Here is a 72089-nt window from a genome sequence, read left to right as displayed (position 1 = left end):
GTCTGTAGGGAGAGGCGGGCCCCGGTTCTCGGAGGCGCTGGCTTCCCCATTTTTGGCCTTGATTTCAAGCTCTTTTAAGCCCCGCTCATGCTCGAACGTGATCTTCTTCTCCTCTAAGTCTCTTTGCCTTCGTTTCTCCTCGAGGTCTCCTTGCAGTCGTAGTTGCTCCAGGGCTATTTTTTTCTCGGCTAGTTTTAATTCTCCGTCCAGGCGGAGTCGGGCGAGCTCCAATTCGTGGAGCCGGCTCTTTTCTCGCTCTTGGGCGTCTTCGTGGGAGAGGCCCGTGTCTCCGTTAGTATTTCTTTCCTCCGCTGCGGTTGCGAGGTTTTCTCGGTGCACATCTGGGACCGTGTTTTCTTCGCCCTGGGGTGGCGTTGCTCCGGCCTCCACTCATGTTTGTAGGGCCAGCTTGAGATCTTCCTTCGTGCTTAGTCCAGTGGTAGCGATGCCCAGGTCTTTGCAGAATTGTTTCAATTCTTTATGATTATAGTCCTCTAATCGTTCCTTCTGGAACTCCGTGGCCGGTCTGGTTTCCTTGGTCGTCATGGTTGCGGTGTGTTTCTGTCAGTAGTGGGTGAGTCACTCTCTGTACGATTTGCATCGGCTCGGATCGCACCGCTTGCCACCAATGTTAGAAAGGCGGTCCCTGGGGGGGCAGAAGATGTCTGACTGACCACCCCAAGACCCATCTCTCCGTACGGAGTTGGCCGAGCGCCGTCGAGAGGCCTCCTGGGTGAGGCTCCTCTCCTAGGATCGTAACAGCAGAGTAATCACACCACTACAAAGGGACACCACACAAGAGGATAACTTCTTAGAATCTTTATCAGTAATAGCGATTGGTTCTCTCGGTAGTATATACAAACGGATCAAGGGATCCTTAAAGTTTCGGTAACTGAGGGTAAGGGGTAGCGGGACAGTCTTAGGACCAGCAAGGTCGGGCCGCGGCAGCGCCAGCAGGCTCCAAAGATGGTTTCAGCGAGGTTGGGCCGCGGCAGCGCCAGCAGGCTTCGAAGATGGTTTCAGCGAGGTTGGGCCGCGGCAGCGCCAGCAGGCTTCCAAGATGGTTTCAGAGAGATTGGGCCGCGGCAGCGCCAGCAGGACTCCAAGATGGTTTCAGCGAGGTTGGGCCGCAGCAGCGCCAGCAGGACTCCAAGATGGTTTCAGCGAGATTGGGCCGCAGCAGCGCCAGCAGGCTCCGAAGATGGTTTCAGCGAGATTGGGCCGCGGCAGCACCAGCAGGACTCCAAGATGGTTTCAGCGAGGTTGGGCCACGGCAGCGCCAGCAGGCTCCGAAGGTGGTTTCAGGGTTCAAAGCAGCGAGTTCTTCTCTGGGTCAGCCGTGACAGCGTCAGCAGGGCTCTCGACTCCAGGATACAACTACTGACCCATTCCAGAGCTGCCCCAGATATAGGTCTGGAGTCCTTTGATGTCTGGACCCTCGCGCCTGGGGGTCCGAGGGGCCGGGATGAGAGCGTCCAGACACCCAGCAGGGGGGTGGAGCCAGCGCCCAGGGAGGCCGGAGGGCGATCAAAACCAGGCGTCTGGGGATGGCTGGAGGGCCATCGAAACTCCTCTCCTCCTTGATCCGTCAAGTGGCCGCTTTACCACCTGGTCGGATCTTGGTGCCTCGATGTCGGGGCTTTGCTGGGGTTGCGGCCGGGGACGGGCCGAGGCCAAGTGGTCAGGACGTGGAGGGTCCAAGATGGAGTCGGGGCCTGCTAGGGTGGCCCGGGTAGAGTCTGGACCAGTAGAGTGGGGCGCACAGGTGTCGCCGTGTTCCGGAGGGGGAGAGCCGGGGGTCGCCAGGCGTGGTAGCTCTCGTGAAGGGTAGTTTCGTCGGGGAGGACAGGGGTCATGGCTATCCCGGACCCGCCATGCGGGGAGGAGCGGGACCGCGCCACGAGGCCGGGTCCAACACTGTGCCTGGCCGACAACATCATATTCCATGTGTGTGCCAGATTTCCAGGGTCCGCACATGACTCCCACATCATGCGGAGAAGCATTGTCCCCCAACTGATGGCAAATCTGCGACCAGAACGTGCGTGGCTTGTTGGTGAGCATGCTGTGGGGACAGTTGTGTATTTTGTGTGGCATGGGGTACCCACCAATCCTGGTAGTGATATCTGTGTCTGTCATCCCCCCACATAGGCGATTCAGCGTTCCCAAAAAGGCCGTGGCTGCTGAGTCCCATACGTAATCCAACTACAGCTGGTGAAATGCGATACAATGATGCCCATGGAAGGACACGTAGAGTGGTGGAACGTACTTTTGGACTGCTAAAGTCTAGGTTTCGCTGCCTGGATAAAACCGGAGGAGCCCTGCCTTACTCACCAGGCAAAGTATGCAGGATCGTGATTGCCTGCTGCATGCTCCACAACCTGGCCGTGCGCAATGACATTGAACTGATCTTGGACCCTGAAGACCAACAAGTCCCTCGGCCTCCCATCCCACCCATGTCGACTGATGAGGATAGTGGTGAGGAAGAAGGTGTGGACCAGAGGCGTCAGCTCATTGATCGCTATTTTCCTTGAATGTGAGTCACTACCTCTTGTGCAGGTTGACAATGCGTGATGTATGTTTGCTGGTGGTGTGTGGATGTGGTGTGTGAAAGCTGGCTGTTCTGGTATGTTATGTTTGCATGTGTGTGTTGTATTCATTGTGGACATGCAAGGCTCCATGATGTGTGTCCTCTCATCCACAGATTTGGTGGTGAGTGTGGTTTGTGGTATCTTGCAGTACAGTGTGTTGTGATGGGTGTGAATCAGTTTCCTGACGTGTGTTTGTTGTCTCTCATTTTCCCTAGGTCACTCCCACTGAGGCATAATTCTCACCGACATAGTTCCCTGCGCCTGGTGACGTCTGATTCTGATACAATCATCTGATTAAAACATGGAGGCAACACATAATTGAGTGTGTAAGTGAAATTTATTTACAGGTTGTGAATTGATGCTGGTGGATATTTACAAGTAAGTGTTGGGTGGGGGAGTGTGAGTTGGAGGTCATGGTAGATGAAAAGACCGTGGTGACACCACATTGGATGATGTCCAGCTAGTCCAGCAGACCGGTGCAAATACTTGGCGTTGTGGGACAGGATAGTTGGCGGGTGAATGGCAGGGTCAGACAAGGTTAATGTCATTTGCGGCCCCTCTTTGTGCGGGTGGATGGTGCATCCCCGCTGCTCTCACCTACTTCCAGCCTCGGATGGCCCCTCCGTCTTGTAGCCGGAGCGGAGACAGCTGGGGGGGGCAGGTTGGTCAGGGGCCACACCCGTGTCCATGGGCTCAGGTAGCGGTGGCGGTGGTGTTGGCGACCGTGGCGGCTGGGCACTTGGCTGAGGGGGGGGTGTTGTGGGATAACCAGTCCCTCCACAGTGCTGTTACCTGGCCCATGATGTCCACTAGTTGCCCTATGCGCCGGTCAATTGACCGCAACTGATTTGTGTTCTCCACTGAGTCCTGGTGGGCACGGTCAGCCTGTGCCTGCCCCCGGTCATAGGAGGCCTGGACTCTGGCTAGGGCTTCCAGTGTTTCTGCAGCAGGATGGGGTGGGTGTCCTTCCACACCTCGCCGGTGAGAAGCACTCCTGTGGGTGAGATGTGGCCTCTGGTCTGTCCTTTGCCGTCCACTCTCCCTGCTTGGCTGTGATGTAGATGGGCCTATGTCCTGCGATGGGTCAGGCAGGGTGGCACAGGCAGAAGTGGTGCTACAGGTGGTGGTGGAGGTGGTGGTGGTGGTGGCTACACAGGTCACTATGGCAGATGTTGGTGGGGTGACACAGGCCAAGGTTGTGGAGGCAGGGATGTCCAATGAGCCAGATGGCCCTGGGAGTCGGCTTGGGAATGCTTCGTCCTCCGCACCGGAGCTGACAGTGGGATCGTCCCCAGAGAATCCGTGCTGTGAGTGTGGCGACTGTTGCAGGCGGTTGCTGGTTTCGCCAGTCAGGTTGCGATCACCTGAGGGACAAGATTTTAATGATCAATGCAGTGGACATGACATGTTTTAATCTTTCCAACATTACATATCACTGACCTCTCTACACACCCCACCCACCTCCCAACACACACCACCCACCTCCCAACACACACCACCCACCTCCCAACACACACCACCACCCTCCCTGTGGACATGGGGGCCTGTTGGGAGTCTTAGTGCTGGTCTCTCATACACCCCACCCACCTCCCAACACACCCCACCCACCTCCCAACACACACCACCCACCTCCCAACACACCCCACCCACCTCCCAACACACCCCACCCACCTCCCAACACACACCACCACCCTCCCTGTGGACATGGGAGCCTGTTGGGAGTCGTAGTGCTGGTCTCTCAAACACCCCACCCACCTCCCAACACACCCCACCCACCTCCCAACACGCACCGCCCACCTCCAAACACACCCCACCCACCTCCCAACACACCCCACCCACCTCCCAACACACACCACCCACCACCCAACTCGCCCCACCCACCTCCCAACACACACCACCCACCTCCCAACATGCCCCACCCACCTCCCAACACACACCACCCACCTCCCAACACACACCACCCACCTCCCAACACACCCCACCCACCTCCCAACACACCCTACCCACCTCCCAACACACACCACCACCCTCCCTGTGGACATGGGGGCCTGTTGGGAGTCAAAGTGCTGGTCTCTCACACACCCCACCCACCTCCCAACACACCCCACCCACCTCCCAACACACACCACCCACCTCCCAACACACCCCACCCACCTCCCAACACACCCCACCCACCCCCAACACACCCCACCCACCTTCCAACACACACCACCACCCTCCCTGTGGACATGGGGGCCTGTTGGGAGTCGTAGTGCTGGTCTCTCACACACCCCACCCACCTCCCAACACACACCACCCACCTCCCAACACACCCCACCCACCTCCCAACACACCTCACCCACCTCCCAACACACACCACCCACCTCCCAACACACCCCACCCACCTCCCAACACACACCACCCAGCTCCCAGTCCCAACACACACCACCACCCACCCTCCCAGACATGGGGGCCTGTTGGGAGTCGTTCACATTTTGGTGAATATGTGGCCCACATGCATGGTTTGGGGCCAGGGGGATGTGTCCTCTCAGTTGTGTGAGGCAGACCATATCGGTGTGAAAGTGGTGCTTGGTTTGTACTTACCAGCCTCTTCTCCCTCGTCGATTCCTTCAAGGCTCTCTGGGTGCAGTATGCCCAGCACCCTTTCCTCCCAATCTGCATAGGGTATGGGCTCCGGGGGTGTGCCGCCACCAGTGTGGTGTGCCCGCAGGTGATTTTTTGCACGAATGCCTTTGACCCTTGTTTTGAGGTCGTGCCACCGCCTCTGGATGTCGTGCTTTGTTCGTGGCACGGTCCCAGACGCATTCACCCGACTGACTATCCTGTCCCACATGTGGTTTTTGGTTGCCACGGTGGTCTGCTGGACTAGTGTGCCGAATAGGTGGGGTTCGACACGGATGATTTCATCCACCAGGACCTTCAACTCTGTGTCAGTGAATTTAGGATTTTTCTTGGGTGCCATGGTCTGTGATGTGCAAGGTGTGGGTGGAGTGGGTTGGGATGTGCAGGTGTGTGGCGTGTAGGAATGGTGTGGTGGGTGTTTGTGTGGTGGGTGTGTTTGTGTGCAGGTTGTATGTGTGGACTTTAGTGCCTGCTGTAAGTTGCATTGTGCCTCTTGCTTGCAGCTATGCTGTGGTGCAAAGGATTGTGGTAGTGGGTGGGAATCTTTTTATACTCGGTGTTGTGGTAGTGTCCCAATGGTTGTTGCCAGTCAGGTGCTAGGAGGGTGTGTTGACTTCAGTGGATTTTTAGGTGCTTGGGGGGGTGTCATTGTGGCTTGTGATTGGTGTGGGTGTTTCAGGTGGGTGGGTGTCCTGTGTAGTGTGTTTTGTATTTACTTCCGTCAGCCATTTGTAAATTGGTTTGACGGTAGGGATGGTGTTCGTGTTGTCCTTCCGCTGGGATGCTGGGTTTCTCGTTGCATTGTTTCCGCAGCGGTCGTGGATAGAGGTGAGTTCAGTGGGACTGGGGGCGTTATCCTAATCGCGGGCACGGAGCATCCGCAGGTATTGCGGTGGCTGTGCCTGTTCCCGCGGTCATGTTCATCCGCGGCGGACGGTGTTTCTTAGGTTCCGTCAGCTTGCGGCGGTCTCAGGTGTACACCGTCTGCCGCGGACGGGGTTTGATGTACTCCGTCCGCAGCTCATGGCATTATTATCCTAATCGCAACGGCGGTTTATTCGCGGAGCGGTCGGGAGTATCTTGGCCGCGTCCTTGGCGGACGGAACCCGTTTCCGTCCAACATCCTAATCGACCCCATGATTTTTACAACGCATGCCAACTACAACGCATGTTTAAAAACTACAATTACAACACATGCCATTACAACGCATATCATTACAATACATACCATTACAACGCACAATAGTTTTGGGGCAACAGTGGGGTAAGAGTTGGATAGCGTAGGGGTAGAAATTACTATTCCCACTCCAGTGAGTGCAACAGTACGGTAAGTGTTTGATAGTGTAGGGGTGACAATTACTATTCACACTCCAGTGAGTGCAACAGTAGGGTAAATGTTGGATAGTTTAGGGGTAAAAATACTATCCCCATGTACCCCAAAACCCATACCCACCCTAAAACAAAAAAGTCCCTATTACTTACTTTATAATGCATTGTAATGGCATGCGTTGTAATGGTATTCATTGCAGTGGCATGCCTTGTAATGGCATGCGTTGTAATGGCATGTGATGTAAAGGCAGCTGTGTTGTAACAGCTGCATTGTAAAGGTAGTGCAAAGTAATGTCTGCGTTGTAATGGTTGTTTCCCCCCCTAGACTCACCCATGAACAAATTGGCATGGAATCAGTGGAGTGGCATAAAATAGAGTGGTGCAGAGTGGTGCGGCAAGGAGTGGAGAAAAGTGGAGTGGCTTAAAGAGGAGTAGTGTACAGCAGAATGGCATAGAGTAGAGTGGTGTACAATAGAGGGGCATAGAATAAAGTGCAATAGAGTAGTGTTGCATAGAGTAGGGTGGCATAGTGTAGAGGGGCATAGAGTAGAGGTATAGAGTGGTTTAGAGTGGAGTGGCCCAAAGTGCTATAGAGTGGCAATGTGTGGAGTGGAGTTGGGTGGCATAGAGCACAGTGCATAGAGAGGAGTGGCGTGGAATGGAGTGACATGGAGTGGTGTGGCATAGAGTGACATAGAGTAGACTGAATAGAGTAGAGTAGAAAAGATTAGTATAGATTGGAGTGGCGTAGATAAGAGTGGTGTACAGTAGATTGGTGTAGAGTAGATTAGTGTATTGAGGAGTGGCATAGAGTGGTCTGGAGCGGTGTAGAGTAGAGTGGCATAGAGTAGAGTGGCATAGAGTAGAGTAGCATAGAGTGGATTGGGGTGGAGTGGGTAAGCGTGGAGTGAAGTGTTGTAGAGTGGAGTGGCTTAGAGTGCAACGGTGTGGAGTAGAGTGAAGTAGAGAAGAGTGGAGTATAATTACACAGAGTAGAGTGGAGTTGGGGAAGCGGTGTAGCATGAGTGGTGTGGCATAGAGTGGATTAACATGGAGTGAAGTAGCGTGAAGTGCAGTGGTGTAGAGTAGAGTGGAGTAGAGTACAGTGGAATAGAGTTGTGTAGAGCAGAGTGTCATAGAGTGGAGTTGCATAGAGTGACATTGTGTGGTGATGAGTGGATTTAGATGGGCATAGAGTAGAGTGACATAGAGTAGAGATGAGTGGCGTAGAGTAGCATAGAGTGGCATAGAGTGAAGTAGAGTGTCAACCAGTGGCACAGAGGTGTGTAAAGTAGAGTGGCATAGAGTGGAGGGGCATAGAATGGAGAGGTGTAGAGAAGAGTGGCATAGAGTAGAGTGGTGTAAAGTGGTGTAGAATAGAGTGGCATACAATAGAGTGGCGTAGAGTGCCATAGAGTGATGTAGCACAGAATGGAGTAGAGTGGGGTGGAGTAGAGTTGAGTGACATGAAGTGGAATTGAGTAGAGTGGAGTGCCCCAGAGTAGGGTGGCATAGAGTAGAGTGGCATAAAGTAGTGTGCCATAGAGTAGAGTGGCATACGATTGAGTGGGATGGAATGGAGTAGAGTGGTGTAAAGTGGTGTGGAGTGGCATAAAGTAGAATGGCATAGAGTTGAGTGTAATGCCATAGAGTGAGGTCGTGTGGAGTAGCTTGGAGTGCATAGAGCAGAGTGGCATGGTGTACAGTAAATAATGTAGAGTAGAGTGGTTTATAGCTGAGTAGCTAGGAGTGGAGTGACATGGAGTGGTGCAGAATAGAGTGGCATATTGTGGATTAGTGTGGAGTGGCATAGAGTGGTGCGCTGTAGAGTGGAATAGCATAGAGTAGAATGGCATAGAATAGTACAGATGTGGGTGTGTAAGTTGTCAATAGAGATGGCAAATGGGTGAAAGCAACATACATATAAAGCTGTATGTCTTTGTTAACAAAAGGAATGCACATTGCATGACCAGCTCATTAAAATCAATTAGTGCATTGCAGAAATTTGAGGAAGAAAAAAGGCTTGGAAGAATACATGTACTTGGTCCATGCGCCCGGGAGGAGCTAACACAAGAAAGGAAGAGAATCCTATAGTAGCTAAGCAATCCAAAGATTGCAAATGAGAGTGACAACGAAAACAACTAATGGTATGCTGTGATGCAGAGTGCAGTGGCATATAGTGTAGTGACATACAGGGCAGGGGCATACAGGGCAGTAGCATACAGTGCGGTGATTTATAGTGCAGTGGTGTACAGTAGGGTGGTATAACGTGTTACACTGCCACCCACACGTAAAGAAGATGTGTGGTCATTCCTTGGGACGGCAGAATAGTGTGCTAAGTACATTTATGAGTTTGAGAAAACATTCCACATAAGGCAGCTTCCTAAGGGTACAAATACGTTTGTTTGGCTCACAGAATGTGAAGAGGATTTCCAAAATGTTAAATTGAACACTGCTAATGCATCCTCAATGAAATGTTTTGATCCCAATGCTGATTGCATTATTAAGGCGGATGCAGGTACTAAGAGCCTTGGTGCTGTTTTAACAGTTACATAAATACCACAGTGAATGTGTGATTGCCTATGTGTCTAGATCACTGTTGCCTGCCAAGGAAACATATCCCATTACTGAAAGAGAAGCCTTAGCATGTGCGTGGGCATTGAATCATTTCAGAACCTTTGTATGGGGGAACCATCCACCATACATTGTGATCATAAATCTTTGGGAAAAAAAGTAAGTCTGAAGGAATGATAAATGCATCTGCCAGCTTAGCTCAATTGTCCATGGACATGTAGGATATCAGACAGACAGACAGACAGACAGAATTACTTTATTTGGTTAATTAAAACCATAAAAGCATACTACAAAAAATTCATTTAAAAACAACAGTAGGACATAAGCCACAAACACAGTCCTTCAAACATATTAAAAGGTCTGATACACAGACCTTACATGATTAAAATTATAACAATAACTAGGACATAGTAGTTAGTCAGGATCACATATAATTCATTATTGTTTAAAAGAAAAAAGAGAATTAACGCATGCCAATTCATAGGGTTCCTCTTTTTTTCCTTTCTCTGACTACCGCAACCAAAAAACTAGCAACATTAAAAATTTCCAAAACATTGTTCAGCATCTGAAAGTATGTTAAAGCAGGTCTTACATGCAGAAAGCCTTTGCCCTTTAAAATTTCTAGGATAAAACATTTACGTAACAGTAAATAATGCTTGCAAAACATAATGAAATGCAAGGTGTCTTGGGTGGAGAAATTATCACAGGAGCATGGACCCAAATCCTCCACCTTTCTCCACCCCTGGGGTTCTGCCAATAAAAAATGCAAATAGCTAAATCTGAATCTAACTAAAAGGAAATGATGAGGGGGCCTAGTTACTACATCTAAGTAGGGTTCTATAGTGCGACTTGTTTTAAATAATTGATGTGCTTGTACCCGTTGGTTTCAACAACTCCCTAGCCTCTTTTTCAATGTGTGTCCTATATAAATAAGATTTCTTGGCCCACGACAAATTTTCCTTCACTAATTTATCTGGCGAGTTAAACAGCTCTGGGCATCCTAATTGGGTTGCTGCCCCTTTTACTTAACTCACCCATGTGTAACTACTTGCTCTATCTAGGGCTAGACAATCGCGCATGATCTTACGGTTCATTTCTTATTCAGGGTTGATCCAAATTGTAATCCATTTGAGTAAGGGGGCCATTCCAATCAAATCTGACACAAAACCAGTGCTGTTTACCTGGTGGATAACATAGGAGGCGGTTGATTGTGGGATTGATAACAAGTTTCTCAAGAATTTGTTTCCCACTATTTGAAGGTCCTTAACTTCCTTATATCCCCAGATTTCAGAGCCATAGTTTGAGATAGCAATACATTTTTCTCTGTATATATTTAGCATTGCTTGCATTGGCTTTGCCCCTAACATACACGTGAAATCAAGAACTGCTACCGTTGATCTAGCCATGGCATTTCTTTTGGCTTTCTTTTCTGGTACCCATGTGTGCCCCTGTCATCAAATAGGACCCCTAAATACAAAAATGTAGTTACCTTAGATATTTTGTTTACTTCACCACAATGCGTTTTGCGTTTTCTAGGTTTAAAACCCATAATCATGGTAAGAGATTTAGCCAAATTCACACTTAAATCCAATGATCTCATGAAGTCTGCGAATGAGTCTATGAGACATTGCAGGCCAACAGCTGTACTGGCTAGTATGGCGGCATCATCCGCATAGAGGAGTGCTGGTGTATGTGCTGTTCGCCCACGTGTGGGGTGTCCTTGCTAGATCCACTCAATGCAACATCTAGATTGTTAATATAAAGGGTTAAACAGTAGGGGGGCTAAAATGTATTCCTGCCTCACTCCTCTAATGATGTGTATACCCTGTGTAAAATTGCCCCTTTGATCAATTCTTTCTGTGGCCGTAAGGTCCTTGTGCAGATCAGAAAACAAATTACAATGTTTTTATCCATGCCCAGTGTGAGTAACAAAGACCATAATTTGGGGGGGCTTCAATCTTGTGTGGGGGCAACACTCACCACTGCTCACCAGGGGCTCACGGAGGCACAAGACTGCACAAGACAGCAGACAGCTCGCCCCCGCCGCCGAAGTCCATTCCGACCGTCGTGTGGGGTCGAGCAGGGACTACAACTCCCAGCGGCCATAGCGCCCCCTGCCTGACCGGGACGCCGCCTCCTCGTGCCTGCTGCTTCCGCCCGGAGGTGCATAAACACGAGCAGCACCTCCGGGGGAGCCGGGGCTTCAATGTTGTGTGGGGGCAACACTCACCACTGCTCACCAGGGGCTCAAGGAGGCACAAGACTGCACAAGACAGCGGACAGCTCCCCCTCGCCGCCGAAGTCCATTCCGGCCGTCGTGTGGGGTCGAGCAGGGACTACAACTCCCAGCGGCCATAGCGCCCCCTGCCTGACCGGGACGCTGCCTCCTCATGCCTGCTGCTTCCGCCCGGAGGCACATAAACACAAGCAGCACCTCCGGGGGAGCGGGGGCTTCAATCTTGTGTGGGGTCAACACTCACCACTGCTCACCAGGGGCTTACGGAGGCACAAGACTGCACAAGACGGCGGACAGCTCCCCCCGCCGCCGAAGTCTATTCCGGCCGTCATGTGGGGTCGAGCAGGGACTACAACTCCCAACGGCCATAGCGCCCCCTGCCTGACCGGGACGCCGCCTCCTCGTGCCTGCTGCTTCCGCCCGGAGGCGCATAAACACGAGCAGCACCTCCCGCGTCGCTGGACGCGTGCGGGCAGCGCCGGGCTGAGCCCGGGCAGAGGGCGGGCCATCTGTGGCCATCAGGCGTCGAAGGAGGTCGGGTCGGGTGACCCCCCTAACGTCCACGTTCTAAACATCGCAATGGGCAAAAGGAAAAAGGTATGTGCCATTGAGGATGTGGGGACTAAAGCTAAACATCCTAGAAAGTCTGAGTCGATAATTTCCTATTTAACATCTGCTGTGGGGGTCCTGTCAAAAGAGATCGCTAATGCCGAAAAAGAACTGGGCCTTAACTCTACAGAATCAATTGACCCCACACAAGAGCCTCTGACAAGCAACAACCGGGTGATTCTTTTGGAGCCTAATGTCGTGATTACGACCCGGGGAGCAATTCCTACCCCTATAATTCCTTCAACCACCCAGGACATTTCCCCTGAGACATCAGCCGTCATACTGGCTGCTGTAACATACAAGCCCCTCCCGAAATATAGGCGCAAGAGCACAAACATGATGGTTAGAAGAAAGCTATCTAGGACTAAAACACTTGGAATAGAACCCGCCCTTAAAGATTTAATTGGAAAAATGGTGGAGGACTTAATTATCTCTCATTTGGAACCAGCCCTCGTGTCCATAGCCAAAGACATTGTTCATACTTTAAATACATGTGTGTCTGGGCTTTTGATAAAATGTGAAAAAATCGATGAAACACTTAAGCAATATAGGGGGACATTGGGGGGTGGTAGTCAGCCAGCGGTATCTGTTACTAGTCAGACAATCGTTGATACACAGAAAACAAGTTCTAGCTTAGGGGGCTCCCAAAGGAAGATAGGGACCCCCCTGGTGGGGACGGTGGTGGGGGACTCCCCGTCTGGAGTAAATATGGGGCTTAGCCAGTCATCGACTGTGAGTAAGGGTCAACAGCACTGGCAGGGTCGCAATCTGGAATTGCCTCGAGAGGCAGCCCCATTGGTAGCCGTGTTCACCGGCGTACCTCCAATTAGGGGTGACACTATTGAAACTACCGCTGATATAATGATTAAAGCTAGACAGTGGTGCTATCAGTTTAGCTCAGGCGGTGAGGAAGTTGTTTGTGCACTCACCACGGCAAGGAGGGTTCATTGGGTAGGGCACTACCCCAAAAAAATCCCTGGAGACTGTGTAGTGGTAAATTTTAGTAATAGGCATATTTCTGAAAAGTTATTTTGGGATGGCTCTAACATTGATAATAAGGGGATTCGACCTCTTCCTTTGGGGTTTTTCTATCCCCCAGTCGGTGTCCATAGTTGCCGCCAACAATTGAATCCGCAACATACAAGATATAACCCTTGTCCCACCCACAAACCTTCAACATCTTATCAGACAAGGATGAGTGGGCAGGGGAGTTCTACACACGTGCTTCCAAGGGGAGGGGAGACTACTGTCCCACCAAGATCAATAGCAACGTCCACTCAACCTCCAGTATCTTATCAAACAATGATGAGTGGTCAGGGGAGACCCACACAAGTGCTTCCAAGGGGAGGGGAGACTACTGCTCCACCAAGACCGATAGCTACACCCACACAACCAGATGCCCTAGCACATCTTTCTCATAGGGATGACATAGAGCTACATAATCGTTTCTCACCCCTCTCTCAGATGGATCAAAATGATTGACTGGGAGTTGAATTAATGGAGCCTGGAATTGGGATAACTGACGTAACTGATACAATACAAAATCAGGTTAGCACATGTAAAATGATAAGCTGGAATGTGGCGGGAATCAGATCCCATTTGGCTAAAATTTTTAAAACAGTTTGATATCCTGGCCCTCCAGGAAACCTGGGATGCAGACTCGGGTTTTATCTTAGATGGCTATCATAGTTTTTCTATCCCTGCGGTCCGGGGCTCCGCGGGGAGACCGAAGGGGGGGTTACTTTTTCTAATTTCCCTAGACCTAATAGGCAATTTTAAAAATCTCAAGGGGGAATCAGATAACTTCCTCATAATAGATTGGTTGATAGCCGATCAACACTATCTCCTAATAAATCTGTACAATGCAATAGGAAATCCCCCGCAAGAGGATCATTTTAGTGCATTAGATCACTGCTTGTCAGTCTACAAGTCTAAAAACCCCTTTGATTTTGAGATAATTCTCATGGGGGATTTTAATTTACACCCTTGCCAGTGGGACTGCTATGGAGAGGATAGAGTGGGATCAATGAATGAGAGACTACCCCACTTTGAACACACTAAACAGGGGGGCGCTTTAGAGGAATTACTATCTAACTTAAATTTAATTGAACCAGATAAGGAAGATGGAGGAGAGACAGTTCCCACCTTCATAGGACGAGGTGCGGAGTCTGTGATTGACTACATCTTCGTATCTCCGTGTGTCCTGACAAAAATTTGGGCGTATAAAGTTACCATAATCTGCTTGTACTGGAAGTCGAATTGAGGTGTAAGGGTGCTACTACTGACTCAGGCAGGGTTGCACCAATGCCCTTGTCTTCGAAAGATCAAGGAAGACGCATAAAATAGGACGCTGTAGTTCCAGAAGCCTTCTTTGAGATTTTAGCGAACCAGGTAGAGTCGAACCTTGAAATATGCCTGGATGAGAAAGCTGTGGGTTCAGAAATTTTAACCTCCTTTTCAGTAATTTGTAACCAAATAGCTGAAAATCTACATAAGGAGAGTAGGCCCAATACCAATAAGGCATTCAGATGGTTTGACTCCACGTGTTCAAAAGCACATGGGGCTCTCTTAAAGGCCCTTAAATGCTCCCCAAGGGATAGGGCCCTTGTCTCCTCTCTTCGAAAAGAGTACAAACGGGCAATATCCATACGCAAAAACAAAATCAAAGAGGAGGCATGGGATAACCTGCAGTCAATTGACGTGTTAAAGGATAGCAGGAAGTTCTGGGCCACTATAAATCAGCCTTATTTCTCGGAAAGGGACAACTTGGACACAGATTGCGTAATCCCTGATGATGCTTGGCTCAATCACTTTATGAGCATCTATAGTGACAAGGATCACCTGGAACTAAACTTTAGTGGTGTCACTCTGGGCCTCCCCACACAACCGGTCAAATTTGAAATAGCGGACGTAGAAAAGGCCACACGAGAAACAACGAAACATAAGGCACCAGGCCCCGATGGGGTGCCTGCTGATCTCTATATATTATATCCCACTTTTTGGGCGAAGATTTTAACTAACGTTTTTAACGCAGCATCTTCAGTGGGTTTTCCCCCCTCGTGGGCCTCCTCAATAATAGTACCCATATTTAAAAAAGGGAGGAGAGGGGACCCCGCCTGTTACAGACCAATCTCCCTCCTGGACTCTGCCGTTAAGATCATGGGCAGAGTCATTCTTCAGAAAATGGGGGATTGGTTGACTGACAGGGGGGTGCTCTCGAATCTACAGTATGGATTTAGGCAACACAGAAGCACCATGGATCAATGCCTGAACCTACATCTTTTGATTAACAAATATACTATAGCTAAAGAGGGTCTCTTATACCTTGGGTTCATGGGCCTTTCATCAGCATTTGACCTGGTGAATCGCTCCAAACTGTGGAATATCCTCCTGGAAATAGGGATAGAAGCACCTTTAGTCTACTTCCTAAGCCACCTCCACCAGAATCTCACAGCAGCAGTTAGGGTTACGCAGGAGGGTAGGTGCACGGGCCCTTTTAACTCTAGGCGGGGTGTCAGACAAGGCTGTATTCTGGCACCCCTCCTATTTACAATATACATTAATGGCTTGGAAAAATCCTTGGCTGGGGTTAGGGCAGACATTCCGCGTGCAGGGGGATTGGGCATCCCGGTCCTCCTGTACGCGGATGAAGCCGTACTGATTGCCCGGACAGGGGTGGGCCTCCAGAGGCTGCTGGATAACTTTGGCACCTTTATGGAGTCATTAGACTTAAAAGTTAACAGTAGCAAATCCCATGTAATGATCGCGGGACGTGGAAGGAAGATCAGTTAGGTCCCCACATTTAGATGCCTGGGTAACCATCTTTCCAGGGTACCGGTGTTTAATTACCTAGGTGTTCTATTTGATGAAAAGGGTAATTGGCTCCCCCAGGAGAAACAGAAAAGTAATGCTGTCATAAGATATACATCAGCCCTTCTTAATTTTGCAAAAAGGTTGGGAGCCAGACCTATGGATGCAATGCTAAAAATATATAAGTCTAAATGTTGTGCTATCACATCCTATGGGGCCTCTATTTGGGGTTACGCTTCTGTCAGCAAAATCCAACTTTTGGAAAACAGATTTCTTAGATCTTTGTTATCGGTTCCACAGTCAACCCCAACTCTTTCTATTCATTCTGAATTAGGCCTAGGTTACATTACAGATCATCTAAAGATAGCGCCCCTGATTTGCTGGGCAAATACGTGGCTTAATGAGGAAATTACACTTAACCATCTTATTCTCAAAGACTGCTTAGCTCTGGAGAAGGCTGAGGGAATCCCATGGCTGGCATACGTTAGAGCGGCGTGTGTCAGACTGGGCCACCCTGAACTATATACAGCCCCAGAGAGAATTAAGAAAGAGGACGTGGTTTGGATCAAACATAATTTCAGAATCTTGCTGGAGGCAGATAGAGAGGAAGAGGAGCTTAAAAAAAAGGGTGCAAGAAGTATTTTCCTTTTACAGTTGTCCCCCTCAATAGAACCTTACTTAATGATTGTCACGAAACCTTTCCATCGTTTTTTGTTGACAAGATTTAGGTTTAATTTAATACATCTTACTTTAGGTTCTTTTGCGTACTGGGCCAAACCTGAAGATTCTGCACCATGCTCCTGTGACAATTTCTCCACTGAAGATACACTCCATTAAATTATGTTTTGTGAAAAGTATTCTGTGGCCCGTAATAAATTTCTATTGCCCATACTAAGAGAAGCAGGATTCCTGCAAGTGAGACCAGCCCTCCTACACTTGCAGCTACTGAGTAGCGTGCACACTATTTTTAGTGTAGCAAGTTTCTTGGTGGCAGCAGTGAGGATTAACAAAAACAATGGGAACACTTGTTTATCTCAAATCACAGCAGGAGGAGAAGGGGGCATTCAGTTTTTGTGAGTGCCTAATAGAGGTGCTACAAGGCTTTACTTTTGAAAAAATCATGAATTGTAAATTTGAGTGTATATATCTGAAACCTTGTAAGATTTTGCACAATTATTTATTTATATATAGCGTATTTTTATACTACAGTCTCTATAGCGGTGCTAAAAAGTTTGCTATTTGCACAGATTATGCACAAATCATGAATTGTAAATACTCTGTATATGTATGAACAGCTGCTAAAAAACTGTATACCTATCCGTTTGTATATTACTTTTTAAATTTTCATTAACTTGTATGTATGAGTTTTCTGATGCTGCTTTTATGATTTTAATTAATCGAAATAAAGACTTTTGACTGACTGACCATAATTTGGATCTGTTCACTCAGTCGAAGGCCAAGGACCGATCCATAAAAGCCAGTTGTGGTGTCCCTTTCTTGGCAATGGTGTATTTCCCTGCTAACAGATAGAGGTTCAGGCACTGGTCCATGGTACCCCTGCCTTTCCTGAATCCGTACTGCAAGTTAGATAGAACATTACACTCCTCTAGCCAGTCTGTCAGTTTACTAAGGACCACTCACTGCTGAACCGATCAGCGATATTGGCCCATAGCAACATGGGTCTCGTCTCTGCCCTTTTTTTAAAAAACTGGAACAATGATTTAACGGGACCAAGATCTCGGCAGCCAATACTGACAAACCATATTAAAACCATTTGCTAATAAATTTGACCAGAGGGTCACATTCAGCTTCAAACGATCAGCTGGTACACTGTCCCTTCCAGGTGCTTTTTCTGATTGTCATTTCAGCAATAGCCACCGCTACTTCCTTTTCAGTAAAAACCAGACTGTAAGCCTCGACCGTGGGTGGTGTGCCTGAAAATCCCTGGTTATCCTGGTCACTATATATATTTTTGTAAATGGTTAAACCACTGTTCCTCCGGTACATTGCATTCCACTGTGCTTCTTCTATTGTCATTAAAGAATGTTTTTTTGACAATATCCCAAAACTTCAACCTAATGACATTTACGGACAGTAGATCGTTCCATGCCTCCGGTTTAATTTCTGGTTTTCTCATGCATATGGACTGCTTATACATTTTCTTAGTGCAACTATTGATGTTCTATCTTGTGGTAGTTGCTTTAGCGCTGCGAGTAAATTCTGGTGGGCATCTGTACAATTGTGATCAAACCACCTCTCTCCACTATTCAAAGATTCCTTGCTTGGATATGTGAGAACTCTGGCCACCTGTTTACAGATCCTGTCATATGCTATAAGTATTTATGAATCCCTTTTCGTCGCATCTAGGTGGAGATCAATCTCACTCCCAACGGTGTCTAATAAATCATTTAAAAAGAAGTCAGGGACTACCTTACACCATTTAAGTCTTTTACCTTGATCCCTTGGTTTTATATTGGGGACGGGCGCAATCTTCCCTGATTTGTGGATGTCCCTAAAACCCCCTGCTAATGTAAGCTGTACAGGATTATGGTCACTAAAATGTAACCATTGGGCAGAGTAGTCTAATACTAGGGGTATCAGGGCCGAATTAATGAAAATATAATCAATCCTAGAGTTTGCACCCCTTCCCTTAAAGTAGGGGATACCAGCTGCTTCATTTGTCACATTAGGGCATGATAGGCCATATCCCGCTAAGGTATCTTCTAAATAACTGCCTTGATGTGTATGTTCAAAGTGTGTATCTAAGTGATTGTCAGGGCCAAGGATATCAGTAACAAAACAATTATTTTTACACAAGTGTATGTTAAAATCACCTAACAAAATAAGGTATACTTTGTTTTTTCCCTATATGAATCCAGGAAATGATTCAAACTGCATAAATGTTCATTTGCAGATGTTCTTTCAAATTAATTGTAAAAGTTAATGACAAGTACTTTGGGTGCATTAATAGGCATTGTCTGGACAACCAGACAATTTTCGGACACCAGATCCAATTTACAATGGTTACCTCTAACATTCAGGGAAGTTAGAGTTGTTAGGCCACCCTTTGGTCTGCCAGCTATTGTGCAGGGCTATGGATTGTATGCCCTTACGGATTCCAAAATTGGCGAGGGAGGCGCTGGTGTGGTGGACTTGTGTTGTAGATTTGATGTATAACTCCACAGACTGGATGTTGCAGGAACAGCTTTATTGCAGCACAGAACAGGTAAGCCCAATCCTCCCCTGGCCAGAGCTCCAACTGCCAACAGGGCAACGGAGAATTCCAGAACAAAGAACATTACAGAGATCTAGAGTGTTAGCTCAGTAGATGAGCTAAGCACTGTACAACATATCTTCCCCCCTTAACAAGGAAAGAAGCAACATCATACAAAAGATCAAACACAATCAATGTACATAATCATTCAAGTAAGTAGGTGGACGACGAGAACGAGTACACCTCAAACTAGCTTCTGATGAGGAAGAAGAAGAAGTAGTGGGAATAGTTGTAGTAGAGGCAGTTTCAACTGAATAATTATCTTGTGCACTCAAGGAAGTGGAAGCATCACCACTACCCACCTCCCCCCGTACAATTGGTTGAGAAGCGAAAGAGGCGCTACCATCAGAAGTTAACAAGTACCCATTGCATCCCTCAGTACTACCAGGTATTACGCCATCAAAACAGTCATTCTTTCTTTGGTATAGTGCAACTCTCCTATAATTCCAACTTTCCCCATTGGCCAAGACAACAAAATGTGGAAAAACCCTTTTGACTCTAAAGGGACCTCTAAACTTGCTAAGACCCTTGGCACATCTCCCTGGCTTTACCTTGACCAGATCGCCTACAGATATAGGTAAAGAAGCACTGCCCTGGGATAAGGACACCTCACTTGCAGAGCCCCTTAACCATGCAGGAGTCAATCTTGACACTGGCGTACGACCTCGCATTAGCTCAAAAGGGGATTTTTCTCCATACTTATGGGGCGTTGACCGGTAGGCCCAAACAAGTTCTTGTACCCGTTCATGGGAAAAACAACCACCTTCAACAAACATTTGAATCACCCCTTTTACAAGACGGTTTACTCTCTCGCAAAGGCCATTTCCTTGCGGATTGTACAAACTCGTCCTCTGATGTTTGATGCCACATTCACGTACAAACTGAGTCATTTTTGAAGAAGTCAGTTGTGTGCCATTATCCGTAATAAGAACAGAAGGGTATCCTTCATTCAAAAACACTCCTTTAAGGAAGCTAATGGTAGTATCAGTGTTTATCTCTCTCACAAACTGTACACAAAGCCACTTCGAATAACAGTCTATTACAACAATAGCGTAACGTTGATTTAATGGCAATTCACTCATGGGACCTATAAAGTCCAAACACACACTGTGCCATGGTATATTTTCAAAACTAATTTTCTGTGTAGACTGAGACCCCAACACTTTCAGACGTTTCTCCCCTTCCTTGCAGAAATTACACCTTAAAACACAATCTACTGCATCACAATCGACAGAGGGCCACCAAAAATGTTCCTTAACTCGACGTTGCGTGAGACTTTGGCCCAAATGTCCCTCATGGGCTAAGTTTAGGATCCTACACCTTAAAGAACTAGGTGGAATATAACGGTCACCTCTCATCAAAACATGCTCCCCTTCTAAGGAGAGTTCGTCTAAGACTTTTAAAAACGGTCTGACTTGAGGTTCTACAGTACTCTCTCTTCTTGCTCCTTTTGACACAAGATTTATGACAGCTTTTAAAACCTGATCATCTTCCATACCTTTTGACCATTCACTACAAGAAAAAGAACCACCACCCACACTCATAACATCATCCATTACAGCAACTGCTACATCATCCAATACATCTTCAACTGAATCTTCACCACTAGAAGATCGCACAGGAAGTCGTGACAGGCAATCCGCTTGGATGTTTTTCCATCCATGAACAAACTCAATTTCACATTGGTAATCTTGTAGGCGAGAGGCTAACCTTGCTAAACGTGGAGACCCCTTTCCAGCACCTCCCGGAGCCAACACGTTTAAGAGAGGTTTATGATCCGTGCGAAGGATAAATTTGTAACCCCACAGATAGGTCCTAAAATAACTCGTGCCCCAAGCAGCAGCAAGAGCCTCACGTTCTATAACCGAGTAATTCGACTCTGAGACAGATAATGGCCTAGAGGCAAACGCTATGGTCTTTTCCACTCCACCATGTTTTTGTAAAAGAACTGCACCAAGACCTACAATACTAGCATCTACCATCAAAATAGAGGACCGAGCAGTGTCAAACGGTGTAAGGACATTGGCAGACTTTAGCTCTTTTTTTATCATATCGAAGCAAGACTCGTGCTCAACAGTCCAATTGAACTTAACACCCTTCTTCAACAAACTCCTCAAAGGAGCAGTCTTTGAGGAAAAATCCTTCACAAATTTCGAGTAAAACTCGATCAGACCCATGAATGATCGAAGTTGATCTTTATCAACTGGAGAAGGAGCTTGTTCAATGGCCTCTAACAAATTCTTTTTTGGTTTAATCCCCTCTTCGGATAGGCAAAAACCCAAGTACTCTATTTCTTTCAAAAGGAATGCACACTTCTCTTTTCTCAATGTCAGACCAGCAACATCCACTCTTTGTAACACATTCCACAAAATCTCATTGTGTTCTTCTAGTGAATTTCCATATATCAAGATATCATCCTGAAAGTAAAGGACTTTATTTAACCCTTTAAACACTTCAGAAACAAGTCTCTGGAATACACTAGCGGCAGAGACAAGTCCGAAGGGCAATCTCGTGAATTGGAATGTCCCCTCACTAGTGATGAATGCGGTAAGATGTTTGGAGCTGTCATCTAAGCAAATTTGATGATAAGCATGCTTTAGATCCAGTTTACTAAAGAACTTGGCCCCTTTAAGTGTCGAAACTAGCTCATTAATGTTTGGTAGGGGAAATACATCCGCAACCACACATCTATTGAGTGAGCGTAAGTCCACACAGAACCTAATTTTATTGTCCGGTTTCTGGGAAATCACTACAGGGGAAATCCAGGGAGATGCTTCAATTGGTTCGATAATACCACCTTGAAGCATTTCTTCTAAAGTGGACTTAACTTCTTTACGTAGGGCAAAAGGGACTTTCCTCACTTTATGTTGGACAGGACAACTACCCTCCTTGAGTATTATGCGATGAGAATATCCTATAAGTTCCCCCAATTGGTCTCTGAACACATTTTTAAATTCGTCTAGTATCTCACCAATAGAAGACTTATCAACTATAGACACAGGATCATCAGACCTGGGATCTACTACAATGTGTAGGTCAAATTGGTGGTGACGACCTAATATGGCCGGTCCTACAGTCGATATGTAAACCTTTCCAGGCACCGATCTATTCTTGAATTCAATTTTTGACTCGAAATATCCCAATAGATCAATTTTCTCGCCTTGATATCCAGACGGAAAAATATCACACTCTTTCAATGCTCTCTCGCCCCACACACTCTTCATTAAGGATAGTGGGATGATGGTCCACTTTGAACCTGTGTCCACCATGAGGTTCACTACCCTCTCATCAATTTTGAACTCAGCTTTAAAAGGATTCTCTCTTCGATCTTTGCATGAACATACAGTGTCAGACAAAATTAATATCTTGTTCTTTTCACGTCTCACATCAGTACAGTCATTAATTACAGTCACCCGTGAACCGTTTGAACTGTTTTTGTTTTTACACATCTTTGCAAAGTGTCCCGTTTTCCCACAACGTAGACACTCTTTATTATTTGCAAAGCAAAACTTAGCATCTGAAGAATGTGAAAAACTCCCACACCTCGAACACACTTTCTGACTATTCCTACTACCTGAGGTTTGTTGAATATTCTTCTTCTGAAGAATATAGCCCTTTTTTCTTACTATAGCAATCGCCATAGCTTCATCATCACTATTGTCACTAGTCATACTCTTATTGGAAACTTCTGCCACTTTAGTTTCCAAGCCACTCTTCTGCAACTCTCTCATACATTTCTCACTCTCTTCTACTACTTTAGCCAATTCTATCGCAACTTTCAATGTTGGATTTTTTGCCGCCCATAATCGTTCTTGGACTTTTCTGTTATTGGCTTGAACAATCAGTTGGTCTCTTATAAGTTCATCCGCCATTTGGCCGAAGTTGCATTTCACTGATAGTTCGCGTAGACGCGCAACAAACTCATCAATGCTCTCTTCCGCTAACTGTTTGTTCTTGTAGAATTTGTATCTCTGTAAGACAAGGTTTTCTTCCTTACCGAATCTGGTTTCAAGTCTTTCTACCGCCTCCTTAAATTCATCTAAATCTGCTTGTGACCCAGAAGGTAATACTTGTGGTAAGTATTTAAACAGACGTTGTCCTTCTTTACCTAATGTCGTCATCAAGAGAGCTTTCTTGCGCTTAGGTGAGAAATCCTCCCCGTCTAAAGCTTGGATATAGTTGTTAAACATTATTATCCAGTCTTCCCACATTATGGGTGGATTCCCTGGTTCGCACAAGAATTGTGGTGGTAGTGCTACATTAATTGCTTGAGCCATTGAATTGAAACGTAAGGTACTATTGTGTAGTAGCAAGAAACAGTTGTTATACAAGCACGTTATAATTTTTCTTTTCACAGAGAACAGAAACAGTCTGTATATATTTATCTTTTCACTCAATTTAAACGCTTACTCCACTTTATTATTCTGAAGATCCGCCAAATAATGACGTTCCAGGTAGTCCGCAGTGATAATCCGCTGCACCACGGTGTTTCCGACAGTCTGATGTGGAGATCTCCGCGAAGCGCGTTGCTTAGCAACCACTGACAACAGGCAGAAAAATTATTCAAAATGGCCGATTTACGTCAGTTACGTCTGACGTCTGTTGTCACACGCGCATGAACGTGTGCGTCTCTGGCATGCGCATGAGGACAATGCGTACAGTGTCAGAGAAACGCAGTTGTGCGTTTCAGTGTGCGCTTTAGCATACGCTCCAGTAGTGCGCGTAAGAGATGCGCAACTCACCCAGTCACGTCGTGCGCTTCAGCGTGCGCTCCAGCAGTGCGTGTGCGCGACTCACCACATCTCGTCACGAAAGACGTTGGAGGGTGTGACGTCACCTTCGTCGGCACATAGAGGAAACCTCGTATTCTCCCAAAATTCACGATCGGTTCCACTGCAATTAACGCCAATACGCTGAAGGCTCCTCTCGGTCTGCTTACCACGCGGGTTCGTGAGGAATCGGTGCTGCCGTTCTGTAATTCCTTAATTAGCTGCAATCTTCAACAGGAAGCTATGGCCAGATGTCTTTTAAGTCCAAGTCGCCAAATGTTGTAGATTTGATGTATAACTCCACAGACTGGATGTTGCAGGAACAGCTTTATTGCAGCACAGAACAGGTAAGCCCAATCCTCCCCTGGCCAGAGCTCCAACTGCCAACAGGGCAACGGAGAATTCCAGAACAAAGAACATTACAGAGATCTAGAGTGTTAGCTCAGTAGATGAGCTAAGCACTGTACAACAACTTGACAGTGGAGGAGGCAGGGCCGCTGCACTCATCCTCGATATCCGAAAGCTGAAAGGAGACAGCGACAAAAGCGAGCAGCGGCGACCGGAAAGGTGACTCACGCTCCTGCTGCCAATTTCCCTACTGGAGGGCTACCTGTGAGAGAGCCGAGTGGCATCAGCGGTGGACTCTGGGCCTGGCAATTACACCGTGGAGCGTCTGAGGGCAGTCCCACTGCAAGGCCCGTAACACTCGGCGTCTGCATCCTAGAATCACTGTGAGCACTCGCTCCCTTGTGAATCAGTGAGGGCTACGGCGACAAAGGCTGTCACCACAAATTAACGGCTCCCCAGCGAGATCAGCGCACTGCATCGGAAGTGCAGGGTGGTGTTGGAGGAAGCAAGAAGGCCCCGGATGCAATGGCCCAAACGTGTGGTGCACTGGGGACAGAAGTGTGCTCTATGACACAGGAGTTGCGAATGCTGCTGGAAAAGGCCACAAATACACCAGGAATCCCCTCCTCCCGCACACAGAAGGAATAGTGTCATCTGGAGTGCAACAAACTGTGAGTACAGGGCCCGGATAGGATCAGGCTGGCTACCACACAGCCCAGTTCACGTGATTGCTGCTTGCCGACTTGTCTAGACTAAGATACCCTACCAGATGAGTGACCGCTCTGCTAAGCTGTGGGAGGCCAGGAGACTGTGTCTGAGGCCAAGCGGTGCCTACTGAATGCAGGGGTCTGTGTTCCCCTCCGGGACTGGTGACCATACAGTGTGAGGGTGTATCGGAGTTGTGTCCTAGTGCCTAGCAGAACCTACTACACACTGACCCGGGGTGTAAAAATGGGGTGCACTAGAGGGAAGCAACTGGAGCAGGAGGATGCCCTCAGTGCCCCTGACCTAAGCTGTATTCCACAGACAGAAGAGAGAGGCAATGTAGACAAACTAGACCTCATACTGCAGGAGGTGCACAAATCTAGGAAGGCCATCGAACAGCAAGTAAGCACACTCACCACAGGATTCACTGCTGAAAGCTGACCACACCAAGCTGGCAGAAACGGTCCACGCCAACAAAATGCACATAGCTGAAATATTGCCACAACACAAAACACACTTGGCGCAAATTGAACAACCGCGTCGTCCACTCTCAGGACTGCAAGACAGGGTAGATGATGCAGAGTGGAGGGGTCGATGCAACAACGTGCAGATAGTGGGCCTACAGGAACGCAGCGAGGGGTCAAACCCCACTCAATACATAGAGCAATGGCTAAAAGACATGATAGCGTCTGAAGGTCTTACAGTATTCTTTAGCGTTGAAAGAGCACACAGGAGACCAGCCTAGGCCAACGATACCAAGGATCCTCAATTTTAAAGACCGAGACACCCTGCTCTGATGGAGCAGATTTCATCTGCAGTCAGGCATTGTTTATTTTTTTGTGCTTCAGACAGACTGCATTTAAATTGCCACGCTGTAGTGATAATGCACTACTAGTTGTTCGTTCCAAGATAAGTTTTATTAAGATTGATGCAACAGGTGCTCCCGGCTTGGCGGCTTAATCTCTCACTGAACATTCTAACCTGCACTCCCTGATGGAGCGCAGATTATACCAAGTGGGCAGTGAAGGGAGGGGGGAAAACGGGGAATAGGAAAGAGAGTAAGGTTACAACACACCTCCCTCCCTAAGGAAAATGTGGGAAGGAGAAGCGGGGGGACTCCACGCAAAGGGAGTGGGAAGATGGGAAAAGGGGGTGCGGGATAGATAGCGCACAGCAACATAGGGTCGAAGGCAGGGGACCCCATGCTATAGTCTAAATGGAAGAACTGTAAGGACTTCTCTATTAACTGTAGTACATATGCTAAGAACATTTTGTTTTTAATTAACGTGACTGGGGAATATGCTTATATGATCCCTAGGCATGTCCTGTTAGGATTTCATTAGTAACCCCTGTCCACATATTTATCTGCGGGAAGCAGGATAATGCTCTTTCAAACACAAAATGCAGTAGGTAAAATTATCTGATAAAATCAACCAAAGTTAAACAACTGTAGCTGTCTGGTGCAACGAGGGTGTGCACCGTTATGGTGTGGGCAATACAATTCAATGGATACCCGGGGTTGTGCTTAAGGCATCCTGACATGAGTGGAGAACAGGTATATATATCACATCCTTTTCACCCTTGGCTCCCCTATGTCTGAGCTTGCCACACAGTCTTTTTCTCCCTTGGATTCTGAACTCCTCATGCTAGAATTACCATCCCCTTCCGGAAGATTGAGAATGGCTGTACTGTTCTTTTCCCTAGGCAGTAGCTTGGGCCAGGACACACCCCGAAGACTACCTCTGACAAAATAAGCCCCTCTTTCCATGACCTTATCCCTGCCTGGACTGTCCTCATTTTCTTGTCCATAACCAGTATTACAACCTTTATTGCATTTAGTTTCCAACAGCCTCCAATCATTTGCATGAGTCTCCTCAGCCATAAGTATGTCCTCCTGTTCCCTCTTGGGCTTTCCATAAAAGAACTTGTCTGTGTTTTCTGGACCATAACACTTTGGCTTCCTCAAATGATCATAGGATGGACCCATCTTCCCTTCCATGACTTTTAATGGAGATCCTTTTAGGTTTCTCTGCGTTTTCTTGCTATCACTCTCCATCATACCATAATCAAGCCCTTGTATGTATAAATCTTTGTTTTCTCCTTTTGACTTAATGTAGCTTGCACCCCTCTCTCTCTCCTGATCAAAATTGTCCACATACTCCTCTGACATCTTGGTCCTAAACCCTGCCAACTTATTTCTTTGCCGCATTTCATTGCAATTAGACTGGTTACTCTTATACATCTGCCATCCTCGTTCTTTGGCTGTGGTATTTAAACACTCCTCCTCCCTTTCAAATTTTCCATCTGTCTCAACTTTTTGTTTCCTACTGTCCTTTCTCTCAAGTTTCTTACGTATTTCTCTTTCCTCCACCTGACTTTGATAAGTGTTTTGTTTCTTGTTATGTTCGTCCCTGATAGCTTTTTTTTCCCACTCTTTTTCACTTGCAGCTCTTTCAAATACTGTATAACTCTTAGACGGCTGCCAACGAACATTAACAGTTTCTCCTCTTGTCTCTTGTATGCTTTGAATCCGTGCCTGCTCATTCCTGTGTCCTTTTATATTTTCCTCCAATGAAATCCTCAACTTCTGTTGGTCTCTCCACCCTAGCATGTTGACACCACCATCCGTTATGTATATAGTACTCCTCGAATTGTTTTCTTTATAAACTACATCCATGACTTTGTAGCCAATAGCCTGTATATCCTTCCCTGCATACGTTTTCAGGACTATGTTGGCCTCTTTCAATTCATTACCATATTTTTTTTCAAATTTGCTGTCCCAATCACTCTTGCTTACCACACTATGTCTTGAACCAGAGTCTGTGATCATTTCAGTCTCAATTTCACCTATACTAACGGTACATCTCTGAAATCTCTTACTGGCAATAATTTCCTCTTTGCCATCCCTTCTTTCCTTGAACCCTTCATTTCTTTGTGCCTTTCCACATGTGGCTTGTTTATAATATTCATCCCACAAATTCACAATGTTCTCATAGATATTTCTATCAGTTCCTTTCATGAATACCTTCTCCATATTTTGATACATTTTCCTTCCTCCCGTACCTAAGCTGTGAAGTAAAATGTTGCCTTTACTTCCGGTGAAAGAGATGCTACCTCTTCTTCCAAGACGGACAAATAGTTTTCAAAATACACTTTCCACTCCCTCCATTCTGCACTGTTATTATTAACTTCCTCCATGAACGGCACAGGTGGATGGAGATTAAACATTCGGCCCCACTCCATGTTTAGTGTGCTGCACTACACCTGAATTACACAGGAAAATGCCACCACTCCAGAAGTACAACACCACAGTACCTAATCTGGACACTACGGAGCACCGAGTTAAAAATTAACCACGTTACCCACTGTTGCCACTTGGGGATATTAAGCACTACGTTTGATAGATAAGAGGATTCCAACAAGGCTTCTAGAAAGACTGCTGGGACTGATTCAAAGCTAAGGAGTGGAAAGATATTTCGGTACCCTCCCAGCTGCACATTAATGAATCCCACAGTTAAAATGCCCCATCCTACTTCTTTACAGACTCAATGTATCCTGCGCTGCTTTATCCTCGGTAATTTTTTGCCCCTTCAAGCTTGTGTATGCAATAAGTTCCTCTTACTTGAATGTTCCAAATGACTCTGAAAAAAGGAACGAAGTCTACTCCGGTCGGCGAAATGCCACTTTCAGTCACGACGATTTTCCTCAGAGGCTACCTCTCTCCTAAACCTTTCCTCTAATCCGAGTTTGTGCAGTCCTCTTTCTGCTTCCACGGTTGAGAAATTATGTCCAAGGAACTGCCTGCTTTCCCTCCCACTGGCGGGAACTTCCTGTGGAGAAACTTCCCCTCAAAATAGTTCCTGTCAGGAAGAAGCCAACTCTCAAATGGAGCTGTGATCTCCGGGCGTGAACTCCACCGGACTGCTGCCTCTTTCGACACCTCAGCACTGCTCTTCCTAGTGCCCACACAGGAGCGAGGAGCGAATATAAGCCACAGAGTCACCACATATTCTTTCAGAGAGATTTCCGGTAAGCGCTCTGCTTTGCGTTAGAACTCAGTCAGCGCCGTTGGTTAGTGCGCGCAGAAAGCTTAGGACAAAGCTGAACAGCCTCAACGTTCATTCAGCGCGTCATTAGCTTACACGCGCCGGGGCCTCGTGCAGGGTGGTAAACTCAGGGCGCCTCACAGCAGGAAACGGGATAATTGGTTCCGCTGACCGCCCTTCAATCTATACGAAAGTTAGTTGATTTCAGTCACACGGATAAATGACTGGATTGCAGCGCACTCTTCCCCTCAGTTCGCAGCTTGTGCCCGACTCAGCACACCAGTGTGAGCGAATGACACACCGACCCTCAATGCTTCAATTCCGCTCTTGCTGGGGCCGTGTGACGACTTGCCTTTAGCGCCTCTCCGCGTATCGCCTCTCACCTCCTCTAGTGCTTTCTCCCACGAAGACGAGCCTCCTTTTCCTTTTGTTCAGTTCACACACACAGGATAATCCGCACCTACACCAGGTCAGGCTCCGCCTGCAGCACCCTCAGAGATGTTTTCCGATGTCACTTCTACTTCATCGATTCAACTGTCATGCGCTGAACAGGGATTTTCCTCACACTTTAATGCTTTAAATATCCACACGGTGGCCGTGTCTTCCCTGTTATGGTTATTATCAGTGGAATTTGAGGAGAATATTAATAAACGTGACTGAACTTGGCTGCACACAGAAAGGCTGAGGAGGGTTTATCTCCAAGCGCTAATATTGCTGATTCCCCTCAATATCACTTCAGGAAACAGAGTACGCAGGTCACTCCTGCCTCGATCACTTTCTCACTCGTCCCCTTTTCACACGGACTTTTGCTCCTTTATCAACTTCGTAACCACGGCTCCTATTTTCAACTTCAAGACGCGGTGAGAACAATTGACACCAATGTAGTCCTCCGCTTCGCCCAGCTCTTCTCATACACTTCAGCTGCTCACCTCACGAACTTTCGCCATGTACTTGGGTCTCACTCCTTCCCCTTTCACACGGACTTTCACCTTTTCCAGAGCTCCACTCAGCTCTTTTCATTAGTTTCAACTGCTCACCTCTCGAGCTTTCACCTATTTCAATGCTCTTCAACTCGGGTCTTACTCCTCTTCACAAACTCAATTTCATAAAGACACCCGAAGTAGGTCATCGCCTCATTTCATTATATCTTCTTTTACCTTGTCACAGGACACAGGTTACCAGATACACATACGCCAATCAGACCTCAACAAGGAGGGAACGCTCCTCTTCTCCACACGGCTCCAGTTCACCTTCACCGAGGCTTCTCACCCGACCTCCTTTTTCGTTCCGGGATCGAGAATCTCACGCCCTGCCCAGGGGAATACCTCGATGAGAACAGCCTGGATACCGGTATGTCTGTTGTCCAGTGATCATCAAACTTTTACTGGCGAGTCCTTCTTTTCACTTCAAAACTCCGCACAAGCATCAAATTCATCCAGGGGAAACACCAAACTGACCCTGGCTCAGCATCCCGTCCTCGTCGCCATAAATGTAGTGATAATTCACTACTAGTTGTTCGTTCCAAGATAAGTTTTATTAAGATTGATGCAACAGGTGCTCCCGGCTTGGCGGCTTAATCTCTCACTGAACATTCTAACCTGCACTCCCTGATGGAGCGCAGATTATACCAAGTGGGCAGTGAAGGGAGGGGGGAAAACGGGGAATAGGAAAGAGAGTAAGGTTACAACACACGCACATTTTGGTACAAGTTAAAAACATGGCACATGAAAAACATGAAAGTGAGGCCTATTCAGTCTGAAATGCTTTTGCTGAATTAACATGTGTTTTTGCAGTGCAGAGAAAAGTGGCCTTTTTAGCTTTGAAGATTAATAGAATGTGTTTCACTCTTCCCAGATCATCCCTTGTAATCTGAATTCACTATTCCTGTCTTAAGAGACTTTGACTTGTTGCATATTTTGATAAATATTTTCAGTTAATAACACCTCTTTTTATAATGTGTGTGAATTAATAATGCACCAAACACTACACAGGGGGGTAAATGCTTTGTTGCATGAAAAGCTGTCTAAAACACTAAAGCATGTTGCTGTGTGCGCTGTATTAACGGTGTGTGTTTTTAAATTTTACACTAAATTCATGAAAATGCTATGTTGCACGTTGCACATGTATTTTGCATGTTGTCATACAACATAGAAAAGCTGCTTGAAACTAATAGCTTGGCTAGGTAAACATATATAAGGGGTATTAGTATGGAGTTGGAAAACATAATAGGCTGATTTACATGAAATTAATATTCTCTTTGTGTTTGTTTTATTTTTGGGCCTACCATTAAATGGCTGCCTGTGAATCCAGCAAGGCTATGACTTGTAAGGAGAAGGGTGCATGCGCAGACTGAGCCAGCTTTCCTCATGACAAGAAGAAGTCAAGGACATTTTGAACTGTACATTCTTGTGATTATGCCAATGTACCAGTTAGTTAAAACATCCGTTCTACTGCGCTGTGAAAGGAAGGAAGAGAATTAGAATGAAACATTTTTCCTAGTAAATGTTGCAAACGTTTATAAATGTATTTAATCATGTATGCTTCTTTTGTTAAAACTGGTATAGTCAGGATTGTAGAATGAGTCAGGAAAGTGAGACTTCATGCCATCATGGCTGACCTATTGCCACAACACAAAACACACTTGGCGCAAATTGAACAACTGCGTCGTCAACTCTCAGGACTGCAAGACAGGGTAGATGATGCAGAGTGGAGGGGTCGATGCAACAACGTGAGGATAGTGGGCTTACCAGAATGCAGCGAGGGGTCAAACACCACTCAATACATAGAGCAATGGCTAAAAGACATGATAGCGTCTGAAGGTCTTACAGAATTCTTTAGCGTTGAAAGAGCGCACAGGATACCAGCAAGGCTCCCACCCCCTGGAGCCCCGCCTAGGCCAACGATACCAAGGATCCTCAATTTTAAAGACCGAGACACCCTGCTCTGATGGAGCAGATTTCATCTGCAGTCAGGCATTGTTTATTTTTTTGTGCTTCAGACAGACTGCATTTAAATTGCCACGCACATTTTGGTACAAGTTAAAAACATGGCACATGAAAAACATGAAAGTGAGGCCTATTCAGTCTGAAATGCTTTTGCTAAATTAACATGTGTTTTTGCAGTGCAGAGAAAAGTAAAGTGGCCTTTTTAGCTTTGAAGATTAATAGAATGTGTTTCTCTCTTCCCAGCTCATCCCTTGTAATCTAAATTCACTATTCCTGTCTTAAGAGACTTTGACTTGCTGCATATTTTGATAAATAGTTTCAGTTAATAACACCTCTTTTTATAATGTGTGTGAATTAATAATGCACCAAACACTACACAGGGGGCTAAATGCTTTGTTGCATGAAAAGCTATCTAAAACACTAAAGCATGTTGATGTGTGCGCTGTATTAACGGTGTGTGCTTTTAAATTTTACACTAAATTCATGAAAATGCTATGTTGCACGTTGCACATGTATTTTGCATGTTGTCATAAATAATAGAAAAGCTGCTTGAAAGTAATAGCTTGGCTAGGTAAACATAAATAAGGGGTATTAGTATGGAGTTGGGAAACATAATGGGCTGATTTACTTGAAATTAATATTCTCTTTGTGTTTGTTTTATTTTTGGGCCTACCATTAAATGGCTGCCTGTGAATCCAGCAAGGCTATGACTTGTAAAGAGAAGGCTGCATGTGCAGACTGAGCCAGCTTTCCTCATGACAAGAAGAAGTCAAGGACATTTTGAACTGTACATTCTTGTGATTATGCCAATGTACCAGTTAGTTAAAATATCCGTTCTACTGCGCTGTGAAAGGAAGGAAGAGAATTAGAATGAAACATTATTCCTAGTAAATGTTGCAAACGTTTATAAATGTATTTAATCGTGTATGCTTCTTTTGTTAAAACTGGTATAGTCAGGATTTTAGAATGAGTCAGGAAAGTGAGACTTCATGCAATCATGGCTGACCAATCACGTACAAGTCTTCCTGAGAATGCAACATTTTTGTGTTGTCTGCCAAGAATTAGAGTGTAAATAATGACCTCTCTGGAGGTGGGTTTGGCTTCTAGGCTCATTAGGGGGGTGTGTGAGCTCTTGAGAGAAGGAACAGATTAGACCAGACATTCAATGGGTTAGGTACGGGAAACGTCCCTGGAGATTGCTGAAGGGCGGAGTTTGCGTCGAGGAGAGTCAGGGGGAGGTTTCTTGCTTCCACGTCATATTTTGGCACTGCAGGCCACATTCCTTTGAGGTCTCATGAAGGAGGGGCTGTTTGCTCTTTAGACACAGACAGAGAGTGCAGCTGATTAAGATAGAATTAGATGCTAAACTTCAAGTTTATGCTTTGACTAATTAATTAGGTTTAAAAAGATGTATTTGTCTTATGCATCTATTTCTCTTAACCCCTTCGACGCTGATGACGAGCTGGGCTCGTCATGAGGTAGCCTCCTGCTACGCTGATGACGAGCCCAGCTCGTCACGTAACATGCGGTTTCGCATATCTCAGCGTACGAGCGGAATTCCGCCCGCACGCATGCGGTTAATGGGAGATTTTTGCCAACTATTTAATTATTGATTAGCTTTACAAGACTATTTTTCTTAGAAACTCTTTAAGAGTTTTGACTGATATTTTTCGCCACATTTTCTTTCCTACATGTAATGCTGATATGCAGACTGTAATGTGTTCTGTATTAATGCTATTTTTTCCTGTTTTCCAAATTTTGTAACCTGATTGAGATTTTACTAATGAATAAAGGGTCAGAGAAAAATTAACTTTTGACTAGAAAATAGAACCCTTTAAATTCTCAACAACTCTCTTTATTGGCTTGAAATAATAATTGCATTTTTGAATGTTCATGATTATTTAAATCTCCTGAAGGTAATACATGGTGTGAAGGGCCCAACACCTTTTTCAGCGGTAAATTAGAGGTAGCATGAGGGATTTGCATTCAGAAATTACCAGAAGAAGTTACCGCTCCATCAGCTCTGTTCAGCTCAGGAGAGAGCCCTGAATCAGTTTGAGAACAAGCACATATTTCTATACCCAGACTTCACATTGACAGTGCAAAAAATTAGAACATCATTTCAGGGTGTTAAGAAACAACTTAGAGACTATAATTTGAAGTACACTGTCCTCTTTCCAGCTGAACTGAAGGTAATACATGAGAAGAAATTACAGTTTTTTGACAGCCCTTAGGAGGCGGAAGAATGGATTGAAATAACACTGTCGTCGGGCCCGTCACAAAGCACATCGCAAGATAAGTCATTGAAACCAAGCAAATCGCAGAGGGCAGGGCGAGGTAACCTAGATCGCAAGTTGCCGCCCGGCAGGAAACAGTGACCGGAGCAAACACTAGAGAGACAGAAATCGGCGATACAAGCGGCGGCGGCACTAGATGATCAAGAAGTACAATCAGTAGCAAGGTCTCTTGACTCATCAGAGGACTCCACAATACACTCAGACTGACAATAGTCTGGTCCTCTTTCCATCGATCACTGCACAGACTGTGAATTACTTCCTGGGTTGAAATAATGGATTGTATGGTGTTCGAGAGGTACTGTACTGACCGGAAATGGTGGCTGTGGAGAAATGAGGTCATGCCGTGCCATGCTGCACACATTATCCCAGTAATGTTTACCTACATGTTATATACGGCCCGTGCTCATTCGGTTACGATGATAATTGTGGGGTATTCCACCCTTATATCTACTACTGATTGTGGGTCCCACCCGCCTCAATGCAACTGCTAAAATGCACCAAATGTTAGACTTGTTAATTGTTCTCTGTGTTATTGTTTGGTCCTCTACTGCTCAGAGGGGGAACCTTGTAGTGGGATTAGAAATAGAGCAGGGTAGGCTCACTTCACCCCAAGGCAGTCATAGCTACACTGTGGGGCACGCACTTGGTATACTTCTAATGCCTCATGCCAATACATGGCTCACACTGGGAGGTCAAGACAGTGACTTGGAATGTTAGGGGGATGGTGCCTATACACAAGAGGCATAGGATATACGCTCAACTGAAAAGGAGAAAGGCTCACATCACACTGTTGCAGGAAACTCACCTAACTCGCTCTGAAGCCGAGAAGTTAAAGAAAAAGTGGAGGGGACAATTATACTGTACCTCTTACTCTGCATTTGCGAGGGGTGCGGCTATATGGGTGAAGAACGGCACTCCGTTAGTTGTCCTAGAACAGAGAATTAATAATAATGGCAGATATGTACTGCTCCATGGCACCTTAGATGGGGAACATCTAGTACTCGGTAGCATATATGCTCCCAATACGGACCAGGATAAGTTCTGGAAAGCACTAAATACGGTCTTGGCAGACTGGAAGGGGTATCCCTGGATGGTGGGTGGAGATTGCAATGCAGTACTGAATACAGACCTGGATTGCTCCCATCCTCCTATATCGGGGACTAGCAGCAGGAAACAAGCAGAAGCACTGGAAAACTGGGCGGCTGGTTGGTCACTGGGGGAAACCTAGCGAATACTCAACCCGACAAATCAGGAGTATTAGTTTTACTTACTTCCACATACACTACATACACGCATTGATAGGACATTCTTTACTATGCCGTTAATACCCAAACTCACCCATATTACTTCCCTGGTAAAAATGCTGTCAGAACATAATCCTCTGGAAGTAGAACTTGAGTAGGGGAAAATCCCAACGCGAGTGCCAACATGGAGGCTGCAGTCGGTAGCCCTTGAGGATTCAGTGTCCCAGGATGCCCTCTCTACGGCTATATCCCATTACTTTACAGAAAATAATGGTACTTCAGGGTCCCCACGGATAGAATGGGAGGCTTTCAAGACGGTAATCCTGGGGTGGCCATAAGCATTATGGTGGGAGCCCGAGCCTTAGTGCACAGAGAGCTGAAGGATGTTGAGGAACAATTAGGTGGGCTTGAATGGGAGGCAATGCAAAATGACACAAAAAAAGGCGGCATTACAAGAAGCAGATATATAAAATACGCAGAACTCTTTTAACGGTTGTTCACAATTGATTACAGAGCATATACACATAAACAGCAGGCCAAAGCAGATAGAGCTGGCCCGCTACTTGCTAGAATCATACGGGATATACAAGCTAACACCCTGCCGCAAGAGGTGAATATTCCAGGCGGTGGTAGGGCAACCACACAACTAGGAATTAATATAGCATTTCACCAATACTATGAAGGACTGCACACCGCACCAGTAGAAATACTAGAAGAAGAACTGCTAGATTTCCTTGATGGTCTGAATGTCCCCCAGCTTTCGGATGCCCAGAAAAAAGGGTTAACAAAGCCCATAATACGAGCAGAAATACGTTTGGTAATACAAGATCTCCCACAAAACAAAACCCCATGGCTTGAAGGACTACCTGTGGAGTTCTACAAGGCATTCTCAACACAGTTAGTTCCACACCAACTATATAGTGCTGGTCTCGAGACAGGATCACTACCCCACCACATGACAGGCGGATCACTGAAGGAATATCGACGGACCGAATATCGACCTACAAGAATATCAAGTACAGAATATCGGCGGACAAAATATCATCATCCTATCTCCACAAAGGTAAGAACACAAATATCGAAACCAAAATATTGTTGTTTAAAATAGCGATTTTTAAAATATTGTTTTTTTAAATGTCTTTAAATAATATAAAATGAATTAAATAATGAATATAATTAATAAAAACATAGTTAGAATTATTTAAAAAAATTAAAATGATAAATAATAAATGTAATATAAAAAATAAACATATATATTTAAAAAACTGTATATATATATATGAACTTAATATTATTATTAAATAATTATTTTATTTAATTACTAGCAGCCCGTCCCGACCTTGTCCGGGAGCAATCAGGCTACCCGGACCCCCGCCCGCCCCGACATTGTGCAGCAGCAGCCCGGCCCCCCGCCCGCCCCGACATTGTCAAGCAGCCCGGGCCCCCGCCCGCCCTGTCCCGTCCCTGCCAGCCCCGTCCCCCGCCTGCCCCGACAATGTCAAGCAGCCTGGGCCCCCGCCTGCCCCGTCCCGTCCCCCGCCCGCCCCCCGCCTGCCCCGACCCCCGCCTGCCCGGAGCCTTACCTCAGCCGCCGCTCCTCCCCCGCACTCCTCATTTCACCGCTCCGCCGCTCCTCGCCGCTTACCGCTCCTCCTGCCTGTCCGCCGGTCCTCACCGCCATTCCGCCGTTCGTCACCGCTCCGTACCGCTCCTCCTGCCTGTCCGCCGGTCCTCACTGCCATTCCGCCGTTCGTCACCGCTCCTTCCCCGCGCCATTTCCGCCGCTCCTCCTCGCGTTCCTGGACGCCGCTCCTCCCCGCGCTCCTGACGTCAGCACGCAGGTCGCGGCCGGTGCTACTTCGAAGAGACTACTTTTTTTTTTTTAATGTTAATTTTTTAAATAACGCATATTTTTATACTTTATATAGCCTATGTTCATCTGCACACCCTGACAATTACAATGATGTATCGGGTGTGTGGATTGGCGCTGTGGTTCCCGAGTTTACCCGCCTCAAAGGTGCAAATCAATCATTCAATCAATCAATCATAGCATTTATATAGCGCACTACTCACCCGGAGGGTCTCAAGGCGCTGGGGGGGGGGGTCCGCTACTGCTCGAACAGCCAGGTCTTGAGCTGCTTCCTGAAGGCGAGGTGGTCCTGGGTCAGGCGGAGGTGAGTCGGAAGGGAGTTCCAAGTCTTGGCAGCCAGGTAGGAGAAGGACCTTCCTCCTGTGGTGGCTCTTCGGATGCGGGGGACGGCGGCAAGGGCGTGGCTGGTCGATCGAAGCTGGCGTTTGGGAGCGTAGAAGATGAGGCGGCTGTTGAGGTATCCTGGTCCTTGGTTGTGTAGGGCTTTGTGTGCGTGGGTGAGGAGCCGGAAGGTGATTCTCTTGTTGACCGGGAGCCAGTGCAGGTCTCTCAGGTGTCCGGAGATGTGGCTGCGGCGGGGGATGTCCAGGATGAGTCGTGCTGAGGTGTTCTGGATCCGCTGGAGTCTCTTCTGGAGTTTGGCGGTGGTTCCAGCATAGAGGGAGTTGCCGTAGTCCAGACGGCTGGTGACGAGGGCCTGGGTGACCGTCTTCCTGGTCTCGGTGGGGATCCATCGGAAGATCTTACGTAGCATGCGCAGGATGTTGAAGCATGACGAGGAGACGGCAAAGTTATTCCTTTATAATAGTAGTATAGATATAGATATAGAAATAGATTTTATACAATAAAGATGTATTCATTCAACACCTCCTGTGCTGTGTTGAGGTCGGGTGTGGTAGACGGTCAGGTTCTGTGCTATGTGATGGTGGGCCAGGATCCAGAGGGTAAAGTTGTTAGGCTGCACACTGCATCCCCACAAAGTCTGGCAGGTTTTATCCTCCCTGTAACTACCTCCTTATGTGCACACGCCGTGCATTACATCTTTTTACCACGACAGGGTGCACGAGTCCTGCAGACACCTTTCAATGTGGTTGTCTTCCAGGTTTGTCTCCTTGCTGTTCCTGTGTCACAAAGCACTTCACTTCACCCTCTTGTGTGGGAGTATAAAGTGCCGTGCCGTCCTGTACGTCTACACCATGGATTAAAACATTCCTCTGCGTTCCTCAGTCACCAGTGTGCTAAAGCATTATTTCTTGTTCTTCTACCTCTGGTATTTTAAAGCAGTGTCCGAAGGCAGGGCCCAGGCAGGGCCGGGGGTGCGACTCCTTGAGAGACTGGGCGCCCGGGGAGCAGCAGCACCCCAAACTCGCTCAAGATGAGTCCGGGAGGCGCAGTCTGCTGTGAGGGGTTGTGTGTGTGCAGGGGGCACTACACAACGGCACCCCCAGCAGCCCCCGACCCCTCCTGTTCCTGGAATTCAGTTGGCATCCTGTCCCTTACGACCCCTGGCCTGTCCTCTGCGGCCCTCAGACTCTGAGATTGCAAGGGCAGACGCAAGAACAGAAGGGAGACGGGGCTCAGATGAGCACTGCTTGCTTTGTTTTGCTTGGCCTGGACTGGAACATTGGCGCATGCATCACACACAAAGGGTTTACTTTGCAGGTAGATGCAGTGCATTCAAATGTCTCTTTCTGATGAAGGATTACGAACAAACTGGGTTCATTTAGCAGCAGATTTTTTCACTCTCTCTTCTGCTGCTGAAAGTCCGATTCACCCGTCCAGCGCCTGCTCTCTCCCCTCCGCCCGCTCTCTCCCCTCCGCTCGCCCTGGAAAGCAGAGACAAAACCAAACTCGGGCAAACAGCAGGCCGTGAAGTGCTTGGCTTGCCTGGGACCGGGTACGGAGCGCAAACCTGCCAACAGTCTTTGGACATTTTCCGTTTTAAAACCACTAATTCACAGAAAAGAAACCACATAACTTTAACCCAAGATGAACTTACTGAAAATCGGACTATACGACATGAAGCCCTAATCAATAACCATGTCGGCCCGGTCCGCTGCTCCTCACTGGCCGCTCATCACCGCTCCTCCCCCGCGCCATGTCCTGACGTGAGCACGCAGGTCACGGCCGGCGCTAATTCTCAGGGACTATTTTTTTATGTAATTTTTTTTAAATATAACGTCTTTTTTTACTTTATATAGCCTATGTCCATCTGCACACCCTGAGGATTACAAAGATGTATCGGGTGTGTGGATTGGCGCTGTGGTTCCCGAGTTTACCCGCCTCAAAGGTGCAAAGTTCTTCCTTTATAATAGTAGTATAGATAAAATGTTAAAAACATAATAAATATTATAAATATATATATATATATATGTTACCTGGAGTGCAGTCTAGCACGTTTTTGCGGCCACAGCATCCATCCAGAGTTCGGCAGTTAGGGTGAACCATGGAGCGTTTAGTTTAATTCTGCTTGAACCGCCGCGTTCCTGATGAAAGCACTTCCCGGTCAACCATGTAGTTGTAATTGATCTCTTTGAGGGGGCACTCATACAGACTTTACCCTGCTGGGAGGTGCTACAAGATGGAATTTGTGGCAGTGGCAAGGGGCAACAGAACTGGCCAGGTTACACTGTCTGGGAGTGTTAAAGCGACCATTGCATGAAAGACTGAAAGGATTCTGCCAGTGCGCAAGTACAAAACAGACTATTTTCGTTTTTCCTGCGATTTGAATAACAGCGCAGTATTTGTTCATCTGTGAACTTATGAACTTTTAAAAATTGAAAAACGATCTGTCAATGATGGCAGCCAGTGATTGTGGAAGCAAGACATTGTATGAACACAGTCCTCTGTTTATGGAGACGCTTTTCCATCCCGAGCAACTGCTTAAAATCATTGTGTTACCTGGAGTGCAGTCTAGCAGAGCACTGAGGAAGGCTACATGCCGAAATGCATATGCTCGTAATGCTAATTAAACAACAGTGTCCTGTGAGTGCTGCCGTGTTGGAGCCCTCATTTGTACTGTGACTCACCCTTCACGTTTTTGCGGCCACAGCACCCATCCAGAGTTCGGCAGTTAGGGTGAACCATGGTGCGTTTATATATATATATATATATATATATATATATATATTACCTACTGGCGGTCGCCAGTAGGTAGTTATAGTTAGGACCTAGTTTCCATAGGAAATCCGCAACATTCTATTGGGGATAACTCTGGCGCCGGTGGAGGAATTTGCGTGTAATTTTTTAAAATTTTGGCCATCTCCGCTCCGCTCCTTCCCTGAAAGTTTCATGGGGATTCGTGAAGTGGAGGCTGAGAAAAAAGGGGGTTCCCAAAACGTGTTTTCCCCATGTTATTTTCCATAGGACCTTTAGACAAGGCTACAGCCCAAACGACTGAATGGAATTATAAGAAATTTGGCAAAAAGGTAGAGTCTGGCTCGCAGATTACGCTTTTGTTTAAATGGTGTAAATTCCTCCAGTAGTTGCTGAGAAAATGAAAGTTAAAATCAATTATATATCTATAAGCGCGCACCGTGCGCGTACGGGTGTGCGCACCCGTGCGCGCACCTTCTTGTGCGCAAGCGGAATTCTGATTTGTTGTTTGACGTCTGTCAACATTCGATTTGGAGGAAATCAGGAAGTGTTGACCGCCATTTTGTCAGTGCGAGTCCACATATTGCAGATAACAAAGGGGCACAACATGGAAAGGGGGCAGGGTGGAGAGTCCCTGACCCCCTAGGTATTTTCAGGGGGTCCATTAAGGACCCCCAAGGCCGAAAAAAACCTTTTTTTCCTAAAACGTTGCGGGGTGCGCGCACCCGATTGTGCACCTCGTATCAAAATGGCGTTTCACTCGATTTAAATAAAAGTTTCAAAACGTGAGAAGGAGGCTTGGTAGACAGTCCCTGACCCCCTAGGTATTGTCAGGGTGTCCATTAAGGACCCCCAAGGCCCAAAAAAATATTTTTAAAAAGTTGCGAGGTGCGCGCACCCGGTCGCGCACCTCGATTTACAAGACTATTAAACACTATATTGGAGATCGTGGAAAGGGGGCAGGGTGGAGACTCCCTGACCCCCTAGGTTTTCTCAGGGGGTCCATTAAGGACCCCCAAAGCCAAAAAGAATTTTTGTTTTTGTTTTCTTGTCGGCAAAAAGTTACGGGTGCGCGCACGGTGCGCTCACGGCAACAAAAAAAGATTACAAAAATGGAGTTAAATTACAAGTTTGAGTGTTTAGATGTTAGATGGCTCTAAAAAGAGCCGTTGTGTTTATTGGGCATTTTTGGTACTTACAAGTAAGTACCGATGCAGAGTCTTATGTTACAGAGCAAGACTCTATTCCCCTCATCGGTGAAATGTACACCATCTCTCCTATAGATGCCGTGCATGTTGTAACGCAAGTTGTTGTGGTATATACTACCCATTCCATAGTCTCTCATGTACGCAGAAACAGATTTATTTACATGTTTCCTTGCTTTCTGAATCTGTGGACAAAATTGGTTGGACCAGTTCCATTTTTGCCTTTGGCATATATTAGAATATACCAAGGCAGTTTTGCGAAAAAGTGTCATCAATTGCCCAAAGATGTCCTTTAAAAGCATTTCCAGACCTACCCCAGTCAAAGTGCCCAAGTCATTGCCACCACAGTGCACAATTATAAGGTCAGGGTGTGGAAGATGGTTAAAGGATTTTACCAATGGTATCAATTGGTGACATCTCAATCCTCTCTGTCCAATCCATACAATGTTCACATTTGGTAAATCAAGGTTGTAATTACCTCTGTTAGCTGTGTATTTTTGATCCCAGTGGACATAGCCATGACCCACAAACCAGACTTTTTGCATCTTCAAGGAAGATGTGCTTGTATTCAGATGAGTTGTGGAAATGAAATGGCAGTTTGAAAATGGGAGTTATGTAAAAAAACTGGTTGAGATTCAGTGCACTTGAAAAACAAGAAATGATTGATGCTTTCTTAAAATTCAGCACTGAAAATTAGGGTGCATGCTTTTTTTTGTTGAAAGAAGTCATTTCAATGGTTGAGAAAAAGTCATTTAAACAAACATGGCACATGATTAGGTAGTACAGTGAGAGGTCAAACACCCTTGATGGAATATTTTGCAACATTGTATGATGAACTTTTGCACTGTGTGCTGGGTTAGGAGGGAGTTACCATGGTTACAGGAGAATGAGCACTGGGGGGATGGGTGAATGTTATGTGACTTTCAAAGTGTTCAAATGTACAACCAATTAAAATGTGCAGTTTGGTTTTGAATTTGTGTGGGAAGAATTTTTAATGGCTATGTACACAAATATGGGTCTGAAATGAAAAAGAATCTGTGCCATTATAATCAGGCTCTAGTATCAGAAGCATAATTCAGAGATTCTGCTGCAGAAAATCTGTTGACTGTGATTGACATTGTCTACATCTTCCAAAGCATTTTTAAAGGTGAATAATTATTATTTTAATAAAGATAGAGTGCTGTATGCACTATGGGGAAAATTAGAAGCTTATTGTGTTTCTTTATTCTTGTTTTTGTGTCATGTTATTTTGCCAAAATCCAGCAAAGTCTTAGAGCTATCGGTGGGGGGAGCTGGACTGAGGATAGGGTTGGATCTAATGTCGAGCCCACACACACTATGGAGAGCTTTGTTCCACCATCGGTGGAGGACACCTTAGTGGCAATCAAGTCGTTAAAATCTGGTGCCCCAGGTGACACCTGTCCAGCCAGGGTGTTGGCTGAAGTGGCAGAAGCAGTGGCTCCTGAGGTTTCTCAAATAATGGGTCTATCTTTTACATCAGCCAGGGTTCCTAATGAATGGAAACAGGCTAAGTTGCTTCCTTTGTTAAAAAAGGTGGGTGCAGATCCTTCAGTGCCTAGTAATTATAGACCCATATCTCTACTACCAGCTATGGCAAAAATTGGGGAGAAACTAGCTTTCGCCCAGCTCAATGCCTTTGTAGAAACCTCTGAACTTTTACACCCTGCCCAGTCTGGCTTTCGTGCAGCTTATAGCACTGAGTCGGCGCTGGTGGAGATTACTGAGGCCATTAGGGAGTGTTTGGACAGTGGCGGCAGAGCGGCTATGATTTTATTAGACCTCTCTGCCGCATTTGATACTGTCCCTCATTCACTCCTTCTTACCCGCCTAGCGGGGATTGGTGTGGTGGGCTCAGCATTGAAATGGGTGGAATCCTTTTTATCGGACAGGTCCCAGCAGGTTTGGATCCCACCTTTTTCATCCTCGGTCAGGCCCCTCACTACCGGGGTTCCTCAAGGCTCCACATTGAGTCCCCTGCTTTTTAATGTTTATCTCACCCCCCTTATTGTGCTCGCTGAACAAATGGGAGCAAAAATCATAGCGTATGCAGATGATACGCAGCTTTTATTTACTTGGAAGGATGCAGCAACTAACACAGAGGTTGTCCGTTCGTGCCTTTCCGCTGTGTTTAACTGGTTAGCAGCTGCTCAGCTGAAGTGCAACGAAGACAAGACAGAAATTTTGCTGTACGGCCAATTTCCTTCCAACTTCAGAGACCTCTTGTGGCCGTCTGATTTTCCCCAGCCAGGCTCAGTTACTATCGCTGCCAAGAATTTGGGAGTCTGGTTTGGAGAGGATCTGAGATTCGAGGCACACATAAAAAAACTTACTGCTGTGTGCTTCGGGTCTCTAAAAGCCATGAGAAAGATCTTCCCGTATCTGCCATCATCAGCTAGAGAGTCGGTTGCTAGAGCTTTAATTTTATCTAGGCTCGACTATGCCAACTCTCTTTTTAGCGGCACTCCAGCTTTTTTAGTTGCCCGACTACAGATTATCCAAAATGCGACAGCACGGCTGCTGTATAACATTCCCAGCAGAGAAAGCGGGCGAGCACACCTCAAGGAACTTCATTGGCTGCCGATTGCTCAAAGGATAACTTTTAAAATTCTAACTTTAGCATTTAAGGCAGTCCATGACATGGGACCATCCTATTTAAGAAAAAGATTCAGCCGCTATGTCCCCACACGGCCGCTGCGTTCTGCCGGCTGTAACCTCCTGAGTGTGCCCCGCTTCCAGCGAGTACGACTAGGAGGCTACTCGCTTGCTGTTGTCGCAGCCAGGACTTGGAATGCCCTCCCTCTCTCCCTGAGATCGACTGAAAATTTTGTTTCATTTAAGAAAGCACTAAAAACTCATCTTTTTATAACAGCCTATTAGTGTCATGTTTCTTTTAGTTGGCCACTTGATTGTTTTTCCTTTTTCGCGCCAGGATACTCTGGAGTAATGGAGCGCGTTATAAAACAGCAAATAATAATAATAATAATAATAATGCTATTTAAAAATAGAATGGAGCATATTGGAAATGTATTTTCAAAATGAGTTAGGTTTCTGCTTTGTTTCTGTAGTGGTAATTTAAATGAGCTGTGCTCTGTGTCAAAAAAAGATTTACTGTGGAAAATGTTTTCTGGTAAAAAGTGTGGTGTTTAAATTTTGGTCAAGGATTACTCTGAGTGTCTGTTTAAAGTCAGAAATTATATTTATATAATTTTCAATAATGTCACATGAGCTTTGTAACAGTTTGCCTCTTTTAGCTTAAAGGGTTTTCTGTGCCTGTGTCTCATCTTACTCTGTGCCTGTGTGGTATCTGAAATATGATTTATTTAATGAAGATACACTGCTGTATGCAGTATGGGGAAGATTAAGCAGCATATTGTGTTTTTGTATGGTGTATATTGGAAAAGAATTTTTGAAATGAGTTAGGTTTCTGCTTTGGTTTGTAGAGGTCATTTAAATGGGTTGTGCTCTGTGTTTTCTGGTAAAAAGTCTGTTATATATATATATGCTTATGCTTATATATATAGATGGCCAGTTTTTGGCCAGTAGGAGACAGAGAAATATTATGATCAGACACACATACTGCTTGCATATACAGAGATAGTAAATTAAACATACTGCTTGCAGAGACAAAGATGGTAAAGTACATGCAACATGCTGCTCATGTGTTTAAGATGACTTAAACACGATTTATGAGCAGAGACACACATACTGCTTGCACAGACAGAGATGGTAAATTACATGCAACATCCTGCTCATGTGTTTAAGATGACTTAAAAAGGATTTATGAGCAGAGACACACATACTGCTTGCAGAGACAGAGATGGTAAATTACACATACTGCTTGCAGAGACAGAGATGGTAAATTACATGCAACATGCTGCTTATGTGTTTAAGATGACTTAAAAACGATTTAGTATAGAAAATGTTTTCTGCTAAAAAGTCTGGTATATATATATGCTTATATATAGGTGTATGTGTGTCTCTGCTTATAAATAATTTTTAAGTCATCTTAAACACATGAGCAGCATGTTGCATGTAATTTACCATCTCTGTCTCTGCAAGCAGTATGTGTGTCTGTTTTGGGCCAGTAGAGACGGTGAAATATTATGAGCAGAGAAACACATACTGCTTGCAGAGACATAGATGGTTAATTACACATACTGCTTGTAGAGACAGAGGTGGTCAATTACATGCAACTTGCTGCTCATGTGTTTAAGATGACTTAAAGACGATTTTTGAGCAGAGACACACATACTGCTTGCAGAGACAGAGATGGTAAATTACATGCAACATGCTGGTCATGTGTTTAAGATGCTTAAAAACGATTTATGAGCAGAGACACACATACTGCTTGCAGAGACAGAGATGGTAAATTACATGCAACAGGCTGCTCATGTGTTTAAGATGACTTAAAAAGGATTTATGAGCAGAGACACACATACTGCTTGCAGAGACAGATATGGTAAATTACACAGACTGCTTGCAGAGACAGAGAGGGTAAATTACATGCAACATGCTGCTTATGTGTTTAAGATGACTTAAAAATGATAGAATAGAAAAAAAATCTGCTAAAAAGTCTGGTATATATATATGTTTATACATAGGTGGCCTGTTTTTGGCCAGTAGAAATGGTGAAATAATATGATGAGACACACATACTGCTTGCAGAGACAGAGATGGTAAATTACATGCAACATGCTGCTCATGTGTTTAAGATGACATAAAAATGATTTATGAGCAGAGACACACATACTGCTTGCAGAGACAGAGATGGTAAATTACATGCAAAATGCAGCAAATGTGTTTAAGATGACTTAAAAAGGATTTATGAGCAGAGACACACATACTGCTTGCAGAGACAGAGATGGTAAATTACACATACTGCTTGCAGAAACAGAGATAGTAAATTACATGCAACATGCTGCTTATGAGTTTACGATGACTTAAAAACAATTTAGTATGGACAATGTTTTCGGCTAAAAAGTCTGGTTTATATATATGCTTATATATAGGTGGCCTGTTTTTGGCCAGTAGAGATGGTGAAATATTATTATGAGACACACATACTGCTTGCAGATACAGAGATGGTAAATTACACATACTGCTTGCAGAGACAGAGATGGTAAACTACATGCAATATGCTGCTCATGTGTTTAAGATGACTTAAAAACTATTTATGAGCAGAGACACACATACTGCTTGCAGAGACAGAGATGGTAAATTACATGCAACATGCTGCTCATGTGTTTAAGATGACTTAAAAATTATTTATAAGCAGAGACACACATACTGCTTGCAGAGACAGAGATGATAAATTACATGCAACATGCTGCTCATGTGTTTAAGATGACTTAAAAAACGATTTATGAGCAGAGACACACATACTGCTTGCAGAGACAGAGATGATAAATTACATGCAACATGCTGCTCATGTGTTTAAGATGACTTAAAAAGGATTTATGAGCAGAGACACACATACTGCTTGCAGAGACAGAGAAAGTAAATTACACATACTGCTTGCAGAGACAGAGATGGTAAATTACATGCAACATGCTGCTTATGTGTTTAAGATGACTTAAAAACGCTTTAGTATAGACAATGTTTTCTGCTAAAAAGTCTGGTATATATATACGCTTATACATAGGTGCCCTGTTTTTGGCCAGTAGAGATGGTGAAATATTTTGATGAGACACACATACTGCTTGCAGATACAGAGATGGTAAATTACACATACTGCTTGCAGAGACAGAGATGGTAAATTACATGCAACATGCTGCTCATGTGTTTTAGATGACTTAAAAACGATTTATGAGCAGAGACACACATACTGCTTGCAGAGACAGAGATGGTAAATTACTTGCAACATGCAGCTCATGTGTTTAAGATGACTTAAAAACGATTTATAAGCAGAGACACACATACTGCTTGCAGAGTCAGAGATGATAAATTACATGCAACATGCTGCTAATGTGTTTAAGATGACTTAAAACGATTTATGAGCAGAGACACACATACTGCTTGCAGAGACAGAGATGGTAAATTACATGCAACATGCTGCTTATGTGTTTAAGATGACTAAAAAACGATTTATGAACAGAGACACACATACTGCTTGCAGAGACAGAGATGGTAAATTACATGCAACATGCTGCTCATGTGTTTAAGATGACTTAAAAACGATTTATGAGCAGAGACACACATACTGCTTGCAGAGACAGAGATGGTAATTACATGCAACATGCTGCTCATGTGTTTAAGATGACTTAAAACAATTTATGAACAGACACACATACTGCTTGCAGAGACAGAGATGGTACATTACACATACTGCTTGCAGAGACAGGGATGGTAAATTACATGCAACATGCTGCTCATGTGTTTAAGATGACTTAAAACGATTTATGAGCAGCGACACACATACTGCTTGCAGAGACAGAGATGGTAAATTACACATACTGCTTGCAGAGACAGAGATGGTAAATTACATGCAATATGCTGCTTATGTGTTTAAGATGACTTAAAAACGATTTAGTATAGAAAATGTTTTCTGCCAAAAAGTCTGGTATATATATATATGCTTATATATAGGTGGCCTGTTTTGGGCCAGTAGAGACGGCGAAATATTATGAGCAGAGACACACATACTGCTTGCAGAGACAGAGATGGTTAATTACACATACTGCTTGTATAGACAGAGATGGTAAATTTCATGCAACATGCTGCTCATGTGTTTAATATGACTTAAAGACGATTTATGAGCAGAGACACACATACTGCTTGCAGAGACAGAGATGGTAAATTATATGCAACATGCTGGTCATGTGTTTAAGATGACTTAAAAACGATTTATGAGCAGAGACACACATACTGCTTGCAGAGACAGAGATGGTAAATTACTTGCAACAGGCTGCTCATGTGTTTAAGATGACTTAAAAAGGATTTATGAGCAGAGACACACATACTGCTTGCAGAGACAGAGAGGGTAAATTACACATACTGCTTGCAGAGACAGAGATGGTAAATAACATGCAACATGCTGCTTATGTGTTTAAGATGACTTAAAAACGATTTATGAGCAGAGACACACATACTGCTTGCAGAGACAGAGATGGTAAATTACATGCAAAATGCAGCAAATGTGTTTAAGATGACTTAAAAACGATTTAGTATAGACAATGTTTTCTGCTAAAAATTCTGGTTTATATATATGCTTATATATAGGTGGCCTGTTTTTGGCCCGTAGAGATGGTGAAATATTATGATGAGACACACATACTGCTTGCAGATACAGAGATGGTAAATTACACATACTGCTTGCAGAGACAGAGATGGTAAACTACATGCAACATGCTGCTCATGTGTTTAAGATGACTTAAAAACGATTTATGAGCAGAGACACACATACTGCTTGCAGAGACAGAGATGGTAAATTACATGCAACATGCTGCTCATGTGTTTAAGATGACTTAAAAATGATTTATAAGCAGAGACACACATACTGCTTGCAGAGACAGAGATGATAAATTACATGCAACATGCTGCTCATGTGTTTAAGATGACTTAAAAAGGATTTATGAGCAGAGACACACATGCTGCTTGCAGAGACAGAGATGATAAATTACATGCAACATGCTGCTCATGTGTTTAAGATGACTTAAAAAGGACTTATGAGCAGAGACACACATACTGCTTGCAGAGACAGAGATAGTAAATTACACATACTGCTTGCAGAGACAGAGATGGTAAATTACATGCAACATGCTGCTTATGCATTTAAGATGACTTAAAAACAATTTAGTATAGACAATGTTTTCTGCTAAAAAGTCTGGTATATATATATGCTTATATATAGGTGGCCTGTTTTTGGCCAGTAGAGATGGTGAAATATTATGATGAGACACACATACTGCTTGCAGATACAGAGATGGTAAATTACACATACTGCTTGCAGAGACAGAGATGGTAAATTACATGCAACATGCTGCTCATGTGTTTTATATGACTTAAAAACGATTTATGAGCAGAGACACACATACTGCTTGCAGAGACAGAGATGGTAAATTACTTGCAACATGCAGCTCATGTGTTTAAGGACGACTTAAAAACGATTTATAAGCAGAGACACACATACTGCTTGCAGAGACAGAGATGATAAATTACATGCAACATGCTGCTAATGTGTTAAAGATGACTTAAAACGATTTATGAGCAGAGACATACATACTGCTTGCAGAGACAGAGATGGTAAATTACATGCAACATGCTGCTCATGTGTTTAAGATGACTAAAAAACGATTTATGAACAGAGACACACATACTGCTTGCGGAGACAGAGATGGTATATTACATGCAGCATGCTGCTCATGTGTTTAAGATGACTTAAAAACGATTTATGAGCAGAGACACACATACTGCTTGCAGAGACAGAGATGATAATTACATGCAACATGCTGCTCATGTGTTTAAGATGACTTAAAAACGATTTATGAGCAGAGACACACATACTGCTTGCTGAGACAGAGATGGTAAATTATATGCAACATGCTGCTCATGTGTTTAAGATGAAGTAAAAATGATTTATGAGCAGAGACACACATACTGCTTGCAGAGACAGAGATGGTAAATTACATGCAACATGCTGATTATGTGTTTAAGATGACTTAAAAGCGATTTAGTATAGACAATGTTTTCTGCTAAAAAGTCTGGTATATATATATGCTTATATATAGGTGGCCTGTTTTTGGCCAGTAGAGATGGTGAAATATTATGATGAGACACACATACTGCTTGCAGATACAGAGATGGTAAATTACGCATACTGCTTGCAGAGACAGAGATGGTAAATTACATGCAACATGCTGCTCATGTGTTTTAGATGACTTAAAAATGATTTATGAGCAGAGACACACATACTGCTTGCAGAGACAGAGATGGTAAATTACTTGCAACATGCAGCTCATGTGTTTAAGGTGACTTAAAAACGATTTATAAGCAGAGACACACATACTGCTTGCAGAGACAGCGATGATAAATTACATGCAACATGCAGCTAATGTGTTTAAGATGACTTAAAACGATTTATGAGCAGAGACATACATACTGCTTGCAGAGACAGAGATGGTAAATTACATGCAACATGCTGCTCATGTGTTTAAGATTACTAAAAAACGATTTATGAACAGAGACACACATACTGCTTGCAGAGACAGAGATGGTAAATTACATGCAACATGCTGCTCATGTGTTTAAGATGACTTAAAAACAATTTATGAACAGACACACATACTGCTTGCAGAGACAGAGATGGTAAATTACATGCAACATGCTGCTCATGTGTTTAAGATGACTTAAAACGATTTATGAGCAGAGACATACATACTGCTTGCAGAGACAGAGATGGTAAATTACATGCAACATGCTGCTCATGTGTTTAAGATGACTAAAAAACGATTTATGAGCAGAGACACACATACTGCTTGCAGAGACAGAGATGATAATTACATGCAACATGCTGCTCATGTGTTTAAGATGACTTAAAAACAATTTATGAACAGACACACATACTGCTTGCAGAGACAGAGATGGTAAATTACATGCAACATGCTGCTCATGTGTTTAAGATGACTTAAAACGATTTATGAGCAGAGGCACACATACTGCTTGCAGAGACAGAGATGGTAAATTACACATACTTCTTGCAGAGACAGAGATGGTAAATTACATGCAACATGCTGCTTATGTGTTTAAGATGACTTAAAAACGATTTAGTATAGAAAATGTTTTCTGCTAAAAAGTCTGGTATATATATATGCTTATATATAGGTGGCCTGTTTTGGGCCAGTAGAGACGGTGAAATATTATGAGCAGAGACACACATACTGCTTGCAGAGACAGAGATGGTTAATTATACATACTGCTTGTAGAGACAGAGATGGTAAATTACATGCAACATGCTGCTCATGTGTTTAATATGACTTAAAGACGATTTATTAGCAGAGACACACATACTGCTTGCAGAGACAGAGATGGTAAATTACATGCAACATGCTGGTCATGTGTTTAAGATGACTTAAAAACGATTTATGAGCAGAGACACAAATACTGCTTGCGGAGACAGAGATGGTAAATTACATGCAACAGGCTGCTCATGTGTTTAAGATGACTTAAAAAGGATTTATGAGCAGAGACACACATACTGCTTGCAGAGACATAGATGGTAAATTACACATACTGCTTGCAGAGACAGAGATGTAAATTTCATGCAACATGCTGCTTATGTGTTTAAGATGACTTAAAAATGATAGTATAGAAAATGTTTTCTGCTAAAAAGTCTGATATATATATATATGCTTATATATAGGTGGCCTGTTTTTGGCCAGTAGAGATGGTGAAATATTATGATGAGACACACATACTGCTTGCAGAGACAGAGATGGTAAATTACATGCAAAATGCAGCAAATGTGTTTAAGATGACTTAAAAAGGATTTATGAGCAGAGACACACATACTGCTTGCAGAGACAGAGATGGTAAATTACACATACTGCTTGCAGAGACAGAGATGGTAAATTACATGCAACATGCTGCTTATGTGTTTAAGATGACTTAAAAACGATTTAGTATAGAAAATGTTTTCTGCTAAAAAGTCTGGTATATATATATGCTTATATATAGGTGTATGTGTGTCTCTGCTTATAAATAATTTTTAAGTCATCTTAAACACATGAGCAGCATGTTGCATGTAATTTACCATCTCTGTCTCTGCAAGCAGTATGTGTGTCTGTTTTGGGCCAGTAGAGACGGTGAAATATTATGAGCAGAGAAACACATACTGCTTGCAGAGACAGAGATGGTTAATTACACATACTGCTTGTAGAGACAGAGATGGTCAATTACATGCAACATGCTGCTCATGTGTTTAAGATGACTTAAAGACGATTTATGAGCAGAGACACACATACTGCTTGCAGAGACAGAGATGGTAAATTACATGCAACATGCTGGTCATGTGTTTAAGATGACTTAAAAACGATTCATGAGCAGAGACACACATACTGCTTGCAGAGACAGAGATGGTAAATTACATGCAACAGGCTGCTCATGTGTTTAAGATGACTTAAAAAGTATTTATGAGCAGAGACACACATACTGCTTGCAGAGACAGATATGGTAAATTACACATACTGCTTGCAGAGACAGAGAGGGTAAATTACATGCAACATGCTGCTTATGTGTTTAAGATGACTTAAAAATGATAGAATAGAAAAAAAATCTGCTAAAAAGTCTGGTATATATATATGCTTATACATAGGTGGCCTGTTTTTGGCCAGTAGAAATGGTGAAATAATATGATGAGACACACATACTGCTTGCAGAGACAGAGATGGTAAATTACATGCAACATGCTGCTCATGTGTTTAAGATGACATAAAAATGATTTATGAGCAGAGACACACATACTGCTTGCAGAGACAGAGATGGTAAATTACATGCAAAATGCAGCAAATGTGTTTAAGATGACTTAAAAAGGATTTATGAGCAGAGACACACATACTGCTTGCAGAGACAGAGATGGTAAATTACACATACTGCTTGCAGAAACAGAGATAGTAAATTACATGCAACATGCTGCTTATGAGTTTACGATGACTTAAAAACAATTTAATATGGACAATGTTTTCGGCTAAAAAGTCTGGTTTATATATATGCTTATATATAGGTGGCCTGTTTTTGGCCAGTAGAGATGGTGAAATATTATTATGAGACACACATACTGCTTGCAGATACAGAGATGGTAAATTACACATACTGCTTGCAGAGACAGAGATGGTAAACTACATGCAATATGCTGCTCATGTGTTTAAGATGACTTAAAAACTATTTATGAGCAGAGACACACATACTGCTTGCAGAGACAGAGATGGTAAATTACATGCAACATGCTGCTCATGTGTTTAAGATGACTTAAAAATTATTTATAAGCAGAGACACACATACTGCTTGCAGAGACAGAGATGATAAATTACATGCAACATGCTGCTCATGTGTTTAAGATGACTTAAAAACGATTTATGAGCAGAGACACACATACTGCTTGCAGAGACAGAGATGATAAATTACATGCAACATGCTGCTCATGTGTTTAAGATGACTTAAAAAGGATTTATGAGCAGAGACACACATACTGCTTGCAGAGACAGAGAAAGTAAATTACACATACTGCTTGCAGAGACAGAGATGGTAAATTACATGCAACATGCTGCTTATGTGTTTAAGATGACTTAAAAACGCTTTAGTATAGACAATGTTTTCTGCTAAAAAGTCTGGTATATATATACCCTTATACATAGGTGGCCTGTTTTTGGCCAGTAGAGATGGTGAAATATTATGATGAGACACACATACTGCTTGCAGATACAGAGATGGTAAATTACACATACTGCTTGCAGAGACAGAGATGGTAAATTACATGCAACATGCTGCTCATGTGTTTTAGATGACTTAAAAACGATTCATGAACAGAGACACACATACTGCTTGCAGAGACAGAGATGGTAAATTACTTGCAACATGCAGCTCATGTGTTTAAGATGACTTAAAAACGATTTATAAGCAGAGACACACATACTGCTTGCAGAGTCAGAGATGATAAATTACATGCAACATGCTGCTAATGTGTTTAAGATGACTTAAAACGATTTATGAGCAGAGACACACATACTGCTTGCAGAGACAGAGATGGTAAATTACATGCAACATGCTGCTTATGTGTTTAAGATGACTAAAAAACGATTTATGAACAGAGACACACATACTGCTTGCAGAGACAGAGATGGTAAATTACATGCAACATGCTGCTCATGTGTTTAAGATGACTTAAAAACGATTTATGAGCAGAGACACACATACTGCTTGCAGAGACAGAGATGGTAATTACATGCAACATGCTGCTCATGTGTTTAAGATGACTTAAAACAATTTATGAACAGACACACATACTGCTTGCAGAGACAGAGATGGTACATTACACATACTGCTTGCAGAGACAGGGATGGTAAATTACATGCAACATGCTGCTCATGTGTTTAAGATGACTTAAAACGATTTATGAGCAGCGACACACATACTGCTTGCAGAGACAGAGATGGTAAATTACACATACTGCTTGCAGAGACAGAGATGGTAAATTACATGCAACATGCTGCTTATGTGTTTAAGATGACTTAAAAACGATTTAGTATAGAAAATGTTTTCTGCCAAAAAGTCTGGTATATATATATGCTTATATATAGGTGGCCTTTTTTGGGCCAGTAGAGACGGTGAAATATTATGAGCAGAGACACACATACTGCTTGCAGAGACAGAGATGGTTAATTACACATACTGCTTGTATAGACAGAGATGGTAAATTTCATGCAAGATGCTGCTTATGTGTTTAAGATGACTTGAAGACGATTTATGAGCAGAGACACACATACTGCTTGCAGAGACAGAGATGGTAAATTATATGCAACATGCTGGTCATGTGTTTAAGATGACTTAAAAACGATTTATGAGCAGAGACACACATACTGCTTGCAGAGACAGAGATGGTAAATTACTTGCAATAGGCTGCTCATGTGTTTAAGATGACTTAAAAAGGATTTATGAACAGAGACACACATACTGCTTGCAGAGACAGAGAGGGTAAATTACATGCAACATGCTGCTTATGTGTTTAAGATGACTCATAAATGATAGTATAGAAAATGTTTTCTGCTAAAAAGTCTGGTATATATATATGCTTATATATAGGTGGCCTGTTTTTGGCCATTAGAGATGATGAAATATTATGATGAGACACACATACTGCTTGCAGAGACAGAGATGGTGAATTACATGCAACATGCTGCTCATGTGTTTAAGATGACATAAAAACAATTTATGAGCAGAGACACACATTCTGCTTGCAGAGACAGAGATGGTAAATTATATGCAACATGCTGCTCATGTGTTTAAGATGACGTAAAAATGATTTATGAGCAGAGACACACATACTGCTTGCAGAGACGGAGATGGTAAATGACATGCAAAATGCAGCAAATGTGTTTAAGATGACTTAAAAACGATTTAGTATAGACAATGTTTTCTGCTAAAAAGTCTGGTTTATATATATGCTTATATATAGGTGGCCTGTTTTTGGCCAGTAGAGATGGTGAAATATTATGATGAGACACACATACTGCTTGCAGATACAGAGATGGTAAATTACACATACTGCTTGCAGAGACAGAGATGGTAAACTACATGCAACATGCTGCTCATGTGTTTAAGATGACTTAAAAACGATTTATGAGCAGAGACACACATACTGCTTGCAGAGACAGAGATGGTAAATTACATGCAACATGCTGCTCATGTGTTTAAGATGACTTAAAAATGATTTATAAGCAGAGACACACATACTGCTTGCAGAGACAGAGATGATAAATTACATGCAACATGCTGCTCATGTGTTTAAGATGACTTAAAAAGGATTTATGAGCAGAGACACACATACTGCTTGCAGAGACAGAGATGATAAATTACATGCAACATGCTGCTCATGTGTTTAAGATGACTTAAAAAAGATTTATGAGCAGAGACACACATACTGCTTGCAGAGACAGAGATGATAAATTACATGCAACATGCTGCTCATGTGTTTAAGATGACTTAAAAAGGATTTATGAGCAGAGACACACATACTGCTTGCAGAGACAGACATAGTAAATTACACATACTGCTTGCATAGACAGAGATGGTAAATTACATGCAACATGCTGCTTATGCGTTTAAGATGACTTAAAAACAATTTAGTATAGACAATGTTTTCTGCTAAAAAGTCTGGTATATATATATGCTTATATATAGGTGGCCTGTTTTTGGCCAGTAGAGATGGTGAAATATTATGATGAGACACACATACTGCTTGCAGATACAGAGATGGTAAATTACACATACTGCTTGCAGAGAAAGAGATGGTAAATTACATGCAACATGCTGCTCATGTGTTTTATATGACTTAAAAACGATTTATGAGCAGAGACACACATACTGCTTGCAGAGACAGAGATGGTAAATTACTTGCAACATGCAGCTCATGTGTTTAAGGACGACTTAAAAACGATTTATAAGCAGAGACACACATACTGCTTGCAGAGACAGAGATGATAAATTACATGCAACATGCTGTTAATGTGTTAAAGATGACTTAAAATGATTTATGAGCAGAGACATACATACTGCTTGCAGAGACAGAGATGGTAAATTACATGCAACATGCTGCTCATGTGTTTAAGATGACTAAAAAACGATTTATGAACAGAGACACACATACTGCTTGCAGAGACAGAGATGGTATATTACATGCAGCATGCTGCTCATGTGTTTAAGATGACGTAAAAATGATTTATGAGCAGAGACACACATACTGCTTGCAGAGACAGAGATGGTAAATTACATGCAAAATGCAGCAAATGTGTTTAAGATGACTTAAAAACGATTTAGTATAGACAATGTTTTCTGCTAAAAAGTCTGGTTTATATATATGCTTATATATAGGTGGCCTGTTTTTGGCCAGTAGAGATGGTGAAATATTATGATGAGACACACATACTGCTTGCAGATACAGAGATGGTAAATTACACATACTGCTTGCAGAGACAGAGATGGTAAACTACATGCAACATGCTGCTCATGTGTTTAAGATGACTTAAAAACGATTTATGAACATAGACACACATACTGCTTGCAGAGACAGAGATGGTAAATTACATGCAACATGCTGCTCATGTGTTTAAGATGACTTAAAAATGATTTATAAGCAGAGACACACATACTGCTTGCAGAGACAGAGATGATAAATGACATGCAACATGCTGCTCATTTGTTTAAGATGACTTAAAAAGGATTTATGAGCAGAGACACACATACTGCTTACAGAGACAGAGATGATAAATTACATGCAACATGCTGCTCATGTGTTTAAGATGACTTAAAAAGGATTTATGAGCAGAGACACACATACTGCTTGCAGAGACAGAGATGATAAATTACATGCAACATGCTGCTCATGTGTTTAAGATGACTTTAAAAGGATTTATGAGCAGAGACACACATACTGCTTGCAGAGACAGAGATAGTAAATTACACATACTGCTTGCAGAGACAGAGATGGTAAATTACATGCAACATGCTGCTTATGCATTTAAGATGACTTAAAAACAATTTAGTATAGACAATGTTTTCTGCTAAAAAGTCTGGTATATATATATATATGCTTATATATAGGTGGCCTGTTTTTGGCCAGTAGAGTTGGTGAAATATTATGATGAGACACACATACTGCTTGCAGATACAGAGATGGTAAATTACACATACTGCTTGCAGAGACAGAGATGGTAAATTACATGCAACATGCTGCTCATGTGTTTTATATGACTTAAAAACGATTTATGAGCAGAGACACACATACTGCTTGCAGAGACAGAGATGGTAAATTACTTGCAACATGCAGCTCATGTGTTTAAGGACGACTTAAAAACGATTTATAAGCAGAGACACACATACTGCTTGCAGAGACAGAGATGATAAATTACATGCAACATGCTGCTAATGTGTTAAAGATGACTTAAAACGATTTATGAGCAGAGACATACATACTGCTTGCAGAGACAGAGATGGTAAATTACATGCAACATGCTGCTCATGTGTTTAAGATGACTAAAAAATGATTTATGAACAGAGACACACATACTGCTTGCGGAGACAGAGATGGTATATTACATGCAGCATGCTGCTCATGTGTTTAAGATGACTTAAAAACGATTTATGAGCAGAGACACACATACTGCTTGCAGAGACAGAGATGATAATTACATGCAACATGCTGCTCATGTGTTTAAGATGACTTAAAAACGATTTATGAGCAGAGACACACATACTGCTTGCTGAGACAGAGATGGTAAATTATATGCAACATGCTGCTCATGTGTTTAAGATGAAGTAAAAATGATTTATGAGCAGAGACACACATACTGCTTGCAGAGAGAGAGATGGTAAATTACATGCAACATGCTGCTCATGTGTTTTATATGACTTAAAAACGATTTATGAGCAGAGACACACATACTGCTTGCAGAGACAGAGATGGTAAATTACTTGCAACATGCAGCTCATGTGTTTAAGGACGACTTAAAAACGATTTATAAGCAGAGACACACATACTGCTTGCAGAGACAGAGATGATAAATTACATGCAACATGCTGCTAATGTGTTAAAGATGACTTAAAACGATTTATGAGCAGAGACATACATACTGCTTGCAGAGACAGAGATGGTAAATTACATGCAACATGCTGCTCATGTGTTTAAGATGACTAAAAAACGATTTATGAACAGAGACACACATACTGCTTGCGGAGACAGAGATGGTATATTACATGCAGCATGCTGCTCATGTGTTTAAGATGACGTAAAAATGATTTATGAGCAGAGACACACATACTGCTTGCAGAGACAGAGATGGTAAATTACATGCAAAATGCAGCAAATGTGTTTAAGATGACTTAAAAACGATTTAGTATAGACAATGTTTTCTGCTAAAAAGTCTGGTTTATATATATGCTTATATATAGGTGGCCTGTTTTTGGCCAGTAGAGATGGTGAAATATTATGATGAGACACACATACTGCTTGCAGATACAGAGATGGTAAATTACACATACTGCTTGCAGAGACAGAGATGGTAAACTACATGCAACATGCTGCTCATGTGTTTAAGATGACTTAAAAACGATTTATGAACAGAGACACACATACTGCTTGCAGAGACAGAGATGGTAAATTACATGCAACATGCTGCTCATGTGTTTAAGATGACTTAAAAATGATTTATAAGCAGAGACACACATACTGCTTGCAGAGACAGAGATGATAAATTACATGCAACATGCTGCTCATGTGTTTAAGATGACTTAAAAAGGATTTATGAGCAGAGACACACATACTGCTTGCAGAGACAGAGATGATAAATTACATGCAACATGCTGCTCATGTGTTTAAGATGACTTAAAAAGGATTTATGAGCAGAGACACACATACTGCTTGCAGAGACAGAGATGATAAATTACATGCAACATGCTGCTCATGTGTTTAAGATGACTTAAAAAGGATTTATGAGCAGAGACACACATACTGCTTGCAGAGACAGAGATAGTAAATTACACATACTGCTTGCAGAGACAGAGATGGTAAATTACATGCAACATGCTGCTTATGCATTTAAGATGACTTAAAAACAATTTAGTATAGACAATGTTTTCTGCTAAAAAGTCTGGTATATATATATATGCTTATATATAGGTGGCCTGTTTTTGGCCAGTAGAGATGGTGAAATATTATGATGAGACACACATACTGCTTGCAGATACAGAGATGGTAAATTACACATACTGCTTGCAGAGACAGAGATGGTAAATTACATGCAACATGCTGCTCATGTGTTTTATATGACTTAAAAACGATTTATGAGCAGAGACACACATACTGCTTGCAGAGACAGAGATGGTAAATTACTTGCAACATGCAGCTCATGTGTTTAAGGACGACTTAAAAACGATTTATAAGCAGAGACACACATACTGCTTGCAGAGACAGAGATGATAAATTACATGCAACATGCTGCTAATGTGTTAAAGATGACTTAAAACGATTTATGAGCAGAGACATACATACTGCTTGCAGAGACAGAGATGGTAAATTACATGCAACATGCTGCTCATGTGTTTAAGATGACTAAAAAACGATTTATGAACAGAGACACACATACTGCTTGCGGAGACAGAGATGGTATATTACATGCAGCATGCTGCTCATGTGTTTAAGATGACTTAAAAACGATTTATGAGCAGAGACACACATACTGCTTGCAGAGACAGAGATGATAATTACATGCAACATGCTGCTCATGTGTTTAAGATGACTTAAAAACGATTTATGAGCAGAGACACACATACTGCTTGCTGAGACAGAGATGGTAAATTATATGCAACATGCTGCTCATGTGTTTAAGATGAAGTAAAAATGATTTATGAGCAGAGACACACATACTGCTTGCAGAGAGAGAGATGGTAAATTACATGCAACATGCTGCTCATGTGTTTAAGATGACTTAAAAAGGATTTATGAGCAGAGACACACATACTGCTTGCAGAGACAGAGATAGTAAATTACACATACTGCTTGCAGAGACAGAGATGGTAAATTACATGCAACATGCTGATTATGTGTTTAAGATGACTTAAAAGCGATTTAGTATAGACAATGTTTTCTGCTAAAAAGTCTGGTATATATATATGCTTATATATAGGTGGCCTGTTTTTGGCCAGTAGAGATAGTGAAATATTATGATGAGACACACATACTGCTTGCAGATACAGAGATGGTAAATTACGCATACTGCTTGCAGAGACAGAGATGGTAAATTACATGCAACATGCTGCTCATGTGTTTTAGATGACTTAAAAATGATTTATGAGCAGAGACACACATACTGCTTGCAGAGACAGAGATGGTAAATTACATGCAACATGCTGCTCATGTGTTTAAGATGACTAAAAAACGATTTATGGACAGAGACACACATACTGCTTGCAGAGACAGAGATGGTAAATTACATGCAACATGCTGCTCATGTGTTTAAGATGACTTAAAAACAATTTATGAACAGACACACATACTGCTTGCAGAGACAGAGATGGTAAATTACATGCAACATGCTGCTCATGTGTTTAAGATGACTTAAAACGATTTATGAGCAGAGACATACATACTGCTTGCAGAGACAGAGATGGTAAATTACATGCAACATGCTGCTCATGTGTTTAAGATGACTAAAAAACGATTTATGAGCAGAGACACACATACTGCTTGCAGAGACAGAGATGATAATTACATGCAACATGCTGCTCATGTGTTTAAGATGACTTAAAATCAATTTATGAACAGACACACATACTGCTTGCAGAGACAGAGATGGTAAATTACATGCAACATGCTGCTCATGTGTTTAAGATGACTTAAAACGATTTATGAGCAGAGGCACACATACTGCTTGCAGAGACAGAGATGGTAAATTACACATACTTCTTGCAGAGACAGAGATGGTAAATTACATGCAACATGCTGCTTATGTGTTTAAGATGACTTAAAAACGATTTAGTATAGAAAATGTTTTCTGCTAAAAAGTCTGGTATATATATATGCTTATATATAGGTGGCCTGTTTTGGGCCAGTAGAGACGGTAAAATATTATGAGCAGAGACACACATACTGCTTGCAGAGACAGAGATGGTTAATTATACATACTGCTTGTAGAGACAGAGATGGTAAATTACATGCAACATGCTGCTCATGTGTTTAATATGACTTAAAGACGATTTATGAGCAGAGACACACATACTGCTTGCAGAGACAGAGATGGTAAATTACATGCAACATGCTGGTCATGTGTTTAAGATGACTTAAAAACGATTTATGAGCAGAGACACAAATACTGCTTGCGGAGACAGAGATGGTAAATTACATGCAACAGGCTGCTCATGTGTTTAAGATGACTTAAAAAGGATTTATGAGCAGAGACAAACATACTGCTTGCAGAGACATAGATGGTAAATTACACATACTGCTTGCAGAGACAGAGATGTAAATTTCATGCAACATGCTGCTTATGTGTTTAAGATGACTTAAAAATGATAGTATAGAAAATGTTTTCTGCTAAAAAGTCTGATATATATATATGCTTATATATAGGTGGCCTGTTTTTGGCCAGTAGAGATGGTGAAATATTATGATGAGACACACATACTGCTTGCAGAGACAGAGATGGTAAATTACATGCAAAATGCAGCAAATGTGTTTAAGATGACTTAAAAAGGATTTATGAGCAGAGACACACATACTGCTTGCAGAGACAGAGATGGTAAATTACACATACTGCTTGCAGAGACAGAGATAGTAAATTACATGCAACATGCTGCTTATGAGTTTAAGATGACTTAAAAACGATTTAGTATAGACAATGTTTTCTGCTAAAAAGTCTGGTTTATATATATGCTTAAAGATAGGTGGCCTGTTTTTGGCCGGTAGAGATGGTGAAATATTATGATGAGACACACATACTGCTTGCAGATACAGAGATGGTAAATTACACATACTGCTTGCAGAGACAGAGATGGTAAACTACATGCAACATGCTGCTCATGTGTTTAAGATGACTTAAAAACGATTTATGAGCAGAGACACACATACTGCTTGCAGAGACAGAGATGGTAAATTACATGCAACATGCTGCTCATGTGTTTAGGATGACTTAAAAATGATTTATAAGCAGAGACACACATACTGCTTGCAGAGACAGAGAAAGTAAATTACACATACTGCTTGCAGAGACAGAGATGGTAAATTACATGCAACATGCTGCTCATGTGTTTAAGATGAAACGATTTATGAGCAGAGACACACATACTGCTTGCAGAGACAGAGATAGTAAATTACACATACTGCTTGCAGAGACAGAGATGGTAAATTACATGCAACATGCTGTTTGTGTGTTTAAGATGACTTAAAAATGATTTATAAGCAGAGACACACATACTGCTTGCAGAGACAGAGATGATAAATTACATGCAACATGCTGCTCATGTGTTTAAGATGAAACGATTTATGAGCAGAGACACACATACTGCTTGCAGAGACAGAGATAGTAAATTACACATACTGCTTGCAGAGACAGAGATGGTAAATTACATGCAACATGCTGCTTGTGTGTTTAAGATGACTTAAAAATGATTTATAAGCAGAGACACACATACTGCTTGCAGAGACAGAGATGATAAATTACATGCAACATGCTGCTCATGTGTTTGAAATGAAACGATTTATGAGCAGAGACACACATACTGCTTGCAGAGACAGAGATAGTAAATTACACATACTGCTTGCAGAGGCAGAGATGGTAAATTACATGCAACATGCTGCCTATGTGTTTAAGATGACTTAAAAACGCTTTAGTATAGACAATGTTTTCTTCTTAAAAGTCTGGTATATATATATATGCTTATATATAGGTGGCCTGTTTTTGGCCAGTAGAGATGGTGAAATATTATGATGAGACACACATACTGCTTGCAGATACAGAGATGGTAAAATACTCATACTGCTTGCAGAGACAGAGATGGTAAATTACATGCAACATGCTGCTCATGTGTTTTAGATGACTTAAAAACGATTTATGAGCAGAGACACACATACTGGTTGCAGAGACAGAGATGGTAAATTACTTGCAACATGCAGCTCATGTGTTTTAGATGACTTAAAAACGATTTATGAGCAGAGACACACATACTGCTTGCAGAGACAGAGATGATAAATTACATGCAACATGCTGCTAATGTGTTTAAGATGACTTAAAACGATTTATGAGCAGAGACATACATACTGCTTGCAGAGACAGAGATGGTAAATTACATGCAACATGCTGCTCATGTGTTTAAGATGACTAAAAAACGATTTATGAACAGAGACACACATACTGCTTGCAGAGACAGAGATGGTAAATTAAATGCAACAGGATGCTCATGTGTTTAAGATGACTAAAAAACGATTTATGAACAGAGACACACATACTGCTTGCAGAGACAGAGATGATAATTACATGCAACATGCTGCTCATGTGTTTAAGATGACTTAAAAACAATTTATGAACAGACACACATACTGCTTGCAGAGACGGAGATGGTACATTACACATACTGCTTGCAGAGACAGAGATGGTAAATTACATGCAACATGCTGCTCATGTGTTTAAGATGACTTAAAACGATTTATGAGCAGAGACACACATACTGCTTGCAGAGACAGAGATGGTAAATTACACATACTGCTTGCAGAGACAGAGATGGTAAATTGCATGCAACATGCTGCTCATGTGTTTGAGATGACTTAAAAACGATTTAGTATAGAAAATGTTTTCTGCTAAAAAGTCTGGTATATATATATGCTTATATATAGGTGGCCTGTTTTGGGCCAGTAGAGATGGTGAAATATTATGAGCAGAGACACACATACTGCTTGCAGAGACAGAGATGGTTAATTACACATACTGCTTGCAGAGACAGAGATGGTAAATTACATGCAACATGCTGCTCATGTGTTTAAGATGACTTAAAAACGATTTATGAGCAGAGACACACATACTGCTTGCTGAGACAGAGATGGTAAATTATATGCAACATGCTGCTCATGTGTTTAAGATGAAGTAAAAATGATTTATGAGCAGAGACACACATACTGCTTGCAGAGAGAGAGATGGTAAATTACATGCAACATGCTGCTCATGTGTTTTATATGACTTAAAAACGATTTATGAGCAGAGACACACATACTGCTTGCAGAGACAGAGATGGTAAATTACTTGCAACATGCAGCTCATGTGTTTAAGGACGACTTAAAAACGATTTATAAGCAGAGACACACATACTGCTTGCAGAGACAGAGATGATAAATTACATGCAACATGCTGCTAATGTGTTAAAGATGACTTAAAACGATTTATGAGCAGAGACATACATACTGCTTGCAGAGACAGAGATGGTAAATTACATGCAACATGCTGCTCATGTGTTTAAGATGACTAAAAAACGATTTATGAACAGAGACACACATACTGCTTGCGGAGACAGAGATGGTATATTACATGCAGCATGCTGCTCATGTGTTTAAGATGACGTAAAAATGATTTATGAGCAGAGACACACATACTGCTTGCAGAGACAGAGATGGTAAATTACATGCAAAATGCAGCAAATGTGTTTAAGATGACTTAAAAACGATTTAGTATAGACAATGTTTTCTGCTAAAAAGTCTGGTTTATATATATGCTTATATATAGGTGGCCTGTTTTTGGCCAGTAGAGATGGTGAAATATTATGATGAGACACACATACTGCTTGCAGATACAGAGATGGTAAATTACACATACTGCTTGCAGAGACAGAGATGGTAAACTACATGCAACATGCTGCTCATGTGTTTAAGATGACTTAAAAACGATTTATGAACAGAGACACACATACTGCTTGCAGAGACAGAGATGGTAAATTACATGCAACATGCTGCTCATGTGTTTAAGATGACTTAAAAATGATTTATAAGCAGAGACACACATACTGCTTGCAGAGACAGAGATGATAAATTACATGCAACATGCTGCTCATGTGTTTAAGATGACTTAAAAAGGATTTATGAGCAGAGACACACATACTGCTTGCAGAGACAGAGATGATAAATTACATGCAACATGCTGCTCATGTGTTTAAGATGACTTAAAAAGGATTTATGAGCAGAGACACACATACTGCTTGCAGAGACAGAGATGATAAATTACATGCAACATGCTGCTCATGTGTTTAAGATGACTTAAAAAGGATTTATGAGCAGAGACACACATACTGCTTGCAGAGACAGAGATAGTAAATTACACATACTGCTTGCAGAGACAGAGATGGTAAATTACATGCAACATGCTGCTTATGCATTTAAGATGACTTAAAAACAATTTAGTATAGACAATGTTTTCTGCTAAAAAGTCTGGTATATATATATATGCTTATATATAGGTGGCCTGTTTTTGGCCAGTAGAGATGGTGAAATATTATGATGAGACACACATACTGCTTGCAGATACAGAGATGGTAAATTACACATACTGCTTGCAGAGACAGAGATGGTAAATTACATGCAACATGCTGCTCATGTGTTTTATATGACTTAAAAACGATTTATGAGCAGAGACACACATACTGCTTGCAGAGACAGAGATGGTAAATTACTTGCAACATGCAGCTCATGTGTTTAAGGACGACTTAAAAACGATTTATAAGCAGAGACACACATACTGCTTGCAGAGACAGAGATGATAAATTACATGCAACATGCTGCTAATGTGTTAAAGATGACTTAAAACGATTTATGAGCAGAGACATACATACTGCTTGCAGAGACAGAGATGGTAAATTACATGCAACATGCTGCTCATGTGTTTAAGATGACTAAAAAACGATTTATGAACAGAGACACACATACTGCTTGCGGAGACAGAGATGGTATATTACATGCAGCATGCTGCTCATGTGTTTAAGATGACTTAAAAACGATTTATGAGCAGAGACACACATACTGCTTGCAGAGACAGAGATGATAATTACATGCAACATGCTGCTCATGTGTTTAAGATGACTTAAAAACGATTTATGAGCAGAGACACACATACTGCTTGCTGAGACAGAGATGGTAAATTATATGCAACATGCTGCTCATGTGTTTAAGATGAAGTAAAAATGATTTATGAGCAGAGACACACATACTGCTTGCAGAGAGAGAGATGGTAAATTACATGCAACATGCTGCTCATGTGTTTAAGATGACTTAAAAAGGATTTATGAGCAGAGACACACATACTGCTTGCAGAGACAGAGATAGTAAATTACACATACTGCTTGCAGAGACAGAGATGGTAAATTACATGCAACATGCTGATTATGTGTTTAAGATGACTTAAAAGCGATTTAGTATAGACAATGTTTTCTGCTAAAAAGTCTGGTATATATATATGCTTATATATAGGTGGCCTGTTTTTGGCCAGTAGAGATAGTGAAATATTATGATGAGACACACATACTGCTTGCAGATACAGAGATGGTAAATTACGCATACTGCTTGCAGAGACAGAGATGGTAAATTACATGCAACATGCTGCTCATGTGTTTTAGATGACTTAAAAATGATTTATGAGCAGAGACACACATACTGCTTGCAGAGACAGAGATGGTAAATTACATGCAACATGCTGCTCATGTGTTTAAGATGACTAAAAAACGATTTATGGACAGAGACACACATACTGCTTGCAGAGACAGAGATGGTAAATTACATGCAACATGCTGCTCATGTGTTTAAGATGACTTAAAAACAATTTATGAACAGACACACATACTGCTTGCAGAGACAGAGATGGTAAATTACATGCAACATGCTGCTCATGTGTTTAAGATGACTTAAAACGATTTATGAGCAGAGACATACATACTGCTTGCAGAGACAGAGATGGTAAATTACATGCAACATGCTGCTCATGTGTTTAAGATGACTAAAAAACGATTTATGAGCAGAGACACACATACTGCTTGCAGAGACAGAGATGATAATTACATGCAACATGCTGCTCATGTGTTTAAGATGACTTAAAATCAATTTATGAACAGACACACATACTGCTTGCAGAGACAGAGATGGTAAATTACATGCAACATGCTGCTCATGTGTTTAAGATGACTTAAAACGATTTATGAGCAGAGGCACACATACTGCTTGCAGAGACAGAGATGGTAAATTACACATACTTCTTGCAGAGACAGAGATGGTAAATTACATGCAACATGCTGCTTATGTGTTTAAGATGACTTAAAAACGATTTAGTATAGAAAATGTTTTCTGCTAAAAAGTCTGGTATATATATATGCTTATATATAGGTGGCCTGTTTTGGGCCAGTAGAGACGGTAAAATATTATGAGCAGAGACACACATACTGCTTGCAGAGACAGAGATGGTTAATTATACATACTGCTTGTAGAGACAGAGATGGTAAATTACATGCAACATGCTGCTCATGTGTTTAATATGACTTAAAGACGATTTATGAGCAGAGACACACATACTGCTTGCAGAGACAGAGATGGTAAATTACATGCAACATGCTGGTCATGTGTTTAAGATGACTTAAAAACGATTTATGAGCAGAGACACAAATACTGCTTGCGGAGACAGAGATGGTAAATTACATGCAACAGGCTGCTCATGTGTTTAAGATGACTTAAAAAGGATTTATGAGCAGAGACAAACATACTGCTTGCAGAGACATAGATGGTAAATTACACATACTGCTTGCAGAGACAGAGATGTAAATTTCATGCAACATGCTGCTTATGTGTTTAAGATGACTTAAAAATGATAGTATAGAAAATGTTTTCTGCTAAAAAGTCTGATATATATATATGCTTATATATAGGTGGCCTGTTTTTGGCCAGTAGAGATGGTGAAATATTATGATGAGACACACATACTGCTTGCAGAGACAGAGATGGTAAATTACATGCAAAATGCAGCAAATGTGTTTAAGATGACTTAAAAAGGATTTATGAGCAGAGACACACATACTGCTTGCAGAGACAGAGATGGTAAATTACACATACTGCTTGCAGAGACAGAGATAGTAAATTACATGCAACATGCTGCTTATGAGTTTAAGATGACTTAAAAACGATTTAGTATAGACAATGTTTTCTGCTAAAAAGTCTGGTTTATATATATGCTTAAAGATAGGTGGCCTGTTTTTGGCCGGTAGAGATGGTGAAATATTATGATGAGACACACATACTGCTTGCAGATACAGAGATGGTAAATTACACATACTGCTTGCAGAGACAGAGATGGTAAACTACATGCAACATGCTGCTCATGTGTTTAAGATGACTTAAAAACGATTTATGAGCAGAGACACACATACTGCTTGCAGAGACAGAGATGGTAAATTACATGCAACATGCTGCTCATGTGTTTAGGATGACTTAAAAATGATTTATAAGCAGAGACACACATACTGCTTGCAGAGACAGAGATGATAAATTACATGCAACATTCTGCTCATGTGTTTAAGATGACATAAAAACGATTTATGAGCAGAGACACACATACTGCTTGCAGAGACAGAGATGATAAATTACACATACTGCTTGCAGAGACAGAGATGGTAAATTACATGCAACATGCTGCTTATGTGTTTAAGATGACTTAAAAACGATTTAGTATAGACAATGTTTTCTGCTAAAAAGTCTGGTATATATATATATGCTTATATATAGGTGGCCTGTTTTTGGCCGGTAGAGATGGTGAAATATTATGATGAGACACACATACTGCTTGCAGATACAGAGATGGTAAATTACACATACTGCTTGCAGAGACAGAGATGGTAAATTACATGCAACATGCTGCTCATGTGTTTTAGATGACTTAAAAACGATTCATGAGCAGAGACACACATACTGCTTGCAGAGACAGAGATGTTAAATTACTTGCAACATGCAGCTCATTTTTTTAAGATGACTTAAAAACGATTTATAAGCAGAGACACACATACTGCTTGCAGAGACAGAGATGATAAATTACATGCAACATGCTGCTAATGTGTTCAAGATGACTTAAAACGATTTATGAGCAGAGACATACATACTGCTTGCAGAGACAGAGATGGAAAATTACATGCAACATGCTGCTCATGTGTTTAAGATGACTAAAAAACGATTTATGAACAGAGACACACATACTGCTTGCAGAGACAGAGATGGTAAATTACATGCAACATGCTGCTCATGTGTTTAAGATGACTTAAAAACGATTCATGAGCAGAGACACACATACTGCTTGCAGAGACAGAGATGATAATTACATGCAACATGCTGCTCATGTGTTTAAGATGACTTAAAAAAATTTTATGAACAGACACACATACTGCTGACAGAGATTGTACATTACACATACTGCTTGCAGAGACAGAGATGGTAAATTACATGCAACATGCTGCTCATGTGTTTAAGATGACTTAAAACGATTTATGAGCAGAGACACACATACTGCTTGCAGAGACAGAGATGGTAAATTACACATACTGCTTGCAGAGACAGAGATAGTAAATTACATGCAACATGCTGCTTATGTGTTTAAGATGACTTAAAAACGATTTATGAGCAGAGACACACATACTGCTTGCAGAGACAGATATGGTAAATTACACAGACTGCTTGCAGAGACAGAGAGGGTAAATTACATGCAACATGCTGCTTATGTGTTTAAGATGACTTAAAAATGATAGAATAGAAAAAAAATCTGCTAAAAAGTCTGGTATATATATATGTTTATACATAGTTGGCCTGTTTTTGGCCAGTAGAAATGGTGAAATAATATGATGAGACACACATACTGCTTGCAGAGACAGAGATGGTAAATTACATGCAACATGCTGCTTGTGTGTTTAAGATGACTTAAAAATGATTTATAAGCAGAGACACACATACTGCTTGCAGAGACAGAGATGATAAATTACATGCAACATGCTGCTCATGTGTTTGAAATGAAACGATTTATGAGCAGAGACACACATACTGCTTGCAGAGACAGAGATAGTAAATTACACATACTGCTTGCAGAGGCAGAGATGGTAAATTACATGCAACATGCTGCCTATGTGTTTAAGATGACTTAAAAACGCTTTAGTATAGACAATGTTTTCTTCTTAAAAGTCTGGTATATATATATATGCTTATATATAGGTGGCCTGTTTTTGGCCAGTAGAGATGGTGAAATATTATGATGAGACACACATACTGCTTGCAGATACAGAGATGGTAAAATACTCATACTGCTTGCAGAGACAGAGATGGTAAATTACATGCAACATGCTGCTCATGTGTTTTAGATTACTTAAAAACGATTTATGAGCAGAGACACACATACTGGTTGCAGAGACAGAGATGGTAAATTACTTGCAACATGCAGCTCATGTGTTTTAGATGACTTAAAAACGATTTATGAGCAGAGACACACATACTGCTTGCAGAGACAGAGATGATAAATTACATGCAACATGCTGCTAATGTGTTTAGGATGACTTAAAACGATTTATGAGCAGAGACATACATACTGCTTGCAGAGACAGAGATGGTAAATTACATGCAACATGCTGCTCATGTATTTAAGATGACTAAAAAACGATTTATGAACAGAGACACACATACTGCTTGCAGAGACAGAGATGGTAAATTAAATGCAACAGGATGCTCATGTGTTTAAGATGACTAAAAAACGATTTATGAACAGAGACACACATACTGCTTGCAGAGACAGAGATGATAATTACATGCAACATGCTGCTCATGTGTTTAAGATGACTTAAAAACAATTTATGAACAGACACACATACTGCTTGCAGAGACGGAGATGGTACATTACACATACTGCTTGCAGAGACAGAGATGGTAAATTACATGCAACATGCTGCTCATGTGTTTAAGATGACTTAAAACGATTTATGAGCAGAGACACACATACTGCTTGCAGAGACAGAGATGGTAAATTACACATACTGCTTGCAGAGACAGAGATGGTAAATTGCATGCAACATGCTGCTCATGTGTTTGAGATGACTTAAAAACGATTTAGTATAGAAAATGTTTTCTGCTAAAAAGTCTGGTATATATATATGCTTATATATAGGTGGCCTGTTTTGGGCCAGTAGAGATGGTGAAATATTATGAGCAGAGACACACATACTGCTTGCAGAGACAGAGATGGTTAATTACACATACTG

This window comes from Lissotriton helveticus, chromosome 10, assembly GCF_964261635.1.
Source record: "Lissotriton helveticus chromosome 10, aLisHel1.1, whole genome shotgun sequence".
Classification (NCBI taxonomy): domain Eukaryota; kingdom Metazoa; phylum Chordata; class Amphibia; order Caudata; family Salamandridae; genus Lissotriton; species Lissotriton helveticus.
Note: the sequence above shows the minus strand (reverse complement) of the source record.